Source organism: Triticum urartu, chromosome 6, assembly GCF_003073215.2.
Source record: "Triticum urartu cultivar G1812 chromosome 6, Tu2.1, whole genome shotgun sequence".
Classification (NCBI taxonomy): Eukaryota; Viridiplantae; Streptophyta; class Magnoliopsida; order Poales; family Poaceae; genus Triticum; species Triticum urartu.
In genome coordinates this window covers 427,076,934-427,149,022 of record NC_053027.1, presented here as the reverse complement: position 1 = coordinate 427,149,022, position 72,089 = coordinate 427,076,934, and the positions used below count along the sequence as shown (strand labels likewise).

The following is a 72,089-nucleotide window of genomic DNA, read 5'->3' as shown; positions in this document are numbered from 1 at the left end:
CCCATTGCACACCTGCACGTTGCGTACGCGGCCGGTGAGCAGACCTAGCAACCTCCATTACAAAGAAAGTTGCGTTACGCGGTCCAACCCGGCGCGCGCCGCTCAGTCGCTGACGTCACGAAGGCTTCGACTGATACCACGACGTCGAGTGCCCATAACTGTCCCCGCGTAGATGGTTAGTGCGTATAGGCCAGTAGCCAGACTCGGATCAAATACCAAGATCTCGTTAAGCGTGTTATTCTGAAATAACCACGGACACCGACCAGGGCCAGGCCCACCTCTCTCCTAGGTGGTCTCAATCTGCCCTATCGCTCCGCCACAAAGTAATAGTCGGGGGCCTTCGGGAACTCAGGCCCACCTCTACCGGGATGGAGCCACCTGCCCCTTCAGCCCCCAACATCGGAATCACTCGCGGGTACTCCTACAAGCTGACCCGACTTTAATCACCACAAGTATCATTTATTATGCATAAGTATATACCCGTGGCCACCTCCCAAGTGATCACGGCCCGATGGTATAGCATGGCAGACAGACAAGAATGTAGGGCCACTGATGGTAAACTAGCATCCTATACTAAGCATTTAGGATTGCAGGTAAGGTATCAACAGATGGAGCAACAATGACAGGCTATGCATCGGAATAGGATTAAGGGAAAGCAGTAACATGCTACACTACTCTAATGCAAGCAGTAGAGAGAAGAGTAGGCGATATCTGGTGATCAAAGGGGGGGCTTGCCTGGTTGCTCTGGCAAGAGAGAGGGGTCGTCAACTCCGTAGTCGTACTGGGTAGCAGCGGCATCGGTCTCGGTGTCTAGCGAGAGAAGTGGGGGAAGAAACAATAAATATAATGCAAACAAATGCATGGCGATGCATGACATGGCAAGTAGCGGTGCTAGGGGTGCCCTAACGCGGTATGAGGTGATACCGGTGAAGGGGGAAACATACGGGAAAATATCCCCGGTGTTTCGCGTTTTCGGACAGAGGAGCCGGAGGGGGAAAGTTGCGTGTTCGCTATGTTAGGGATGCGTGGCGGACGAACGGGCTGTGTATCCGGATTCGTCTCGTCGTTCTGAGCAACTTTCATGTACGAAGTTTTCCCATCCGAGTTACAGATTATTTTCTATGATTTTAAAAAATTGAAATCGTTTTTAGGATTTTATTTAATTATTTAAATCAACATTATCCAGAATAGTAAATGATGACATCAGCATGACATCATGCTGACGTCAGCAGTCAATTGTGTAGTTGACTGGGTCAACTGCGGGTGGGGGCCCACATGTCATTGGTAGTTTAATTAATGGTTAGGTTAATCTAATCAGGTTTAATTAGTTTAATTAAGTAGGATTAATTAACTTAATTAATTCATTAATTAATTAATTAATTAATTAATTAATTATTAATTATTATTATTTTACATTCATTTTTTCTTTCTTCTTTTTTTAATTCGTTCTGGGGTGGGGCCCCCTGTCATAGGCCCTGGGATCCATACAGGCACGGGCGTCGGCCACAGGCGCTGGGCGCACGCCCAGGTTACCAGGGGGCGCCGGCCACGGCGGGGTGCCGGAGCAGCACAGCGAGAGGGTGGGCACGCGCGGCGCAAGGCGCGCGCGGCCAAGGACGCAGGCGCGAGCGGGAGGGGCCGCAGTGGTGCGTGGCGCGGCGACTGGAGCAGGCGACTGAAGGCGGGCGTCGGGCAGGGGCCGACCGGCGCGTGTGGGACAACATCGGCGGCCTCCGGCAGTAGCAGAGGCTGCAGCGCAGTGCAGGGCGGCTGCGGGAGGTAGGGACGAGGTGGGGCGCGGGCGTCGGCGCGCGGCGCGCGCGGCCTCGAAGCCAACAGGGGAAGGGCGCACGGCGAGGACGACCACGGCGAGGCGCGGGGTGAGCGCCGACGTGAGGGCACGGGAGGAGGACCGGGGTCCTCACCGGAGTTGTAGGGAAAATGGCAGCGGTTGTCGTGGCGGAGAACGGGGACGACTTCCCGGCGATGAGAGGGTTGAGGAAGCGAGGAGGCAGGCCGGCGTGGTGGCCGGCGACGACGGCGTTGTGGTGGTGGCGACGGGCGTCGAGGTCGAGCGGCGGGCGTCGGCGGGTCGTTCTCTCGATCCAGATGGGTGATGGAGGAGGCGAACGTGTCGGGGAGGAAGCGGGGCGACGGGGGGCATGCGTCGGGGGCGATGGGCGATGGGGACGAGGCGAGGTCGCCTCAATCCCGATCCAGACGGGTGAGAGAAGGGGGTCGTGGGGGGAAGTGGGGAGTGGGACCGGGCTAGGGTTTCGGTGAGGGGGATAAAGGGAGTGGGGTGGGCCGGCGTCGGTGGGCCGGTCGACTGGGCTAAAGCCCAGTTGGACCAGGGGGCTTTTCTTTGTTTTTCTTTTGCTTTCTGTTTTTATATTTCTTTTCCTGTTTTATTTCATTCTTCAATCTATTTTAGTTTTGTAAAATATTTTAGTAGTACCTAATTTAGTTTTACTAATTATACCACTGACACAAAAAGTTTAACCTCAAATAAAATGGTTTAATATTTTATAATTAATAAAAGGCATTTATCTAATTGTTTTTGCTACTGTTTTATTTAGTTTAGTTCATTTAAATTTTTTATAAAGACTTGGTTTACCCACCAATAGTACTTATGAATTATTTGGCACTTCGCGAACATTTTAGTTTTAATATTTGAAAACCTTTATTGTTTGACTTGATTTTAAATTCGAATTTGAATCGGTTTCAAACCAACGTGAGTTTAGCAATAGTAATCGTGGTGACGTGGCATCATTAACAGAGGTTTACTGTAGCTTGATTACCCGGGCGTCACACGATGTTGGACTTGCAAGTGGGACAACTATGAAACTATGAGCCCTGTTGCGAGTGATGGGTCGATTTACAACCGGGATGAAAAAAATTACATGCCCGGTTGCAGTTAATAACGGACCTACAGGTGGGTTAAAAAACAAAACAACCAAAGTTGCGAGTCAAGGGGTGGGCTTGCAATTGGAATAGATCAAACTATGAACCTAGTTGCGAGTCAAGGATGTACTTGCAAATGGGACAACTACACAAAACTATGATATGAGTTGTGAGTCAAGGGTGGACCTGCAACTGGGACAACTACAGGAAACTACGATACAAGTTGTGAGTCAAGTGTGGACTTGCAATTGGGATAACTACAAACTACGAGCCCAGATGCAAGTTAAGGGTGAACTTGCAACTAAGTAAAAAGGGTCAGACCCCAGTTGAGTGCCGATGGTGGACTTGCAACTAGGACAAAAGAAAGGTCGAGGCTAGTCACGAGTCAAGGGCGGACTTACAACTAAGACAAAGGGCAGGGACTGGTTTGCGTTTGAGAGTGGACTCGCAGCTAGGCTAAAAAAGGTTCTGGACCAGTTGTGCGTCGACGGTGGACTTGAAACTGGGACAAAAGGTCCTGGCTAGTTGCATGTCTAGGGGAGGCTTGCAACTGGGACACAAAAAGGGCCAAGGACGAGTTGTATGTCGAGGGTGAACTTGCAACTGGCACAAAAAAGAGCCCGTGGCAGTTGTATGTTGGGGGTGAACTTGTGACTATGACAGAAAGGCATGCAAAATACAATCGAGGGAGAAACACTTGTAGTTACTTCTCTACTAGCGGACATGCAGGACATGCAACTAGCTGACAAGCCTACGGACCCCATTGTAGTCGCATTGGGAGTCATTTGCAGTCAGGTTACAACATTTATAGTTGCAAGTCTAGTGGTGCACATGCAACTAGAAAACGAACCCTCGTACCAGCCAAGTTCACGTTGGGACAATGCAGTTGAAGTCGAGTTGCAACCCTTGCAGTTACATGTCTATTGGTGAACATGAACTGGCCGACAACCCCCTACGTAATCGGCCCAGTTACAGTCACATAAAAGCCCATGTTGTTGCAGTTGAGTTGCAATCCTTGCAGTTGCATATTTAGTGGTGAGTGTTTAAATTGGCCGACACCCCTCTATCGACCCAGTTACAATCATATTGAAAATAATGAAGTTACAAATCAAATTGCAACACTTGTGATTGTAAGCCAACATGCAACTGCAATCCAGAGTGAATTTACTTCTGCAGAAAACATTTGCTCTAGTGCGTGTACCTCATCAATAAAAAAGGAAAAGGCTCTGTTTCAACCGGCTGATACCACGTGACGCGTAAGCCGGCTGGAGCGATCGACACGCATTCCATGGGCTGGGCCCCACGCACCGCTAGCTCTCTCCGTTATCCCCACGCAGCGAAACACAGAGCCACTCATTTCCTCTTCTCCCCTATCCTTCGTCTTCCTCCATGATTTTCCCTCTCTCCTTTGCCCTCCCCTTCCCCAAGTCCGGGCTTCGGGGCAAACGCCGGCAAGTCGAGGGCCGCCACTGTTTGCAAGCTTCTACTTCCCCATCCGTGTGCATCGCTAGGAGGAACACCACTTTTCTGCAGCTGCTGCTCCTACCCGCTGTTGCAAACCAAAAGGATGGCCACTGCCCATCGCTCACCCGCGGTTGCTTCATGGGGCAACGATGGTCGGTGGAGGTGCCGCAACTGGGTGTCGCTGTTACGCCGCGCGACGACGCAAATGCTGCAAGGGGCAACCAGAGATGCAGCCACAAAGCTCGCCGGCGGCTCGCGGAGCTTTGATGCTGCTCTGGGCGCTACAATGGAGCAAGGGGCAACCATCATGGCAGCTCTCGCCGGCGGCTCGCGGAGCTGTGATGCGGCACCAGCGCTGCAATGGAGCGCTTTTCGAAGACTCCCGGCGCTGCAATGGCGCTCGACAGCGGCTCCCGGCGCTGCGCGCGGAGCTTCTAGCGCTGCAATGGCGCTCGACAGTGGCTCCCGGCGCTGCGACGGAACTTCTGACGCTGCAACGGAGTGCTCAGCCAAAGCTTGCCGGCGGCTCGTGGAGCTTTGATGTAGCTCTGAACGCTGCAATGGAGCAACGGGCAACCACTGAAGCAGCACTCGCCGGTGTCTTGCAGAGCTGCGATGCGGCACCGGGTGCTGCAATGGAGCACTCGACAGCGGCTCTCAGCGCTGCAACGGAGCTTCCGACGTTGCAATGGAGCACTCGCCGAGGCTCTGAAAGCTACGATGCAACACTTGCTGCTGCAATGGAGCAGTCGCGCAACGGCGTCCAATGCTGCGATGAAGTGCTAGGCAGTGGTTTCCTGGTGTTCCGATGAAGCACTTTGCCGGCGGCGGCCACGAGCGACGGCGGCCCGTTACAGCACACATGAGATGCGATGAGTGTTTCTTTGCAGCACCACCGGAGAGTGATGGCTAATGGCGTCGGGGGCAAGCTGGGGCCGATTGCCGATGTGAGGGGTGCGATGCCTGAGATGGTGATGCGTGTGTTGCTCAGTGCAGCAAGCGATGTGGGATCTGGAAGGACCAAGCGACGGCTGTGATAGGCGCACCTAACGGCCGTGGAGGCGGCTTAAGTTCCCCTCTAATCAACCGGATGACGCCTAGCAGCGCCCATTAAAAAAATGAATACCACGCTGAGGGAGGCCTCTTCCTCGCTCGATCCCGACCGATCCCCGCGCAGTGGGGGCCACGCCTCTCCATGACGCAAGGGCCGACGTCACTCCTCCCGGTCTGGGCGCGGACGACTGCGCGAAGGCCCAGTAGTCGACGCCAGTCGCTCCACGCCACCACCGCAGAGGCCATGGATGGAGAAGACGCGCACCACAGGCCCTCTTCCTCCTCCTCGTCCGGCGGCCCCTTCCTCTCCGGCCTCTGCGCCGCCGCGCTCCGCCGCAAGCCCATCTCCGCGCGCGCCTCTGCCGCCGCCTCCGGCGAGGGCCTCGTGCGGCAGCTCGGCGTCCTCGAGCTCGTGCTCCTTGGGATCGGCGCGTCCATCGGTGCCGGCATCTTCGTCATCACCGGAACCGTCGCCCGCGACGCCGGCCCAGGTTATTAAGCCCCTTACGCCTCTGTTCCTCATTCCAATCAATAGTAGGCACTGCACACTACTACTCGGTCAACAGACTGCAGTTTGCAATTGTGGCAGCAGCTTGTTGGTTTGGCCCAAATGTTGCCAAAATTGGCAAGAGCCAATTGGTAGCCTTTTATTTTATACTTGACAACCATTGGCATCAGATTAATTAGCCTCATAATTCATAACAATAGCGAGCTCAAATATTCTGATCCATATTGTCCAATAATGAATCTGAATACCTAGTTTTTCTACCATCGAATAGGTTGATTTCCTCAGTAGCGTTTGGTTGTTATCATCACTTTGATATTATCAGCTGCTACTCTAAAGTTTGTTTCCTTGTTTATTTCTGCTCAAATAACATGTTTGCTTCTAACAGGTGTTACAATCAGTTTTGCTCTCGCTGGAGCTGCGTGTGTGCTCAATGCATTGTGCTATGCTGAACTGGCATCTCGTTTTCCTGCCGTGGTCGGGGGAGCATACTTGTACACATATGCAGCGTTTAATGAACTCACGGCCTTCTTGGTTTTCACCCAGTTGATGCTTGATTACCATATTGGGGCTGCAAGCATTGCTCGTAGCCTAGCAAGCTATTTTATCCAATTCTTGGAGCTGATTCCTTCTGTGAAAGGCAATGTTCCGAGTTGGATTGGGCATGGAGAAGAGTTTTTTGGTGGTGTCGTTTCAGTTAACATATTGGCTCCAATCCTTCTTGTCATCCTGACTGTGATCCTATGCCGCGGTGTCAAAGAATCATCTGCAGTGAATACCTTTATGACTACATTGAAGGTAAGACTGCTTCTAAACTAAGATATGTTTGTTTCATCAATCACAAGTAACATTTGAAAGTTAAATTGGCTAGGTCAAATATCGTTGTAGAACAATTTTGTGATGTTCTGTGATATTGCGATTTGTGCTTGCACAAAGCGATATTTTCCATGATTTATAACTTGCAACACAGTACGAGTTTCGTGAGCAACTTTTCATGATTTGCTCAAATGATTATTAACTATGTCTGTGGTTTCGTCTGCCGTGTTGGATTTGATGTGGGGATGCAGATAATCATCGTCATAGTCGTTGTATTTGCTGGTGTGTTTGAGGTGGATGTATCAAACTGGTCACCATTTATGCCGAATGGTTTCAAAGCTGTTGTAACCGGATCTACAGTAGTCTTCTTTGCATATGTTGGATTCGATGCAGTTGCTAATTCTGCCGAGGAAGCTAAAAACCCACAGGTAATTTTACTCTTATTTCCGTACTATCACCTTAAGTATTTTTTTCTGTCATCATAATTCATTTGCCTTTTAGAACCTGGAAATGTTCTCCCATTTTCATTAAATGTTCTCCCTTTGTCATCCTAGTTCATTGGCTTCTTAGAATTTAGAAACGTTCTCCAATTTTCAATTAATATCTTCCCTTTTGTCATCATAATATGTTCTAACTTTTCTTTTCACTATCATGCAAACCAATATGTCCAGCGGGACTTGCCTATTGGCATCCTAGGAAGCCTTCTGGCATGTGTCATCCTATATGTTGCTGTATGCTTGGTGATTACTGGAATGTTGCCATATACATTACTGGGTGAAGATGCTCCCTTGGCTGAGGCTTTTTCTGCAAAGGGGCTGAAATTTGTAACTGTTTTGATCAGCATTGGAGCTGTTGCTGGTCTTACTACAACACTTCTTGTTGGTCTGTATGTTCAGGTAACCTGACGACATTATTATCTATCACTGACGGACTAATAATTTCTTCTGAATCATATTATTCCACTTTACCAACATCACCTCCTTTTGATCCATAACAGTCACGTTTGTATCTTGGACTTGGAAGGGATGGCCTACTACCTTCAATATTTTCTAAAGTTCATCCAACACTGCATACTCCTCTGCACTCTCAGATCTGGGTTGGTTGTGTTGCAGCAGTCTTAGCTGGCCTCTTTAATGTGCATGCACTCTCTCATATTCTCTCAGTTGGCACACTGGTATTGAAGCTTCAGAATACTATTTGCAATTGTAACACAAGATTTGGCTGTTCATAAGTGACATTTAACTGCTTTTTTTTGGAACCAGACAGGCTACTCGGTTGTATCAGCTTGTGTGATCACACTTCGATGGAGCGACAAAGCAACTAATTCTCGCTCCCTTGGAAAATTTTCAATCTGGCAGGAGGGTGTTTTTTGTCTTGTCATAGTGGCTCTCTGTGGTTTCATAGCAGGAATATCCTACCGGTTTAGCTATTCTATTGCCTTCATCATCATAGCTTTTCTGATAGCTACAGTCGGCAGTTTTTCTCTGCTGTTTCGACAGGTAAGTGCATTTTCTTTCAATTTGTAGTACGTACCAAATAAGAGATCATTATATCATCCCTAAAAATCTCAGATGTACCAAATTGTCCATGGTTTCACAATCATTTGCATCTTCGTTAGCTATTACATGAATCAGAGTCTGACGCGTCATGCACTCCATCCGAATTCCATATTAATATGGATCGGAGGGAGTAGCAAAATTTGGCATGCATGGATGTCAGATCCCGCTATTAATCGGGTGGTTCTTCTAACATTGTATGACATCCATTTCCAGGTGTATGTTCCTGTGGACCCACCTCGCTTTTCTTGTCCTGGAGTTCCTATGGTTCCGATTGTCTCTGTTTTCTTCAATATGTTTTTGTTTGCTCAGGTAAGCAGGATTTTACTTGTAGCTGTATTTACCAGAATTTATAGTTGATGATTTCATTACAAAAATGTGCTGTAGTAGTTCGCCCTGTTTACTGACTGCCATCATAGGACTAATGGTTTGGTAATGGCACTTTGTTTGCAGCTACATGAAGAAGCTTGGTACAGATTTGTCATCCTTAGTCTCATCGCGGTGGGGGTATATGCTGGATATGGTCAGTACAACGCTGTTCCGTCTACTTCGGACCACTCGTCTGTTGCGTATCATGGAGTGCCTTCGGAAGCCCCATGATCTATTGCAAGCCTCCAAGTTTATCTGAAAATCCATGTACCATTGGATCGTCAGGGGAGGCCATGGCCGTAAGCCTACCTGTATTGCTCGAAGCCGTATGTGTAGTATGTTCTCCATAGTTCCATATGTACATCTGTATGATATTTTGGAGGTCAGCCACCATATCATTTACCAATGAAATGACAGCGAAAGTTTTGTTGAGCAGGATACACACACAGACACACCAAAGATTCACTTGGAAAGGCTTTGAAAGTCACGATTGAAAGCTTTATGTACTTGTAGTATTACAGTTCATAACTTCATACATGTACTTAATTCATCTGAAAAAAAACTTAGTTCGTAAGTGTTGTTACTTAATTTTTTGTTGCAATGATTTTGGAGCCGTTTCATGACGTCTCTTTGACAGGAACATGATTTTGAGTTTCTTACATCTGATGTTGGGCTGGGCTCTGCTCGCTGTAAAAGAACAGAGAGGGCGACTCAATGCCTGCCACGGCTCAGCCTCCACGTATATTTATCAACAAAAGAGACTGTTTATACAAATACAATGAGACAAATAATATGGAACTGTCGATCGGTAGCCGAAGGACGGTAGGACTCTTAACACGCGCCGGCAATCTGAATCGGGAATAGAATGGACCTGAAGACGAGCGAAATTCTTGAAAAAGAGCTGTGGGTAAGCCCTTCGTAAAATATATCTGCAAGCTGTGAAGATGGTGGGACGTGTAATACTGGAACATAAAGTGTCACCTTCTCTCGAACAAAGTGAATATGAAGCTCGATATGCTTAGTCCGGCGATGCTGAACTGGATTGGCTGATAAGTAGGCGGCACGGACATTGTCCCGGCAGACAATAGTAACACTCGAAATCGGTTGTCAAAGATCCTGTAACAGTTGACGAACCCAACATGATTCTGGAACAACCGCACCAATCGCCATATACTCTGCCTCCGCACTAGAGTGGGAACCGTTTTCTGTAGGCGGGAGGATCAGGAGACCATGTTATCAACGAGATACATGCAAAACCCTGAGCTGGAGTGTATGGTGTTTGGGCACCCAGCCCAATCGGCATCCCAACAGGTAGTGAGAGAATAAGAAGTGCAGTGTAATGATAGACCATGATGGAGAGTTCCATTTAGATAAAGGAAGGATGTGTTTGATGATGAGAGAAAATTGGGATTCATGAGGATCATGCATGTGAAGACAGACTTGTGCGACAAAGCAATGTCATCGCGAGTGAGAGTAGCATATTCAAGAGCACCCGCTATGCTACGATAAAATGAAGGATCACCGATCGAAGAAGATAATTTACCTTTGGTGTCAATGAGTGTAGAAACAAGATGCCAGCCACACATGCCAGAAGATGTCATGAATACATTGGCGTTGCGAAAGATGGAGGCCACTAGTTGTACAAGTGACTAAAATGCCAAGAAAGTGATGTAGAGGGCTAAGGACCTAAGGTCCTTCATGGAAAATTCAGTGGCCATGGCGCGAGTGATGGTAGCAACGGTGGACGAAGAGGAAGCACTGAGAATGATGCCATCGACATAAAGTAGAAGATAAGCCATGGAGGCACCTTGTTGAAAAATGGATAGAGAGGCATCATATTTTGATTCAAGAAACCCGATGGAGCGAGCAAAGCTGGCAAAGCACTGAAACAAAGTGGTGTGGCGATGTTCTTGGCGGTTGTGTTTGAAGAGATAGGCAAGGCTCAAAGGAGAAAGCACCCCAATTGATGGGAGAAGGCAACATTTTAGTTCTCATTCCGCGAGTGTGGTTCCGTTTGGGTGTGTCTACATCAAAACCATGTGTGTGACGACTATGAGCCGGACGATTAGTGTATTGCAGAAACGTTCTCGGCAAATGGGGGAATTGACATAGGGTTCGTTTTTGGTGGTGTTTTTTTGGGCATCGAGTCTTGATTCCGGGGTGAAACCCCAGACATGGCCTTATTCGTTGTACCAAGCAATGGTGGATCTCTATATGTTTCCTCGTTGAAGGCATTGTCTGGAGATTAATCAGACTTTCTCCAAGGTGAAACCCCCTAACTTGACTTTGATGGTTGATCAGGCAATGACGACGCTTGTGCACTATTCCCTTTTTGGATGCCTCACTCTTTTTTTAGAGCAAAAGAGGGTTTCCCCTCCGATTTCCATTAGAGAAACCAGGCCGAAGCCAACGAGTAGTCAAGTTGTCTGATACAAATTCTAACACAATAAAAGACGCAAATCAGGAGAGAGCCTAGCCAGATGGGCAAACTCACTCTGTGAGACCCTACAGACCAGAACCACTACGGCAACATCACAAGAGTTTATTACACTCCATCCAAAAGGAAGAAGGCTAAGAAACACATAGAAACAGGAGACAAGCTTTGAAGTTCTGCTCCCCGAAGCTTCACATTTGCAACCTTGGAACTCCGAAGCGCCATCCTTGTGAAGCTTTGTAGATTTCACTTGCCACATGTTCGATGAGCCTTGCCCCCAACATCAGCGATCTTTCCCCTGGGTCCTTTTTCCGCAAAATAGCCCAGTCAGTAATCCAGCTGCACATTCTTTTAACGATCCCAATCGGGTCATTTATATATTTTCTGCCAAACACAATATCATTTCTACTATTCCAGATCACCCAAAGAAGAGCAGAGGTACCAGTCAAGACCATTTTCTTGTCATTTTTGTTGAATTTCTTCAACCAGTTTTCCAAATAGTCATCCATATCTTTTGGAATGTTTCTAAAATCAAAAGTACACCCTACCAGACTCCAAACAAGTCTAGCAACAAAGTAAGAAAAGAACAGGTGATCAATATTTTCTTCTTTCCCACAGAACACACAGTGTTTGTCTCCTTTCCATCCCCTTTTCAGCAGGTTATCTCTGGTTAGAATACTTTTTTTATTCAAGATCCAAAGGAAAATTTTAATTTTTGCAGGCACCCTAACTTTCCACAGAAATTTATGTGGAAAGCCAACATCAGATTTAACAAGATGTAGATATAGGGATTTCACAGAGAATATTCTGTTAGCAGTCAACATCCACATGGGTTTGTCCCTCCCTCCATGCATTGTAATTTCCTCACATCTCCTCTTTAAGCTATCCCAGAGATTTCCATATCCCCCACAAATTGTTCTTCTGAAAGACATAGCCCCCAACCTCTATCTATCACCCCTCTGACAGTAATTTCTCTATCATTACTAATGGAATATAATGAGGGGTAAGCCTCCTTTAGGGGTTTATCATCCACCCACCAGTCTTCCCAGAATCTTGTATTTCTCCCATCACCCAGCATTTTCTTGATGTGAGGGAAAACCACACCCCTAATTTTTAGCAGGCTAGCCCAGAATTGAGAGTCTCCTATTCTATTTTTGGCTCTAGAAAGGCATTTGTCTTGGAGATATTTGGATTTAATAATATCTTGCCAGAGCCCTTCCTCAGCCTCCAGTTTCCAAATCCATTTAGCAAGCAGAGCAATATTAAAATTCTCAAGATTTATTATCCCCAACCCACCTTGTTGTTTTGGCAGGTAGCAAGTTTTCCAATTAACTAGGTGATATTTCTTTTTTATCTTCTTCAGCTTGCCACACTAATCTAGCTCTATAGAAGTCATTTTTTTCCTAACTCCAGCAGGGAGCAGGTAAAAAGACATCATATAAATGGGAATATTTGTTAGATATGATTGCACCAGTGTGACTCTACCAGCAATATTGAGCAATCTGCCCTGCCAGCAAGCACATCTCTTTTCATTTTTTTCATTCACATTTCCCCACATTTTATTACTGATCCTTTTGTTGTGGACTGGTAAACCAAAATATTTCAAAGGCATTTCCCCAAGGGCACATGTGAAGATCTCTTGATATAAATTTCTCTTGCTCTTAGCTTCCCCAAAAAGGTAAATGTCACTTTTATGGAAGTTAATTGTCAATCCTGACATTTGTTCAAAGGCAGTCAAAATGAATTTCAAGTTTCTTGCTAATTCCTCATCATCCTGTATCAGAAATATAGTGTCATCAGCATATTGCAGCATATTAACTCCATTTTCATGAATGTCAGTAAGTGCCCCTTTAATATAATCTTCAGTTCTAGCTTTATCCATTATTATGGCCAGGGCATCTACAACTAGATCAAATAGCAAAGCGGATAAAGAATCCCCCTACCTAAGCCCTTTGAAGGTTTTGAAAAAATTTCACACATTATCATTGAATTTCACCCCCACTTGTCCCCCCCTCATGGTGTGCATCACCCAGTCACATCACTTATCAGGGAAGTTCTTCAATTTAAGCATCTTGTGGACAAAAGGCCACTTAATTTTGTCATATGTTTTTTCAAAATCAACTTTAAACAGCATAGCATTCTACTTTTTTTGCATGGATTTGAATTCAGAGCTTCATGTAAAATGACCACTCCCTCCATAATATATCTATCCTTAACAAAGGCAGTTTGGATGGGTGAAATTATTGGGTTGACTACCTTGCTTTGTTCATTAAGACTTTAGTAATGATTTTGAAACTGATATTTAGGAGACAGATAGGTCAGAATTTTTGAGTCTGTTTAGCATCCATAACTTTAGGAACCAAAGTAATAATTCCATAGTTAAGTCTCGCTAAATCAACCACACTTCTGTGAAAATCATCGAGTATATTTTCTAAGTCATTTTTAACCACTTCCCAGAAGTTCTGATAGAATTCAATAGCAAACCCATCAGGGCCTGGACTTTTTTTTACCATAGAGAAAACAACCTCTTTAATCTCCTCCATAGAGAAGTTTTTGATCAGCTCTTCTTGTGTTTGAGGGGAAATTTCTGCAGCCCCTTGTATGTTAAGATTAATACTGGAAGTTTCAGCTTGTCCAAACATATTTTTGTAGAATGCAGTGATGTATTTCATAAGTTCTTTCCCCCCTTCAATCACTTCCCCATCTTGCTCCAATTTAATAATTCTAATTTTCTCCTTCTCCCATTTACCTTGGCATGATAATATCTAGTATTAGAGTCTCCCTCTTTAATTTCTTTGTCCTCATATCTTTGTAGCCACTTAATTTCTTCCAGTTTGAGTATTTCTTTTAATTCTCTCCTTAGTTCTTTTTGAATGTCTCTTTCCTGAGCATTGATACCTCTAGATTCAACATTTTTGTCCATCACATCCAACATACTTAACAATTCCTTTTTTTCTTTTTCCTATACATTGCATTTGCATTTAGAATCCAACCTTTTATTTTCTGTCTAATATTTCTAAGTATCTTTTCCGCGGCACTAGTGTTGCTAATGATGGTGGTTGATAGGGCATGACCCCGAACGCGCCGCCGATTTGGCCCGATCTTTCACGATGCAACAACCTCGAGAAAATTCCACCGACAAAAACTCCCAATTACGCGAGCGATACATGCAACCTGAAGCTATGGTAACAACAACTGACCAGCAATACCTCGGTTGACAAGGCACCTCCCTTCAGAGTAAAGTAACCGGCACGTAATTCGTCGTCGCCTACGGACCTCAAGCCAATAGCTAGCAAATCCTCGATCACGAGAATCCTCTCACCAAAGTGTAACCTTCTTAATAACAGAAAATTTCACAAAGATAAACAAGACGAACATCCAGAGGGCCGCTTCATAGTCGATACACGACGTTGTCTAAACTCTAAAAATAGTCTAATCCCTAAAAATCTCAATAGTAAATAATATATATAACCTAGGATACAAACCGACTCATACTTGGTCGGCCAAAAAAAACAAAAGGCACGCAGGCCATCTTATGTAATTGAATTAACATCCTTCGCGTGATTTGTTGCACCGCGGCCGATCTCCTTGGCGCAGCAATGCTAGACCTACATACTGATTCATACGTAACTAATGTAATGGCTTCGTTAGCTTTTTTTGGTTGGAGGAAATAAGGAGGAGGGGGCCCACCCAGTTGAAATCAGGGGGCGGAGAGGTTATAGATAGGAAATTTATGTAAGAGTTTGTAGGTTTTCTTTGTAGGTGTAGCATTTTTGCTCCTTGGCGTGTACGTTCTGATCTTCTATTTTTCTTTTTCTTTTCCAAACATACACAGTTGGTTGTGCTGGAATTTAGTCTATTTTGGGCAGCCCAATAACTATTTCAGAAATTCCTAATAAATCCTAGAGGCCCACTTAGCCCATTTGTGCAAGGCAAGGAATACTACTAAAGTTTAGTCCCACATTGCTAGTTTAGTGGGAGTTGGACCTCCTTATAAGGGAGGTTCTTTCCTCACTTGTACGAGCATGAGAACAAGAGGGATATCCACGCGCGCTCCTCCTCCGCCGCCCGCCACGCCTTGCCTCGCCTCGCCTCGCCATCGGTTCTATCTCTGAGCTGCTGCTGTCTTCCTCATCCCGGCTTGCGGCGTGCACCGCATGTCGGGACAGTAGGCCTCCGAGACCGCACCTTTTGAGTCCTGTACGGGAGAAGGATGATAAGGTTTTTGGGGAGCGCTCTGCGCAACTACTGGCTTCTTCATCACGGACTCCGAAGACTACTTCCCCGACGTCGACTACCTCAACAACGACATGGCTGGAGAGGATGTCGACCCCAAGTCCAGTGCTTCTGCTGCTGCTGTCCCGTAGGTGTTCTTCTTCTTTCTGTCAGATGTCCTGCCATAGTTTCTCGTACTAGTACTTGCCCTACATGTGTTAGGTTCTACTCCATATATGCAACATGATCTAGTGTCTGTCCTAGATGTGTTCAGTTCAAGTTCATATATGCAAATGCTATTTACTTTTTCTCCGTCAGGTTGCATGACTTGCTTTATCGCGGCTATATTAGTCATGCTTTATCTAATATTTCTGTTAATAAAATCATTTGGTAAATTGCTCATATTTCCAACAATCCAAAAACCTTATAATAGGCAATTTACCCCAAGTGGTTTTGCTGCTTCCATGAGACCTCCTATGTTTGAGGGTATCCACTATAAGAGGTGGCGCGTGAGAGCAGTCTTATGGTTTCAAACCATGAGTTGCTACGACGCCACTCTTGGCAAACCTGAAGGAGAGCTTGATGCTCAACAGGCACAAGCTTTTCAGAAAATGGATACTCTGTTTAAGGCTGCTCTCTTGAGTGTTCTTGGTGAGAATATAGTTGATGCTTATGCGTCAATTGATAATGGAAAAAATGTGTGGGATGCACTCGAGGCCAAGTTTGGGGTCTCGGATGCTGGCACTGAGCTGTACATCATGGAGCAATTCTATGATTACAGGATGACTGAAGAGCGCTCCGTGGTTGAGCAAGCTCATGAGATACAGTCATTTGCTAGAGAACTTGAGCACTTCAGTTGTATGCTACCGGACAAGTTTGTTGCTGGAGGTATCATCACTAAGCTTCCTCCTTCGTGGAGGAACTTTGCTACCTTGCTGAAGCATAAGAGGCAGGAGTTTTCCGTCCCGGATCTCATTGGTACTCTTGATGTGGAAGAAAAGGCGAGAGCAAAGGACACACGTGCCCGAGGTATTGAGGGAGGATCTAGTGCCAATCTGGTATAGAAGAAGAACTTTCAGTCCCACAAGTTCAAGAACAAGGGCAAGTTTGATGGTAAAGCAAAGTTTGATGGGAAGAAAAAGGCTGTGCAACACACGAACTTCAAGAAGAAGAATGACAAGAAGAAAGGTGCTTGTCATGTGTGTGGGGATCCTGATCATTGGGCTCCTAGTTGCCCTAATCGCCATGACAAGCGTCATCCTGGGAAAGGCGGCAAGACCGCTAATGTTGTCATTGGAGACACTGACATGAAGGATGCTGGGTATGGTATATTTCTCACTATTCTTTCAGTATGTCATTCTCCTGATTGGTTGATTGACACGGGTGCTAATGTGCATGTATGCGGTGATATTTCCATGTTTCGTCTTATCAGACCGCAGGGACTTCAACCGTGCTGATGGGCAACGGTTCAAGTGCTTCTGTTCGTGGTGTTGGCATGGTCGATCTAAAGTTTACTTCGGGGAAGATCGTGCGGCTAAAGAACGTGCATTATGTCCCCTCCGTCAATAAAAATCTTGTTAGCGGATCTCTTCTGTGTAGAGATGGCTACAAGCTTGTCTTTGAGTCGAATAAATTTGTAATATACAAGTATGGAACCTTTTGGTAAAGGCTATGAGTCAGGAGGTCTGTTTCATTTATCCTTATTAGATGTTTGTAATAAAATTGTTAATCATATTTGCAACAATAGTGAATCCAATGTGTGGCATTCACGTCTTTGTCATGTTAACTTTGGTTGCATGTCGCGACTAGCGAAGTTGAACTTAATCCCTAGTTTCACCACTGTCAAGGGATCTAAGTTTCAAGTGTGTGTGCAAGCTAAGCAACCTCGTAAGTCTCACACGACTGCAGAAACGAGAAATCTTGCACCACTAGAGCTCATACATTCAGATCTATGTGAAATGAATGGTGTTTTGACAAAAGGTGGAAAAAAATATTTCATGACGTTAATTGACGACTCCACTAGATACTGCCATGTGTATCTTCTGAAATCTAAGGATGAGGCTTTGAACTTTTTCAAGATCTATAAAGCTGAAGTGGAAAACCAACTTGATTGAAAAATCAAGAGGCTTAGGTCCGACCGTGGTGGAGAGTATTTTTTCTAATGAATTTGATGCTTTTTGTGCGGAACATGGTATAATCCATGAGAGGACGCCTCCCTATTCACCTCAGTCAAATGGGGCAGCCGAAAGAAAAAACCATACTCTAACTGGTTTGGTTAACGCCATGTTAGACACATCGGGTCTCTCCAAGGCATGGTGGGGGGAGGCGATATTGACGACATGTCATGTCCTAAACCGAGTTCCCACAAAGAACAAAGAGATAACTCCATTCGAGGAATGGGAGAAGAAAAGGTTAAAACTCTCTTATCTACGAACATGGGGTTGTTTGGCGAAAGTAATGTTCCAATTCCAAAGAAGTGGAAGCTTGGACCAAAGACTGTGGATTGTGTTTTCCTGGGATATGCTTTTCATAGCATTGGCTATAGATTCTTGGTTGTAAAATCTGAGGTACCTGACATGCATGTCGGTACGATCATGGAGTCGAATGATGCGACTTTCTTTGAAGATATCTTTCCCATGTAGGATATGGCTACCTCATCTAATCAGGAGATGCCTAGTTCATCGAATCAGGAACCAGTTACAATTACTGTCATGGTTCTAAGTCTGACAGTAATGTAGGGGGGTAGGTATGGAGAGGCGAGATCTTAGCTATGGAGTAGTTGTAAGCACACGAGGTTTACGAGTTCAGGCCCTTCTCGGAGGAAGTAATAGCCCTACGTCTCGGAGCCCGGAGGCGGTCGACTGGATTATATGTGTATGAATTACAGGGGTGCACACCCTCTACACTGAGGAGGGGGTGGCTTATATAGAGTTTGCCAGACCCCTCCGGCCCTCAGTTATGCAGGGTTTTAAGTACATAAAGTGCTATGATGACCATAAAAGCTACTTAATGACCGACCGTTAGCGTGCGGAGTGACTTTAGGTCTCCTGGCCGTTTAGTGGTTCGATCTTGGTCGAGTGATTGCTTCTTGGTCGAGTGTCTTCGAGTCTGTCGAGTGGAACACCTCCAAGTCGATTGAAAGGTGATTTCTTCTAGAGATGTCCTTGGGTAGGGCAGTTAGGACAGGTCCATGACCCTACCCTAGGTACATAGCTTCATCATTAGCCCCTGAATGGATCGAGGTTTGAGTGGGGAAGGAGTTGAGAACTTCTCCGACTCATTTTTCATGCCATGAGCATATCTTGTTTCGGATCAATGAACCAGAGTGACGACAGCAACTTCCTTTTCAGTCGCCTTGATCCATTCTTGGTTTTTTGTCGAGTGAGTTTCTTTACTTGAAAAGCTCCGAGTGACAGTGTGGAGGAGATCTTCCGTCTGACAAGTTGTTCTGCTACCCGCGGATTTCGTGGGATTTGAATTTTGGGAAGCGCGCAGGACGGGGGAGGCCGCAGTAATCAGATGGGATAGGGCGGAGCCGCCTCGATCTCCGCGCCACCTTTTTCGCCATGTATCGCATGCGCGACTGTTGCGTGATTTGACAAGATCGTCCGGGCCTACCAGTCAGCCACTCGGAAGTAACCTCATATAAGGCGTCGGACCGGGGTTTCTTGAACAGTGTGTTCTCATTTCCTCTCCTCCTCTTCAAGCTTCTTCGTCGCGCTCGTTCTTGCCCCAGCGCCGCTGCTCCATACGTGTCCCACGGCGACGATGGGGAAGGAGAAGACGGTGGCTCTGGAGCGGGCGAAGAAGGCGACAACAAAGGCGAAGGGGAAGGCGATCAGTCGGGGTGGATCTTCCTCACGAGCCGGCCTGCCGAAGGGCTGGATCCAGGGTGACTGGATCCGCTCGACAATCCGCCAAGAAGACCTCGACGACGTAGCCGACGGAGGACTGATCCCCCATGGATCGGCGCGGCTTCCGGGGAAGGAATCCGAGCCGCAACCTCGGGAGGGTGAGCGCGTTCTCCTTGCCACCCACCTCGACCGTGGGTTTTCCTTGCCTCCTCACCCCTTCTTTCGGGGATTTCTGAATTTCTTTGGGGCACAACTCCACCACTTCACTCCCAACACAATCGTGTATCTCGCTGCTTTCGTGTCTTTGTGCGAGAATTTCTTGGGTTGTCGGCCTCACTGGGGTCTTTTCAAGCACATTTTCACCTGTCGTTCTCAGACGGTGAAAAAGGCCAATCCGAGTGATGAGAGAACACAAGTGATTCAGATGTGCGGGGGTCTTGGTGTTCAGATGAGAGGGAAAAGTTCCTTTCCGGCCATGATTCTTCCCGACTTGATCCGCGGATAGCAGTCGACCTGGTTTTACTGCAAAGACCAGCCGACGCCAGGGCAGTCGACTGGCCTCCCTCCTTTTACCATGGACCGAGTGAGGAAACCCTCCTCTTTGAAGGTGATCCCGGAGGAGAAGGTGCAAGTTAGGGTGCTGGTCGAACGAGTGGTCCAGCTTATCTGTGACGGGGTCACTGGTATGGATCTCTTGGAGGTTTTCCTTCGGCGGCGCATCCAGCCTCTTCAAGCTCGAGACCAGCCGATGTGGATGTATTCGGGTCTTGACGACACCACTCAGATTCACCCGGAGGAGGTCGATGACGACACACTGGAGGGGTGGCTGTCGGGCATCACCGGAAACAAGGACAACCCCAGGGGAGCCAGGAGAGTTCCTCCATTCGACCAGTCCCATGAACCAGAAAAGGTCAGATTCTGAGCTTTTGATTATAATCTGAATTCACTCGCGCAGCTGTCTATACTGCGTCGACTGACTTTATTCTTCCTGCTTTCTTTGAGGCCCTTATCGAAATGTACTCAGTGCCCAACGGAGAGAAAGAGCAAGATCCAGAAGGAGAGGCGAGCGGCGGCGACAGTGGCGAATGGCATTCCGACGGAGAAGAGGACGAAGAAAGCGACGACTCAAGTGACGAAGAAGAAGTCGAGTCGCCTCCTCGCAGGGAGAGGCGATCCAAGCTTGACCAACGACCGAGCGCCCGTGAAAAGGCGATTGCTCAGACTGGTCAGTCTTCAAAGCGTCCTCGGACATCTTCACCGACCCCAACTGAAAAAGTGTCAAAGCATCTCAAAGTTGTAGAGCAGAAGCCTCGGAAGGCGTTGCCGAAGATTAAGATTGACATCCCCGTCGCTTCTGCGTGAGTGTCTCCCTTTGTATTCACTCGATGCTCCGTGCTGTTTATTTTTTCTTGATTTAACCAGACGAACTTTGGAACTGGCAGCGCTGCTACTTCCGGGACCTCAGCTTACAGAGATGAGGATGAGGTAATGGAGGATGCAGTCACTTCCAATGTAACGCCCCAAGACCGATGTGCCAGGTGTCGTCCAGTTATTCGCCGTTGTTGCCTTGTCATTGCTTACATGTCATGCATTGCATATCATGTCATCATGTGCATTTCATTTGCATACGTGTTATTCTCTTGCATCCAAGCATTTTCCCCGTTGTCCGTTTTGCATTCCGGCGCTCCGTTCTCCTCCGGTGGTCATTTCTACCTTTCTTTCATGTGTGGGGATTAAACATTTCCGGATTGGACCGAGACTTGCCAAGCGGCCTTGGTTTACTACCGTAGACCGCCTGTCAAGTTTCGTACCATTTGGACTTCGTTTGATACTCCAACGGTTAACCGAGGGACCGAGAAGACCTCGTGTGTGTTGCAGCCCAACACCCTTCCAAAGTGGCCCAAAACCCACCTAAACCTCCTCCATCATCTCGGTCGTTCGATCACGATCGCGTGGCCGAAAACCGCACCTCATTTGGACTCTCCTAGCTCTCTCTACCTATAAATATGTGGCTCTCCCCGATTTTTCGCGCAGTCCAAACCCTAGATCCAACTCCCTCATCGCCGCCGGACACTTCTCCACCGCGCCAGACAATGTCCGCCGCCGCCACCTCACCCGGACCAATCCGGAGCTGCCACGTCGTCACAGCCGCCTCCCTCCTCCAATCCCGCTGCGCCACGTCAGCCTCGCCCGCGCCCACTTCGCCGCGGCCCGCGGAGCCCATCGCGGGCCCGCGCGGGCCCATTGTGTCCACTGCAAGGAGGTGCGACAAGATAAGCTGGCAGCAATCAAGGTCGCCAACACCCAGAGGCATGACTTCCGATCTTTTATGGAGACTTTTATTGCTGCAGCCACTCGGATCGCCAACGACGTCGACCTGGACGAGTTCGTCGAGCCTGCCAGTCCTCCTCCTGCGGAGTGAACAAACTTTTATGCCCCACCTTAAATTTGCCTCGGAATGCCGAGTGGTTTTTGTAACCGTTAAACTCTTTCGGGCTGAATGCCCGAGCACTTCGATCTGCGGTCTGGAACCTTTAGGATTTATCTGAACTTGGTTTATCGTTGAATATCTTCATGAATTCTCCGTCGAGTGGAACTCGTTCTTCACTCGAGACAACTTTTGTATTTGTGGCGCAGCTCCGAAGGAGAAGGTAGCAGTCGACCTGCACCTCGTCGTCCTTGCGGGTCGGGATGAAGCGCACGTTGTATTTGTGGCGAAGCTCCGAAGGAGAAGGTGGCAGTCGACCTGCACCTCGTCGTCCTTGCGGATTGGGATGGAGCGCACGTTGTATTTGTGGCGAAGCTCCGAAGGAGAAGGTGCCAGTCGACCTGCACCTCGTCGTCCTTGCGGAGTGGGATGGAGCGCACGTTGTATTTGTGGCGAAGCTCCCAAGGAGAAGGTGGCAGTCGACCTGCACCTCGTCGTCCTTGCGGATTGGGATGGAGCGCATGTTGTATTTGTGGCGAAGCTCCGAAGGAGAAGGTGGCAGTCGACCTGCACCTCGTCGTCCCTGCGGATTGGGATGTGTTTTGTACTTAGGCGAGTACTGGACTGCAGCTAAGCCTCCGAGTGGGAGGGTCGCTCTCCACTCGGTAGGATTTTTCAAACTTAGGCGAGTACTGGACTGCAGCTAAGCCCCCGAGTGGGAGGGTCGCTCTCCACTCGGTAGGATTTTTCAAACTTAGGCGAGTACTGGACTGCAGCTAAGCCCCCGAGTGGGAGGGTCGCTCTCCACTCGGTAGGATTTTTCAAACTTAGGCGAGTACTGGACTGCAGCTAAGCCCCCGAGTGGGAGGGTCGCTCTTCACTCGGTAGGATTTTTCAAACTTAGGCAAGTACTGGACTGCAGCTAAGCCCCCGAGTGGGAGGGTCGCTCACCACTCGGTAGGATTTTCAAACTTAGGCGAGTACTGGACTGCAGCTAAGCCCCCGAGTGGGAGGGTCGCTCACCACTCGGTAGGATTTTCAAACTTAGGCGAGTACTAGACTGCAGTTAAGCCCCCGAGTGGGAGGCTGGCTCACCACTCGGTAGGATTTTCAAACTTAGGCGAGTACTGGACTGCAGCTAAGCCCCGAGTGGGAGGCTGGCTCACCACTCGGTAGGATTTTCAAACACTTAGGCGAGTACTGGACTGCAGCTAAGCCCCCGAGTGGGAGGCTGGCTCACCACTGGGTAGGATTTTCAAATACTTAAGCGAGTACTGGACTGCAGCTAAGCCCCCGAGTGGGAGGCTGGCTCACCACTCGGTAGGATTTTCAAATACTTAGGCGAGTACTGGACTGCAGCTAAGCCCCCGAGTGGGAGGCTGGCTCACCACTCGGTAGGATTTTCAAATACTTAGGCGAGTACTGGACTGCAGCTAAGCCCCCGAGTGGGAGGCTGGCTCACCACTCGGTAGGATTTTCAAACACTTAGGCGAAACGGGTTCGCAGCTAAGCCTCCGAGTGGGAGGCTGGCCCACCACTCGGTAGGATTTTCAAACACTTAGGCGAAACGGGTTCGCAGCTAAGCCACCCACTGGGGGATTTCTCACGCAAACAAAAACAATAACAATCACTGGGAAAATTATAACGCTCTTGTCTTTGATAAATAAACTACAGAAGTTTTTCTTATTATATCTCATCCGAGTGAGAATTCAAGTATAAAAGGGGCGGAGCAGCTCCTCATTCCAGGCTCGTGGCTCATCAATCTGGCGATCGACATTATAAAGGTGGTACGCTCCATTGTGGAGGACTCTGGTGACTATGAAGGGACCTTCCCAAGTAGGAGCGAGTTTGTGTGGTTTCTGTTGATCCACTCGGAGGACCAAGTCTCCTTCTTGGAAGGCTCGACTCTTCACATTTCTGGCATGGAATCGACGCAAGTCCTGCTGATAGACGGTCGATCGGATCATGGCCATTTCTCTTTCTTCTTCCAGGAGGTCAACTGCGTCCTGCCGGGCTTGTTCTGCTTCATCTTCAGAGTAGAGCTCGACTCGGGGTGCGTTGTGAAGCAGGTCACTCGGCAAAACTGCTTCGGCTCCGTAGACCAGAAAGAATGGGGTTCTTCCTGTCGATCGGTTCGGGGTTGTTCTCAATCTCCAAAGAACTGATGGAAGCTCGTCTACCCAAGCACCTGGTGCGTGCTTGAGATCGCACATCAGTCGGGGTTTCAGTCCTTTGAGAATTAAGCCGTTTTCTCTTTCCGCTTGTCCACTCGACTGGGGGTGAGCGACTGAAGCGTAGTCGAGTAGTGTGCCTTGAGAGGCACAAAAGGCTCTGAATTTGTCAGAATCAAAGTTTGACCCATTGTCAGTAATGATGCTGTGCGGAACTCCATATCTGAATATCAACTCTCTGATGAAACTGATAGCTGTGCAAGCATCAAGATTCTTGATAGGCTTAGCTTCAATCCATTTGGTGAACTTGTCGACTGCTACTAGCACATGAGTGAAGCCGCTCCTGCCCGTTCTCTGTGGTCCAACCATGTCCAGTCCCCAAACAGCAAAGAGCCAGACGAGTGGAATGGTTTTCAGGGCTGACGCGGGTTTGTGTGACATATTGGAGTAAAACTGACATCCTTCACATTTGTCGACTATCTCTTTCGCCATTTCATTCGCCCTTGGCCAGTAGAATCCCGCTCGGTATGCTTTAGCGACAATGGTCCGAGAGGACGCATGATGACCACAGGTCCCCAAGTGGATATCATCAAGGATTATCTGACCTTCTTCTGGTGTTATACACTTCTGACTGACTCCAGTCGCGCTTTCTCTATACAACTGTCCCTTTATGACTGTAAAGGCCTTGGATCGACGGACGATCTGTCGAGCCTCTTCTTCGTCCTCTGGGAGTTCTTCCCTTAGGATGTACGCGATGTACGGTACCGTCCAGTCGGGAGTGATTACCAAAACTTCCATGATCAGATCGACAACAGCTGGAACTTCAACTTCAATCGGATTTGTGGCACTTTTTGGCTGCGGGGCTTCTTCAGTGAAGGGATCCTCTTGAACTGATGGTGTGTGGATGTGTTCCAAAAACACATTGCTGGGAATGGCTTCTCTTTTGGAACCTATTTTCGCCAAATCATCAGCTGCTTGATTTTTCAGTCGGGGTATGTGATGAAGTTCTAACCCCTCAAATTTCTTCTCCAGCTTTCTCACTGCATTGCAATAACCAGTCATGGCCGGACTTCTGACATCCCACTCCTTCATCACTTGATTAACCACCAAATCTGAGTCGCCATAGACCATGAGGCGACGGACGCCGAGTGAAATGGCCATGCGCAACCCATATAAAAGTGCTTCATATTCTGCTTCGTTATTGGAGGAATCAAAGTGGATTTGAAGAACATATCTGAGCTTATCTCCTCGGGGGGAGACCAATACTACCCCGGCACCGGAACCATTCAGCATTTTGAAACCGTCGAAGAACATGGTCCAATGCTCAGAGTGAACCTGAGTCGGCAGTTGTTGTTCAATCCACTCGGCGACGAAATCTGCTATTGCTTGGGACTTGATAGCTTTCTTTGCCTCAAACTTGATATCTAGAGGAAGGAGTTCAATCGCCCATTTTGCCACTCGACCAGTTGCATCTCTGTTGTGTAGGATCTCTGACAATGGAGCGTCGCTGACGACTGTAATGGAATGATCAGAGAAGTAGTGAGCAACCTTCTTTGTGGTCATATAAATCCCATATACAAGCTTCTGATAATGAGGATATCTTTGCTTCGACGGGGTCAAAACTTCAGAAACATAATATACTGGGCGCTGAACTTTGAAGGCTTTTCCTTCTTCTTCCCGCTCGACCGTAAGTACCGTACTGACGACTTGTCCCGTGGCTGCAATGTAAATCAGCAAAGGTTCTTTGCTGATTGGGGCAGCAAGCACCGGCTGGGTGGAGAGAGAGCTTTGAGCTCTGCAAACGCTGCATCAGCTTCAGGAGTCCACTCGAACTTGTCTGACTTCTTCATCAATCGGTAAAGAGGCAATGCCTTTTCACCGAGACGAGAGATGAATCGACTTAAAGCGGCCAAGCAAACAGTAAGCTTTTGGACATCGTGCACTCGCACATCACGTTTCATCCGGAGTATAGTACCGACTTTTTCTAGATTGGCGTCGATTCCCCGTTCGGAAACGAGAAAACCGAGTAAATTTCCGCCAGGAACTCCGAATGTGCACTTTGATGGATTAAGCTTGATATCATACCTCCTGAGGTTGGCAAAGGTTTCAGCAAGGTCAGTCAGCAGGTCGGAACCCTTCCATGACTTGACCACAATATCATCCATGTATGCTTCCACATTCTGACTGATTTGAGTAAGCAAACACTTCTGAATCATCCTCATGAATGTGGCCCCGGCATTCTTGAGGCCGAATGGCATGGTAACATAACAGAAGCACCTGAATGGAGTGATGAAAGCTGTTTTGATCTCGTCAGGTCCATACAGACGGATCTGATGGTACCCAGAATAGGCGTCTAAAAAAGACAGTCGCTCACATCCCGCAGTCGATTCGACTATCTGGTCGATGCGGGGGGGGGGGAGGAAAATGATCTTTCAGGCAGGCCCGATTGATATGTTTAAAGTCAATGCACATGCGAAGTGACTTGTCCTTCTTGGGGACCATGACAACGTTGGCGAGCCACTCGGAGTGGTAAATCTCTCGGATGAACTCCGCTGCTAAGAGCCGAGCCACCTCCTCACCAATAGCCTTTCTCTTCTGGATGGCGGACTGTCGGAGATGTTCTTTGACAGGTTTCACTTTTGAGTTGACTCGTAGGCGATGCTCAGCCAGCCCCCTGGAAACACCCGGCATGTCAGAAGGCTTCCATGCGAAGATGTCCCACTTCTCACGGAGGAACTGGATGAGCGCTTCTTCCTATTTGGAGTCGAGTGTTGTTGAGATATGAGTTGGAGCAACGCTGGGATCGGTCGGGTGAATGTGAACCGGCTTCGTTTCACCAGACGACTGAAAAGCTGATTCTGTAGCGGGCTTCTTGGCTCGCAACAAATCACTCGGGTTTGCAGTCTTCTGGTACTCCTGCAGCTCCACCACTGCCATCTGAGCATCAGCGATCTTTGAGCCTTTCTAAAAACACTCTTCTGCTTTCTTCCGATTGCCCGTAACAGTGATCACACCTTTGGGACCAGGCATCTTCAATTTGAGATACACATAACATGGTCGAGCCATGAAACGTGCATAAGCTGGCCTGGCAAAAATAGCGTGATAAACACTCTGGAAATCCACAACTTCGAACGTCAACTTTTCTTTGCGGTAATTCTTGGAATCACCGAAAACCACATCAAGAGCAATTTGGCCGAGTGACTCAGCCTTCTTCCCAGGAATGACTCCATGGAAACTCATGTTGCTGGTACTGAGTCTGGACATCGGAATGCCCATCCCTTTCAACGTCTCAGCATACAGTATGTTCAAACCACTGCCACCATCCATCAAGACTTTGGTCAGTCGAGTGCCTTCAACAACTGGGTCGACCACCAAAGCTTGCCTCCCAGGGGTGGCAATGTGCGTTGGGTGATCGGACTGGTCGAATGTGATGGCAGTCTGAGACCACTTCAGATAACTGGGTGTCGCCGGAGCAACCATATTCACCTCACGGTTGATAACTTTCAGTCGACTTTTTCTTTCAACATCAGCAAAAATCATCAAGGTGGAATTGACCTGGGGGTATCCATCATCACTGTCTTCCTTGTCCTCAACTTTGTCCGACTCCTTTTCCTTATCTTTGGGTTGTTTGCCCTGGAACTGCTGGATCAAGAGCCGACACTGTCGAGTGGTATGTTTCGGGTAAATGAGCTTACCCTCTTCATCTTTCTTGGTGTGGATGTGACATGGCAAATCCAACACATCATTTCCGTCTTGGTCTTTAACTTTCTTGGGGTTCCAAGGCCCTTTGGGTTTCCCCTTAAACTTTCCTTGAGTTACAGCCAAGGCTTCCCGAGGAGCAGCTGGCTTGGCTTTCCGCTTCTGTTTCCGATTGAAATTTCCTCCTCCGGTTTCCTGGGCGACTGACTTGTGCTTGCCACTCTGGAGTCGATCCTCATCTTCACCATTAGCGTACTTGGTGGCAATCTCCATCATCCGATTCAGAGACATGTCTCTGGTTCAACCGAATTTCAGATTCAGTTCTATGTACTTGACGCCTTCTTTGAAGGCGCAGACTGCTTGGTGATCAGGCACATTCTCTACCGTGTGATGTAACGTGATCCACCTCTGGATGTAATCCCTCAAAGTTTCATTCGGCTTCTGCACGCAAGACCGCAGTTCCGTCAGCCCTGCCGGTCGCTTGCATGTTCCTTCAATGTGGTGACAAACACTCGGGCGAGATCTTCCCAAGTGTAAATGCTGCTGGGTGCTAACTGATTCAGCCACGCTCTGGCCGAGCCCTCCAACATGAGAGGCAGGTGCTTCATGGCCACTTCATCATTGCCACCGCCGATCTAGACAGCCACTCGGTAGTCTTCAAGCCAAGTCGGGCTTGGACTCACCAGTGAACTTACTGACTCCAGTCGCGAACCTGAAGTTGGGAGGAATCACAGCAGCCCTGATGGCTCTACTAAAGCACTCAGGCCCCGAAACATGTACTCTGCTGCTGGTAGGTGCATCTCTGTCGTGACCTTCTCGATGAGCTCTGTTCCTGTCGACCAAACCTTGAACGAGAATTGAACTCGCATCAAAGCCTGGTTCCCTGGGGTTGACTGGAATGCTTCGCCCAACACTATGAGGGCGCCTGTCATCCTGCTGTCGAGGCACATACGATCCACTCCTCAGGGGAGGGGTGGGCACTTGACGTCGATCGTCACGATCGAATCGGTGATCATACTGCTCACGGTTTCTGTACTGATCACGCCGGTCCCCACGTCCCTCACGCCTCGGGGGCGATCTTGGGCTATGAGCCGACTGGACTGTGTCTGCAGCAATGGATCTGCTATGAATCCTGTTCCGCGACTGAGAAACAGCGGAATTCTGGTCTCCTGCTGCCCGGAGTAACGCTCTGATCTGCAGCAAGCCTCTGCCAGCGTCTGACTCGGAAGGATGAATCGACTCTGCTATACGGGCTGCAGCTGCTAAATTCTGAATCGGAGTTCGATATACCTGCAGGGGCGGAAAGAGATGACGTTGACTGGATTATGGAACCCGTTGTCGCGCACGCTCGTCGAGTGCTCGCTGGAGGTTCTCCAGTCGAGTGCGCTCAGCCAAGTTTGCCAGGCACGCGTCCTCCAAGGCACGAGCCTTGGGGGTTTGTCCAACGATAGGAGTGTGCAGTGCATCCATGTTCCGGCGATGAAGTTCTTCTCTCTGCAGTGACGTGAGAGGCTCGGAGAGATATTCCTCATGGGGATGCGACGGGTCGCCTCCACCTGCGCCTCTGTCGGTGCGGGGAAAACCGGGAGGACTGCGCGGTCCATCGACCATCAGAACCTCCGCCGCCGGATCACTGTTGTCGCACTCGGATGCGGTCTCTGTGGAGCCAGTCGACAGGTCGAACAGGCCGTAGAGGGATTCGTCGAGCTCGATCGCCGCGACTTTAGGGGTGGCCGACTGGCATGCCACCGCGTGTCTCACCCACCGCTGCAGTCTCGACCAACCGGAGCGCTTGCGCCGGCGGGAAACAGGGAGGGAGGACAACACAGGGGCCGACCGATAATGGGTCGACGGTTGCCGCAAGAGGACGCCACGAACGCATGTGCGAAAGTGCGTTGCCCCGCGGACAGGGAGTGCGTCGACGTCGAGCGGAGCCTCCTGAAGCCAAGCGGACTCGTCGGCGATGAACATGAGCGCGCCGAGACGGATCTCGCGGCCCTCCACCAAAACTCCACCAGAAACCATGATGATTTGGATCGGAAAAGATCGCAACTCCTCCAACAAATCGCTAAGACATCGCCCCACGGTGGGCGCCAACTGTCGTGGTTCTAAGTCTGACAGTAATGTAGGGGGGTAGGTATGGAGAGGTGAGATCTTAGCTATGGAGTAGTTGTAAGCACACGAGGTTTACGAGTTCAGGCCCTTCTCGGAGGAAGTAATATCCCTACGTCTCGGAGCCCGGAGGCGGTCGACTGGATTATGTGTGTATGAATTACAGGGGTGCGCACCCTCTACACTGAGGAGGGGGTGGCTTATATAGAGTTATGCAGGGTTTTAAGTACATTAAGGTCGGGCGTTACTGGTAACGCCCCTAATAAAGTGCTATGATGACCATAAAAGCTACTTAATGACCGACCGTTAGCGTGCGGAGTGACTTTAGGTCTCCTGACCGTCGAGTGGTTGGATCTTGGTCGAGTGATTGCTTCTTGGTCGAGTGTCTTCGAGTCTGTCGAGTGGAACACCTCCAAGTCGATTGAAAGGTGATTTCTTCTAGAGATGTCCTTGGGTAGGGCAGTTAGGACAGGTCCATGACCCTACCCTAGGTACATAGCTTCATCAATTACCGAACCTACAATTTCGATGGAATACTTTGAAAGTTTTGGGGAGGAGAACAATGAAGTTCCTATTAGGAGCAAGAGACAGAGGACTGCAAAGTCCTTTGGTGATGATTTTCTTGTGTACCTCATAGATGACACTCCCAGTTCTATTTCAGAGGCCTATGCATCTGAAGATGCTGACTACTGGAAGGAAGCAGTTCGTAGCGAGATGGATTCCATCTTGGTGAATGAAACTTGGGAGATAACTGATCGTTCTTATGGGTGCAAACCTATAGGATGCAAATGGGTATTCAAGAAGAAACTTAGGCCTGATGGTACTATTGAAAAGTATAAGGCTCGGCTCGTGGCTAAGGGATATACCCAAAAGGAAGGTGAAGACTTCTTTGATACTTACTCACCTGTGGCTCGACTGACCACTATTCGAGTTCTACTTTCACTAGCTGCCTCACATGGTCTTCTCGTTCATCAAATGGATGTTAAGACTGCTTTCCTAAATGGAGAGTTGGACGAGGAAATCTATATGGAACAACCAGATGGGTTTGTAGTAGATGGTCAGAAATGAAAAGTGTGCAAGTTGTTGAAGTCTTTATATGGACTCAAGCAAGCACCTAAACAGTGGCATGAGAAGTTTGAAAGAACTTTAACAGCCACAGGCTCTGTTGTAAATGAAGCTGACAAATGTGTGTACTATCGCCATGGTGGGGGCGAGGGAGTTATCCTTTGCTTGTATGTTGACGACATACTGATTTTTGGAACAAATCTGAATGTTATTAAGGAGGTCAAGAATTTTCTATCTCGCAGTTTTGAGATGAAGGATTTAGGAGTGGCTGATGTCATTCTGAACATTAAGTTGTTGGGAGACGATGATGGTGGGATTACATTGCTTCAATCTCACTATGTGGAAAAGATCTTGAGTCGCTTTGGCTATAGTGACTGCAAGCCCTCTCCAACACCTTATGATGCAAGTGTGTTACTTCGGAAGAATCGAAAAATTGCTAGAGACGAATTGAAGTATTCTCAGATTATTGGCTCGCTTATGTACTTAGCCAGTGCTACAAGACCTGACATCTTTTTCGCTGTTAACAAACTGAGTCGGTTTGTCTCAAAACCAGGAGATGTGCATTGAAAAGCTCTAGAAAGAGTTTTGCATTATTTGAAAGGCACTGCGAATTATGGAATTCACTACACCGGGCACCCAAAGGTGCTTGAAGGATATAGTGACTCAAACTGGATCTCAGATGCTGATGAGATAAAGGCCACAAGCGGTTATGTATTCACTCATGGAGGTGGCGCTGTTTCTTGGAAGTCTTGCAAGCAAACCATCTTAACGAGGTCAACAATGGAAGCAGAACTCACAACACTAGATACAGCTACGGTCGAAGCAGATTGGCTTCGCCGGCTCTTGAATGACTTCCCGGTTGTTGAGAAACCTGTACCGGGTATCCTTATGAACTGCGACAATCAAACTGTGATCACGAAAGTGAGCAGCTCAAAGGATAATATGAAGTCATCAAGACATGTTCAGAGAAGATTAAAGTCTGTCAGGAAAATGAAAAACTCCGGAGTTATTGCATTGGATTATATCCAAACGTCTAAAAATATGGCAGATCCTTTTACTAAGGGTCTATCACGTAATGTGATAGATAATGCATCGAGAGAGATGGGTATGAGACCCACAATATGAGTTGTTCACAGTGGTAACCTATTCTTTGTGATCGGAGATCCCGTGAATTAGATGTGGAAGACAAGTTGTTGGTCAACTGAGAGGAGAGTATCCTTACTATTCACAATACCACTCCATGAAGATGCAATACTCTCCTAATCTGCATGGCAAGTTGATGTATATCTTAATGTGTTCTAAGTGGCTTATTTAAGCAGAGATGTTATCCTGCAGAACATCTTTCGAAGAACACATCTATATGAGTCTGATTGTCAAACATCGCAATCTATGAGAGTAGGGTTCTCTCTAGTAAACTCATGAAAGGTCACGGAGTATGACGCATAAGCTCCACCCGCGGGGAAGACCCATAGTAGCCACGTATCGGTCAAGGCTTTATGTGAAGCTAGATTCGCAAAAAACTTGCAGTTCAAAGCCCAGTCCACTGTTCAAGTTGCTTACTAGTGTAGCATAGAGTTCTAGGTGGAAGTTCAACTTAACAGTCTCCACTGCAGTACCGGTATATAAAACAATGTTTTGGAACCAAAGGCAAATTTCTGTGTGCCTCTGGGATCTGGTGGGGGATTGCTGGAATTTAGTCTATTTTGGGCAGCCCAATAACTATTTCAGAAATTCCTAATAAATCCTAGAGGCCCACTTAGCCAATTTGTGCAAGGCAAGGGATACTACTAAAGTTTAGTCCCACATTGCTAGTTTAGTGGGAGTTGGACCTCCTTATAAGGGAGGTTCTTTCCCCACTTGTACGAGCATGAGAACAAGAGAGATATCCACGCGCGCTCCTCCTCCATCGCCCGCCTCGCCACGCCACGCCACGCCTCGTCACGACGCGACGCGGGGAGGGAATGAGCCGAGCCGATATCTAAATTTTTGCCACACACTACGGGTATACGAAAGGTCACACGGAAGCTGAAAAGATTTTTGCGAAAGTGGAGTTCGAATGCGAACGGTGCAGCCCTTCGGCTGCTGGCTGTTCGTTTCGCCTCCCGTCGCTGCCCTCTCGCCTCCTTCTCTTGCGCCTATAAAAGGGATGTCTCTCCTCCCAGAGAGACGCACCAGAACTACTCCTTTCCTCGCCATCGGTTCCATCTCTGAGCTGCTGCTGTCTTCCTCATCCCGGCTTGCGGCGTGCACCGCATGTCGGGACAGTAGGCCTCCGAGACCGCACCTTTTGAGTCCTGTACGGGAGAAGGGTGATAAGGTTTTTGGGGAGCGCTCTACGCGACTACTGGCCTCCCGTAGCTACCCTCTCGCCTTCTTCTCTTGCGCCTATAAAAGGGAGGTCGCTCCTCCCAGAGAGACGCACCAGAACTACTCCTTTCCTCGCCATCGGTTCCATTTCTGAGCTGCTGCTGTCTTCCTCATCCCGGCTTGCGGCGTGCACCGCATGTCGGGACAGTAGGCCTCCGAGACCGCACCTTTTGAGTCCTGTACGGGAGAAGGGTGATAAGGTTTTTGGGGAGCGCTCTACGCGACTACTGGCCTCCCGTAGCTACCCTCTCGCCTTCTTCTCTTGCGCCTATAAAAGGGAGGTCGCTCCTCCCAGAGAGACGCACCAGAACTACTCCTTTCCTCGCCATCGGTTCCATTTCTGAGCTGCTGCTGTCTTCCTCATCCCGGCTTGCGGCGTGCACCGCATGTCGGGACAGTAGGCCTCCGAGACCGCACCTTTTGAGTCCTGTACGGGAAAAGGGTGATAAGGTTTTTGGGGAACGCTCTGCGCGACTACTGGCTTCTTCATCACAGACTCCGACGACTACTTCCCCGACGACGACTTCTTTCCCGACGTCGACTACCTCAGCAACAACATGGCTGGAGAGGATGTCGACCCCAAGTCCAGTGCTTCTGCTGCTGCTATCCCGTATGTGTTTTTCTTCTTTCTGTCAGATGTCCTGCCACAGTTTCTCGTACTAGTACTTGCCCTACATGTGTTAGGTTCTACTTCATATATGCAACATGATCTAGTGACTGTCCTAGATGTGTTCAGTTCAAGTTCATATATGCAAATGCTATTTACTTGTTCTCCGTCAGGTTGCATGACTTGCTTTATCGCGGCTATATTAGTCATGCTTTATCTAATATTTCTGTTAATAAAATCATTTGGTAAATTGCTCATATTTCCAACAGGTTGACTTGGAAATGTATCTGTAGTATTTCCAACAGGTTGACTTGGAAATGTATCTGTAGCATGTACGTGGATACTGCTCCTCTTCCTATTTTCCTCCATGGTTTCCACGTCCCATTATTTCTCCAAAGGCATCCATGATATTCTTTTGCACGTTGGTTAGAAAACAAACAAATCTTTTCTAGTTTTGTGCGTGCATGCACTTGCATGGTCTCCTTTAAACCAGCAACACTCTCACATTTAACATGCACTCTTTCTTTATGTATAACTGGCATAAATCCTGGACCACATAGAATACGCAAGGTTCCATCTTTTCCTTTGCTAAGATGTGTCATCACCTTCATAATTTGTTCATCCTTGTCTCGGTTAACTTTTCTTGTCACTCATGGATTTGTGAACTAGGGTTCATGAAGGAGAGGAGACACTGGGGAAAAATCTGGGGTCTTCTACCGATCCCCTTCTCACCTCCCTTCATTTATATTTTTGTTCTTTTAGAATGTAGTCCTCATGTCCTTACATAATTACAACTCACATCAACACTCCCCCTCAAGATGGGGTGAATATATCATACAGACCCATCTTGCTACAGAAAATAGAGAATGATTTCTCATGTAGACCTTTTGTAGGTATATCCGCTACTTGACTAGATGAACTTACATAAGGCATACATATTATCCCTCTATCCATTTTCTCTTTGATAAAGTGACGATCAATTTCCACATGTTTGGTTCTATCATGTTGCATTGGGTTATTTGCAATATCAATGGCGGCCTTGTTATCACAGTATAGCATCAGTGGTGATTCCTTGAACAACCCTAGTTCTGTCAGTAATATCTTTAACCATAATACCTCACATACACCATGTGCCATAGATCGAAACTCAGCCTCTGCTGTGGATCTAGCCACAACAGTTTGCTTCTTGCTGTGCCATGAAACTAAATTCCCACCAACGAAGGTACAGTACCCAGATGTTGATCGTCGATCATCCAGTGAGCCTGCCCAATCTGCATCAGTATAACACTCAACCTGGAGGTTTCCCTGATGACTGTACAGTAAACCCTTTCCAGGACACCCCTTCAAATAGCGTAGGATTCGAGTCACGGCATCCATATGATATGATCTTGGGTCATGCATGAATTGGCTCACTACACTAACAGCAAACGCAATATCTGGTCGAGTATGAGACAGGTAAATGAGCTTACCGACTAATCTTTGATAGCATTCACGGTCCACGGGTTTTCCTGAATCACTCATCAGGCAATGGTTTTGCTCGATTGGGGTTGCAGCTGGACGACACCCAAGCATACCTGCCTCTTGTAGTAGGTCTAGGACATATTTTCTTTGGGAAAGGAAAATACCTTTTGTTCCTCTAGATACTTCTATCCCAAGAAAATATCTCAAGTGTCCCAAATCCTTGACTTCAAATTCTCGCGCAAGATGATGTTTTAAGTGAACAATTTCCTCTTGGTCATCACCTGTGATAACAATGTCATCCACATATACAATGAGGACGACAACCTTGCTCATTCTGCGTTTGTAAAACATGGTGTGATCTGCATTGCTCTGAGTGTACCCAATTCTCAACATAACACGCCGAAACCTATCAAACCAGGCCCTCGGCGATTGTTTGAGCCCGTACAAGGAGCGACGTAAGCGAAGTACCTTTCTAGTAACATAGCCGGACTCGAACCCTGGTGGCATCTCCATATACACTTCTTCTTGAAGGTCACCATGAAGAAAGGCATTTTTTACATCCATCTGGTGAATGTTCCAGTTCAAGTTTGTTGCACATGATATGAGTGTTCTAACAGAATTCATTTTTGCTACAGGTGCAAATGTTTCCTCATGATCAATTCCATATGTTTGGGTATATCCCTTTGCCACAAGGCGAGCTTTATATTTATCCACTTTACCCTCCGGGGTATGCTTAATGTTGAAAACCCACTTGCAACCTACAGGTTGTTTACCTGGTGGTAGATCCACAAGCTCCCAGGTTTTGTTCTTTTCCAAAGCTCGCATCTCTTCAAGCATTGCTTCCCTCCACTTTGGATCCTCCTTGGCTATGTCGAAGTTAGTAGGTATGGATGTGGAATATAGAGATGTAATGAAGCTCTGAAAGGATGGGCTACAATGTTTGTAGGAGATGAAATTGGCTATGTTGTGTTTATAACCAACATCGTAGTCTTTTAGGTGTGGAGGAAGATTTGAGGTTCTAGTTGGTTTTCTCAAGGCAATGGGTAAATTACCTCGCGGAACAGATGTCGACAATTGGTTATCACTCTCACCCATGGTGCTAGTAGGAGCAATAGGACTAGGAGAGTGATCATCGGTGCCTGGGTCATCATGTGCTGAGTGATCAACATTCTATGAAGGTGATAATGAATCTCCTGTTGCATCTTGCATGTCTCCATGACCAGAATTGTTACTCTCCTCATGATTTATCTCATCCCCATGTCCAGGAATATTATTATCAAGAGCAGAAGCATCTGGAGTAGGGACAAGTATTGATCCAATAAGGGTGCCTCCACCACTGCTCTCCCCCTCTTGTCCTACTTCAGGTGGGGATAGAGCAATGCCAGTGTCATTGGCTGATCCAAGATAATAAGGTTCATGTTCACGAAAGGTCACATCCATACTCACAAAGAATCGACGTTCAGAGGGACACCAACACCTATAGCCCTTTTGAGAAGGAGAATAGCCCACAAAGACACATTTGATGCCACGAGGATCTAATTTCCCAACAGAATTTCGATAATCATGCACAAAAGAAACACAACCAAATACCTTTGGAGGTACCACAAAATCATTTGTGTTCAAAAGACACGCAGCTGGAGTCTTAAACTCAAGAGTGCGTAGAGGCATACGATTTATTAAATATGTTGCTGTTTTTATTGCCTCCCCCAAAGAAACTTAGGGACATTCATGGTGAACATGAGTGAACGAGCAACTTCAAGTAAATGCCTATTCTTATGTTCTGCAACACCATTCTGTTCTGGTGTATTGACGCATGTAGTTTGATGTTCAATGCCATGTGATGCAAGGAACTGTCCAAACTCCATGTTAACATATTCAGTACCGTTGTCAGAACGTAAGGTTTTTATAGTTGTTCCAAACTGGTTTTGAATGAGAGCACACAAATCTTTGAAAACAGGGAACACATCACTTTTATGCTTCAAAAGGTAAAGCCAAGTGTAACGACTAAATCCATCAATGAAAGTCACAAACCACCGATGTCCAGAAACAGAATAAACCTCACAGGGCCCCCAAACATCAGAATGTATTACTTCAAATGATTTATGACTTCGCAAACCCCTGCTAGGATAGGTACCCCTTGTATATTTTGCTAATTCACATGCGTCGCATACAAGGGATTCTCTAGAACACAAGTTAAAGAGAGAGGGATAAATACGTGACATGGCAGCAAAAGAGAGGTGTCCCAATCTTCGGTGATGAAGTAACAATTCTTGAGTAGGAGACATGCAGGTTGCAAGAGCAATTTCATCTCCCCCTTCATCAAGATAGTAGAGTCCCTCATGCATGGTCCCAGTCCCGAGAACTCTCCCTGTCCCAAGCTTCTGAAAAGCACAACAGGTAGGATCAAACCAACATCTACACTTGAGAGCACTAGTGATGGAGCTAACTGATAATAGGCTGATAGGAAATTTAGGAACATGCAGAACTGGGGATAAGGACAATGTCTTGGTACACTGGACAGTTCCACGTCCTGTAATAGGTGCCATGGAACCATCAGCAACACGAACTTTGTCCTTACCAGAGGTAGGTGTGTAGGAAGTAAACAAGTTTGAGGCACCTGTCATGTGGTTAGTAGCTCCAGTATCAATTATCCATGATTTTGACTGGGCTTGGTGGGATTCCATACCTTGGGTGATGGCATTAAAGCTAGAATCAACTTTGGAGGAACCTTGGGACGAAGATGAGCCTTCAGAGAATTTGAGCTTGGATTTGAAATCCTCAAGAGCTTGCATATCTACCACAGGTAGTTCCCTTGCAGATGCATTGTAATTAGCTTGTCTTTTGTTTGAACCCCGAGCTCCCCCTAGCTGAGATCTCCCTTTATCCCACCAAGGTGGATAACCATGCAACTCAAAACACTCATCCTTGGTGTGTCCTTTTCTCTTGCAATGGTCATAAAGCAATTTGCTTTTATCCACCTTACCAAAGGAATTTGTAGCACGGCGAGGTTGTATGGATAATGCAGCACGAGCATCTGCACGCTCCTGACCATCCTCCTTCGGTTGTGCCAAACGAGTCTCCTCCTCAATCATGCTAGAAATAATATCATCAAGACTAGGCCACTCAGGCATTGCAAATATCAATTGACGACGGAGGTTTAGTTCCTGGTCTAGGCCATCAAGAAAGAGCTTGCTCACAAACGACTCAAACCACACATGATGAATTACCAAGTCATCCTTGTCAACAGGTTCAAAAGGGTGATGATAATGTAAGTTTCTATATAATTTTTTTACTTCACCTGGATACTCTGTTACAGATCTTGAGCGCTGCTTCAAATTAGTTAACTCATGCATGATATGGGTGGCTTGCATTTTATTTGTTTTCCCTGCAAATTGTTTCTTCAAAGATGACCAGACCTCACAAACAGTGTCCATGCCTTCCACTTGTTCTCTTATTTTTGGTTCCATACTTCCCAACAGGCATACTAGTACTTTATCATTGATTTGTTTCCTGCCCGCACCGCCTTTCTCCAAACTTTCTTCACTCCCAACAAGTAAATAATCATACTCATTGGCGCTCAAAATCAATTTGGCATGGCGTGCCCAACTGATGTAGTCACCAGGTCCTGATAGTCTGACTGGATTTGGCTCAAGTGTCTGCTTAACTGGCTCAGCAGCCTGCTGGTGCTTAAGCACTTTGCTAAATATTTCATACATCTTATCAACACTAGAATCCCCTGTCTTTTCTGTACTTGGATCTCCCATGGTTCAGTGAGCAAGAATATATTCCAACACTAGTACTTGGTTCTTCTTATCAAATACGTGCAGCACAAAGAGGAACCAACTAGTACAGCTCAACAATGTGCCAAAGAGTACGGCAATTACTTCAGATTGCAACACTAGCAAATAGTATTATTTAATCCGGCCAGCTGACCACCAAAGCAGCTCCAGGCAACACTGATTCTTCTTCTAAAGCAATAAAAAACACAGAAGCTCAAGGAGTCCGAGAGTCAAGTTGGGGACGAACTAGACCTGCTCACGGCGCCGGATGGCAGGAGAGAAAAAATTAGCTTGTAGCGCGGGAGGGAGTCTAGACGCCCAGGCTCTATTCAATTCAACTGGTAGCTGCAGGAGCCTCCCCGATTGTACTTGATTCAGGCAGAATCGAGGTCGCTTCCCGACACCTACAACAAAGCCAGCAGCAGAAGCACCTCCAACAATAGGAGCGACACAGCACCGCACCGCACCGACGACCAAAATCAATCGAAATCACAGGAGAACCACACAGGATTCGTCCCGCCCTGATACCATCTTGTCACTCATGGATTTGTGAACTAGGGTTCATGAAGGAGAGGAGACATTGGGGAAAAATCTGGGGTCTTCTACCGATCCCCTTCTCACCTCCCTTCATTTAGATTTTTGTTCTTTTACAATGTAGTCCTCATGTCCTTACATAATTACAACTCGCATCAACAGCTTTCTTTCCGACATCCGCCTCATCCACATGCATTGTCGCTGCCTCATTCGTAATATCCTCCGTTCGCACCCCTTTGTCGACGACTGCCGAAGTTGCCTGCAACCGCTTGTCATCATTGACCGACGTACTCACCATGACTTGTATACTAGTCATGTTTGCAGTAGGGCATGCCACATCAACGGTTGTTTCTACTGCTTCGGCGAAGTCCTTTCTCCTTTTCTTCTCTTTCTTTTTCATTTGACCTAGGCATAGTTTTGATTTTGTGATGAATATCTTTGTGTGTGTGTATTGGTTGTGTGCATCCTAGTCGTGTAGTGGCTGGCTGTGTGCTCGTTGTATTTTGTACATCTGCTTGTGTTTCAATATGAATTAATGAAAAATACTCTATCAAAACAAATACCGCTGTTCAAGGTTGAAAAAGCAAGGATCTCAGCCGAGCTTGCTCGTTCATTAAAAAAAACTTAACTTGCAAGTCGGCAATACCGCAGCAAAAGCTTTGGGTCGCGATGCCATATTGCATTCGGCCGGCGACGGCCAAGGCCAACCCGTTTCCCCCGGCCCCAGCAAAGGAACGAATGAAGCCGCACGGAAGAGCGATGATTGCAGCGCCGCAGTGCAACCCAACATAAATAAACCCCGGCACCGGCAGTGGTACCTGCTGCTTTCACTTGATTTAACTCCGGTACGGTACCATTCACATTCAGTGACAAGCATCAACTCTCGCAATGAGTAGACAGCGCAGCAGCGAATCGCGAGCGGCAGTAGCCAAATCACATCTTATCAGAGCCTTATCTCACCCAGTAGTAGCACCCACAGGCACAGCCAACTCCCTACCACATGACGCCCACATGCCTGCGCCTGCGTGCGACGCATCTATCATCCGGCCACGCAGCCCCCTGCGCTCGGCGCCGTGCACGCGCACCCAATCCGCGTGGTACCGCCCCGACGCCCTACCACTCCTACTCCGCCGCGCCAGCCACGCGCAACCACCGCCACCACCAATCCACCATCATCTCCTCTCCCCAGCCATCGCCGTCGCGGCCCGGCACGTACGTACACCGGGTACATGTCGACGCATAGGTAGGTACGGTGACCCGCCTCCCACCGACCCGAACACTTCGCCGCGTGCGGCTTAGCTTACCAAGTTAAACACGGTGCACGCCGCATGCCCACAAGACGCTACACGACGGACGGCGCGCACAACTGTAGTAGCCGCGAATGGACGGGCGAGGACCACGGCGCACGGCCATGGCATCGGCGTCGGCGTCGGCAACGGGCCAGAGGCAGTAAAAACGCGTCGACAGTACACATCGTAAGATTTGTGACCAAGGGACATGTGCATTAGCAAATTGATGATACGGCACGGCGAGCGCAGGCGTCCGTGCACCGGACCGGACCGGCCGGCCGGCCTGAGCGCGCGCAGGGGCATTTGATCTACGCCACGGCCTACGGACGTATGTACGTGCCGACAAGATCTACCATTAGGGGGCCGCGGAGTTGGAGGACGACGAGAGGCGGTCCCGGCTTGGAGGCTTGGAGGCTTGCTCCAAGTTTTCTCGGTGGGTTCGTTGGCGCTTCACGTGCTGCCGCTTTCCCTGCGCTGCGAGAGAGACGCCGCGGCTAACCGGTGGCACAAATCAAGGCCTCACCCACCTGATAATCACTCGGCCAGCGGAGGCCATGACACACGCCTTTCATGTTTCGTCTCATTACGATAATTCAGGGACAAGGAGACTCGAGATGATCACTAAGTTTTTCCGGCGTCAAGCCGAAGATTTTTTTGGTAAGCTTATAAGCTAGCACAGCATGATCATTTGTTGACGTGGGATAGTGAATAGGCGATTCATTTGGAGGTTACGAAATAAATCAGCAGACTGTAGGCCCGTGTGTTACGGACGCTACGCTTTTGGTGTCGGCGAAAGAGAAGGTGGTGGATGGTGACCTGTTTTTGAGGCCATGCCGCTGAGCAATATAGCTACAACCAAAAGTTCCGAATCTTAATTTCTTACTATTTCGGAATCTAGCCACTGTCAAGGACAGCATGACTGTGCAGAGACCGAAATCAGGCAACCGCTGGGCATAATTCCCTTGGAGAGAATCACTCCCTGCCGGCCCTTGTCAGTGCGTACAAGTAGAACAACCGCACATGCACCGGGAACATCACAAGCTGCACAGCAAATGCTCCTATATACCAATCATATCTGATATAACACTCAGATCAGACCAAGGTTACATCGACATGGCGATTTTGATGCATGAACATGCAGCATACGCCTTCCCCACTCTTTCAACACTTTGTACATGGTCGGTTTCAAGCAAAGCACAAGAAAATAAATCACGTACAATGAGTATATTCTTGAGACGATGGCCTCCACTGCGCTTACACTCTGACTATACACATTCCATGATATCTGAACCGTGTGCCTCCATTCTCCAATTTTCCGTCCAGCAGAGGTTCAGTCGTTCCTTGAGCCTTGCCTCGTGCTACGTCTGAATGGTGAACCTACCCACATTTAGTTAATTATTTTGCTATCTCCTCAAGCCTTCTGAGTATCTCCTTGGTGTTGGGCCGGAGCGACGGCGAAGGGCTGCAGCACGCCGTGGCCAGCTCGAAGAACGCGTTCAGCTTCTTCTCGTTCCCCGACTTCCTGCTCTGCCTGACGAGGTCGGAGCTGAAGGCGTCGGAGATCTTCCTCTCGAGCACCAGGTTCTTGAACGACGCCGGCAGGAAGATGTCGCGGGAGCTGGGCGCGCGGTCGTCGTCGCCGGCGGGCTCCTTCTGCGCGAGCATCTCCAGCAGCACCACGCCCAGGCTGTACACGTCGCTCTCCCTGGTGGCGTCCCTCATCTTGACCAGCTCCGGCGCCTTGTACCCCTGCGCCGCCGACGCCTCCAGCATCTCGTGGGCGCCGCCGGTGTTGAGCAGGAGGTAGAGGCCGTAGTCCGAGATCCTGCACTCGTAGCTGGCGTCGAGGAGGATGTTGCTCGTCTTGAGGTTGCCGTGGATGATCGGCTTCTCCATCCCCGTGTGCAGGTGGTCGAGCCCCTTGGCGATGCACACGGAGAGCTTGCAGATCAGGCTCCATCTCTGCGAGTCGGCGATCCCCTCTGTGAAAATGGCAGCACACAGGCAGACTATCATCAGCTACCATCACAACAAATGCCAATATTATGAATGCATGGTTTTGGCTTGAAAAGACTGCACATGTGTGCATGTGCCTTCAATTAAGGCACAACAATGACTATGTTCACTACTGTTTGACAGACGTCTATACAGCACTAACCACTGTTTTAACTGAGCAACACACTGGAATGATTGTATGCCCCAACGATCACGATTGTGAAGGGTGATCTAATGACCTTATGTAACATTAATGGCCAGGACCATTGCTTCAGGACAGTGTCATGTGAGGTCTCAGGCTAACAACCAAAGCAGAGAAATGTTTCCTGCCTGGCCGCAGTAGGCAATAATAATAAGAACCAGCGAACATGAACTGGAAATAAGAAATGGACTCTGTACCATAACCAAACTGTGTAACACATTCCACATTGCCTCAAAAGTTGATACTGATTATCGAAAAAGAAAGTTGAAACTGATGGCCCAAATGATTTTTGTTTAGTGAAAGCTGCTGATCTGCCTTTTTGGAGTCTTCGAACTCGCTTCGCAACCACGCCATGCTTTTCCCTTTGTGACGAAATGTAATTGTATAATGTTTCATGTGTGATCTCGTCGCAACAAATAGAATAAGAAAAAGTTTCATTTGCGGTGTGGGCTCATGTGCACTTTTGACGTAGCAAAATTGTGCATTTGTACGAATCAGGATGAACATGTCGACCAAAGCAAGAGTGAGTGATGCGCATGCACTGACCTTGCAAGAATCGGTGGAGCGAGCCGGCGGCGTAGAAGGGGTGCACGAGCAGCTTCTCGCCCCTGGGCCCGACGTACACGGCGCGGAGCGGCACGAGGTTCGGGTGGCTGACGGCGCCGATCCGGCGCGCGGCGGCGGCGGCCTCGTCGGCGCCCACGGCGCACGCGGGGCGCACGAACCGGAGCAGCACGGCCGTCTCCCCGGAGCGCATGGCGGCGCGGTAGAGCGTGCTGTGCGACGACTTGGCCACCACCTCCCCGGGCGCCTCGAGGATGGCGGCCACCGACAGGCCCTCGCCGCCGGGGAACCTGACGAGCGCGTCGGCGCCGCCGTACCCGCCGCCGTGGCCGTGCGGGCCGCCGACCCCGAGGCGGTCGGCGATGGGGCCGAGGTAGGGCTGCAGCGCGCCGAGGCGGTCGGCGATGGGCGCGAAGTATGGCAGCAGGGTGGTCCGGGTGGCATTGCCGCGGCGGCGGAGGCAGTCCGGGACGCGGAAGGGCAGGCGGTCGAGGCGCAGGCCGCGGAGGCGCGGGCGGAGGTAGCGGTAGAGCAGGTAGGCGAGGAGCACGGCGAGGATGGGGAGCAGGATGGAGTTGGTCCGCCCCTTGTGCACCGGCTCGTCCGAGGCCCCGTCCGCCGCCGCCGGCTCCATGTACGTACGCCGGTTCTTGAAATGAACGGAAAGGCGAAAGCAGTGGTGGTGGGGCTCGTGGGTCGGCTCGCCCAGGATTCGAGGCAAAGCCCCTCGCTTTGGCGTGCGCCTCGGTTGGCTTGGGCTCGGGGTGGTGGAGCCGTGGAGGAAACTGCCGGGAGGAGGAGGAGGAGGATGGCTTGAGATTCCTATCGTGTGGAGGTTTTTATCATCGTCGACCAACCAGTGAGCAGTGTGGGAGAGTGAGGGCTACTGAGGAGGAGGAGGAGGAGGCCGGCCGGGTGGCTTCCAGTCCAGTGAGTCCAGCCTCCGTCGCCTTTGGCCTTTTTTCTGTTGGAGATTAGCGTTAAAGTGGGGGAGTTGGTAGGTAGAGGACCGACCCTAGCGGTGTGGTGTGCTGTGCATGGCCATTTCCTCCGTTGAGAATCGGTGAGCACAGTGGCAGCGGCAGTTGGGAGGGGTAGGAGTAGGAGGGTCGCCGGGACCCTGGCTGGCCTGGACTGGAAGGTGCCCTATTACTATCGCGGCAGGGTTGGCCTGGAACAGTGGAGCTGTGGTGCAAACGGGACATACAGATGGACGGCGGGCGGCGAGGGACCGGCCCCGACGCTCGTTTGTTGGCTGCTCTCTGGCCGGCTTGCGCCGGATGAAAGTGCTGCTGTCTGTGCTTGGCACAGTTGTATTCGGTGGCGGGTAATTTTCACTTCTGCCTTTTGAGCTTTGGTGTTGGCAGTTTTGTGCTGTATATATGGCTGCTTTGGATTCGGGGCTGAGCCCGAGCTCATCTGCTACAGCGTGAACAGTAAATTGAAAAAAAAACATATGATTTTGTTTGCGGTAGATATGATGTAATTTTCTGGGAGCTTGCAAAAAAATGGTGCCAAGGTGACTTCAGGGGAGCTCCGTAAAGACAAAACACAAAATCGGAGCTCCAAAATGGCCGAAGCTGCTCGAGTTTTTCTAGCTCCGTTTTTGCCTCTCTTTTTTTATGGAGTTCCTCCCCAAGTCATCTTGGCATGAAAATTTGCAAGCTCATAGGAAAGAGCAGTTTTAGCATGCTCCCTCTTACCTTCTCTTTTTACATGAGAGGTAAGAGTATGTAATAGATCTAAGCCGTTGATTTCATCAATTAGTGGTCTGATTAAGTTTTACTTTCTTACCTCTCATGTAAAAAGAAGGGGTAAGAGGGAGCATGTTAAAATTTGCCCATAGAAAATTTCATCATCTTTAGTGTAAAAATAGCAAAAAAGTTCAAAATTTTACTTTTTGTTTCGAATTCACTGTTCTTAGGTGAGCTCGGGCGTAGAAACCCACTCTCCTTTGGAGTCTACCTACTGCTGCTTGAACGATGCTATATGGAGCATCAATTTTCCTTTTCTCCCGCATGTCGACCATCCGAATAAATATATCCGGACCGCGCTTTGTTATTTAACGTGATCCTGCATCGAGTGTCATTCTATAAATTACTACATTGACCATTAGTATAGCCGACAATATGCCGACTCGGCTAGAGTTGCTCTCAAACTTGGCGAGGCCACCAAAAATTCTCGTCGAGCGAGGACAAGCGGCGTCCAATTCAGAAACCTCCTGTCATCATATACAGATCTTAGCAAGAACCATGATTCGTACGTCTACCAGCAAGAGATGGTCCAGAATTCCAGATAAATCTCCATCACGATTAATTTGGTTGTATGCGGGATGCGTCCCACAAATTTGGTGCTATGCGCATGCAAATTTGCTGGAAATGATTTACTCTGTTCATGTTCTCTACTATACTAGTACCAAGATGTTAAAGCATCTGCAATAGGACATGACAAATCCGGCCTTCTGTATGTCTGCGGACATGTTCAGACAGACCCACAGACAGTATCGAACAACCTCTCAAATGTCGTGCCTGTCAATGACAATCATGCATGACTCTTAAATTAATGCAAATTCATGGACATCTATCTCACACGTAAATATTAAATGTTCATATCGAAAATACATAGTTTGAACATATAATTTATTTGAAGTGCACAATTCAAACATTAGCACTTTGTTTCCATTGTAGGTCCATGTATACTTCACAAGATCACTGAGTAGATGCGTGTGCACCTGTTGATCGCAAAGATTCTCATAAGATGATATGCATCTTGTTGTTTTGGAATGTGAAATTGTTCTCCAGGCATCGCAAAATCATTGGTTTGGGCTACCCCACCATCCTCGTACTCGACAATCATATTGTGCAAAATAATACAACATGTCATTACTTGCCATAAAGTCTTCGATTCACACATCATTGCAGCTCCACAAACAATTCTCCAACCAGCTTGGGGCACTCTGAATTTCCTCTCCACATCCTTCCCAACTGCATCTTGCATTGTTGCAAAGTGGCTTTGTTTTTTACCTCGGGGTTTGGATATGGTCTTCACAAACGCCGCTCACCGAGAATAGATATCATCAGCAAGATATGACCCCATGTTATAGTTGCGACTATTGATAGTAGAGTTACCGGATGTAGCGTGGTGGCGGCCGGGCCGGCAACAACGTCTGCGGAGGTGAGAACGGATGGGCGAGCCGTTGAGCGGTGTTGGCGGCGTGACGACTCAGTATGGCGGCAGAGCTAGGGGAGGGATGACGCGGAGAATAGAGGAGAGAGAGGAGAGGAATAAAACGAATCGGCTAGGACAGGGGGTGATTTGGTGCGATTTGGGGCAGGGTCCGCCTGTCTGGTCCAATGTGGCAGGCGCGCTCGGGCCTCCCCATATCCGCCTGAGATTTGGGTTGAATATGAGGGGTATCGGTCTGGCCGGGCTTTTAGGGTCGGTATGAGGAGCTTGTTTGAGTTTTTTCTTGACTGGTCAGTGACTGGGCCGTCCGCGACATAAAAGGAAGGTTTCAGGCACCCGCTGTAGATGCTTTTAGGGGAGGATTATTTGTTAGTTCATAATGTTGCGATCCTTTGATTCTCCCGCCGCCTTCCTCCTCTCCACAGCATCGTTGCACGCTGGCCCCATTGCAGCCGGCCGCCACCGGTTGAAGCGCTGTCTCCAACCACCATACCGGCAGTTGGCATTGCGACCGTGCCACCCTGCCGGAGTCGCCGACGCACCAGGTATCCCTCTAACATATGGTTCTTCTTTGGCACCGGTGACCCATCATCACCACACATGCACCGGTCAACTCTCGAACTCCTTTTTTTGAAAGATCTAGCAAATTGCTGGCATTCATATATTCAGCAGGAACTAGCGGGAAAATGCTTAACATGGAGGATGTGATCTAGAGATCAAAGGGAAAAGCAAAAAGAAAGAAAAGGCACAGAGGCACTACAGTTATATTACACGACTTAGCCAATCCCTGCTGGCGGCTCTGCAAACGGCTGCTCCATGCATTTGGCTCCTGCTTGGCTCCATATATAGTTCAATGCTTCGTCTTGCAGCCGTCAGAACATCTATCCCTTGTGCAATTTTGTCTCTGAAGGTGCACTGGTGTCGCTCCAACCAGATTTCCCATAGCACCAGGGTGACGATCGTTGTGATCCCCTTTCGGTTCAATGTCGTTGTGCTACTGATGATCCTCTCAACAATGTCTGTTGAGTGGTTGAGGGAGGACCAGATGGATGGGCTCATGGCCTGGCAGCCGTTCCATGTAGCCACCTTCTCCCAAACATCCCTAGACAGTTCACATTGCCAGAACAGGTGGATCGAGCTTTCTAGGTGTCTGAAGCATAGTTGACAGAAGTATTGGTTCTCCCATCTTTGTCTTTGCAGCCTGTCGTTGCACCATAGTCATTTTAGATGCATCAACCATGAGAAGATCTTGAGACGTCCAGGAGCCCAGAGACTCCAGAAAATCACCTTGAAAGGGGTCTTCGGGGATCCTTGGAACTAGGCTTGATACGCCGATGATGCGCTGTAGTGCTCATTTGCCGTGAGCTCCCATTTAATCTCATCCCGTTGGCCCAGTCTGATTCTCGCTCTGGCGATTCTGATCAACCTCTCCATGTTCAAGAACTCATGGAGTAGGGGGTTTGTATCTCCATGTGCCAGGTCCTTGATCCAAGTGTTGGCATGGACTGCCGCCTGTATAGTTCTATTTTTCCTTTTAGAGTGTTTGAACAGGCGTAGGAAGGAGAGCTTCAAGGGTTCAGCGTCCGCCCAGCCACATCCCAGAAGGTGGCCCTGCTTCTGTCCCCTATGGTGATCGTCGTCATTGCGTTGTATGTGGCCTTGTCTCTGTCATCACATGGCACCTCCATCCCCACCCATGGTCGATCGGGATTCTTCCAAGAGTGCCACAACCATCGCAACCTAAGTGCCCTACTGAATTTCTCGAGGTTGAGGATGACAAGCCCACCGTATTCTATCGGCGAGCAAACTTTGGACCAATTAACCTTGCACTCCCTCCTGACAGTTCCTCGTCTTGTGCCCATAGGAATCTTCGACGGGATTTATCCACTTCCTTGAGAAATATTTTTGTCACCTGATGTGCCGTAACTGCAAATGTTGGCAATGAGCTAAGGAAAACTCTGACTAGGACCCTCCGGGCCGCGATGGACATTAGTTTTCCTTTCCACCTAGCAAGTTGAGCCCGAATCCTGTCAAGGATAAACTGTAGGTGGACTAATCTGATTCCTTGATGGTGACCGGCAGTCCCAAGTATGTGAGGGGGAAGCTTGTTTGTTGCCCGTCGAAGCTCTGTAGGACCTACTCCATATTAATTTCAAAGCACCGGATTGGCGTGGCCATTGACTTCTAGAGGTTTATTTTCAGTCTTGTGGCTTCCCCGAAATAGTGTACAATTTGCATCAGTGTTTCAATCTCTTCTTTGATCGGGTTTGCAAAGATGACCGCATCGTCCGCATATAGGCTCACCATGAAGGAAATATGCCCTAGAGGCAATAATAAAGTTGTTATTGATATTTCCTTATATCATGATAAATGTTTATTATTCATGCTAGAATTGCATTAACCGGAAACTTGATACATGTGTGGATACATACACAAAACACAGTGTCCCTAGTACGCCTCTACTAGACTAGCTCGTTAATCAAAGATGGTTAAGTTTCCTAACCATAGACATGTGTTGTCATTTGATGAATGAGATCACATCATTAGGAGAATGATGTGATGGACAAGACCCATCCGTTAGCTTAGCATAATGATCGTTAAAGTTTCATTGCTATTGCTTTCTTCATGTCTTATACATATTCCTTTGACTATGAGATTATGCAACTTCCGTATACCCGAGGAATAACTTGTGTGCTATCAAACGTCACAATGTAACTGGGTGATTATAAAGATGCTCTACAAGTATCTCCGAAGGTGTCTATTGGGTTGGCATAGATTGATATTAGGATTTGTCACTCCGAGTGTCGGAGAGGTATCTCTGGGCCCTCTCGGTAATGCACATCATGATAAGCCTTGCAAGCAATGTGACTAATGAGTTAGTTGTGGGATGATGCATTATGGAACAAGTAAAGAGATTTTCCGGTAACGAGATTAACCTAGGTATGAAGATACCGACGATCGAATCTCGGGCAAGTAACATACCGATGACAAAGGGAATGACGTATGTTGTCATTACAGTTTGACCGATAAAGATCTTCGTATAATATGTAGGAACCGATATGAGCATCCAGGTTCCGTTGTTGGTTATTGACCGGAGAGGTGTCTCGGTCATGTCTAGATAGTTCTCGAACCCATAGGGTCCGCACGCTTAACGTTCGATGACGATTTGTATTATGAGTTATGTGATTTGGTGACCGAATGTTGTTTGGAGTCCCGGATGGTATCACGGACATGATGAGGAGTCTCAAAATAGTCTAGAGGTAAAGATTGATATATTGGACGATAGTATTCAAACACCGGAAGTGTTTCAGAATGTATCGGGTACGTATCGGAGTACCAGGGGGTTACCGGAACCCCCTGCGGGAAGATATGGGCCATATGGGACATAGGAGGGAGGCAGGCCAGCCCACAAGGGGTGCCCCCCCTCAAGGGAGGAGTCCGAATTGGACTAGGGGAGGGGGCGGCGCCCCCCTTTCCTTCTCCTTCCCCCTTTCTCCCTCTGATAAAAGGAAGGGGGGACGAATCCTACTAGGAGCCCAAGTGGGTCTCCTCCCACTTGGGGTGCACCTAGGGCCGGCCTCCTCGCCTCTCCCTCCTTTATATACGGGGGTGGGGGCACCTCTAACACACATCAATTCTTCCAAGCCGTGTGCGGCGCCCCCTCCACCGTTTACTCCTCCGGTCATATTGTCGTAGTTCTTAGGCAAAGCCCTGCACGGATCACTTCACCATCACCGTCACCACGCCGTCGTGCTGACGAAACTCTCCCTCGACACTTTGCTGGATCAATAGTTCGAGGGACGTCATCAAGCTGAACATGTGCAGAACTCGGAGGTGTCGTACGTTTGGTGCTTGATCGGTTGAATCGAGAAGACGTTCGACTACATCAACCGCGTTAAACTAACACTCCCACTTTCGGTCTACAAGGGTACGTGGACACACTCTCCCCCTCTCGTTGCTATGCATCTCCTAGATATATCCCGTGTGATCGTAGGAATTTTTTAAATTGCATGCTACGTTCCCGAACAGTGGCATCCGGGCCAGGTCTATGCGTAGATGATATGCACGAGTAGAACACAAATAGTTGTAGGCAATGATAGTCATACTGCTTACCACCAACGTCTTATTTTGATTCGGCGGTATTGTTGGATGAAGCGGCCCAGACCAACCTTACATGACCACATTCATGAGACCGGTTCCACCGATAGACATGCAACTTTTTTTGCATAAAGGTGGCTGGCGGGTGTCTATTTCTCCAACTTTAGTTGAATCGAATTTGACTACGACCGGTCCTTGTTGAAGGTTAAAACAACATACTTGACGAAACATCGTTGTGGTTTTGATGCGTAGGTAAGAACGGTTCTTACTAGAAGCCCGTAGCAGCCACATAAAACTTGCAACAACAAAGTAGAGGACGTCTAACTTGTTTTTGTAGGGCATGTTGTGATGTGATATGGTCAAGACATGATGTGATATACGTTATTGTATGAGATGATCATGTCTTGTAAAAGTTATCGGCAACTGGCAGGAGCCTTATGGTTGTCTCTTTATTGTATGAAATGCAATGGCCATGTAATTGCTTTACTTTATCACTATGCGTTAGCGATAGTTGTAGAAGCAATAGTTGGCGAGACGACAACGACGCTACGATGGAGATCAAGGTGTCAAGCCAGTGACGATGGAGATCATGACGGTGCTTTGGAGATGGAGATCAAAGGCACAAGATGATGATGGCCATATCATGTCACATATTTTGATTGCATGTGATGTTTATCTTTCATGCATCTTATTTTGCTTAGTACGGCAGTAGCATTATAAGATGATCTCTCACTAAATTTCAAGGTATAAGTGTTCTCCCTGAGTATGCACTGTTGCGACAGTTCGTCGTGCCGAGACACCACGTGATGGTCGGGTGTGATAAGCTCTATGTTCACATACAACGGGTGCAAGACAGTTTTGCACGTGCAGAATACTCAGGTTAAACTTGGCGAGCCTAGCATGTACAGACATGGCCTCGGAACACTAGAGACCGAAAGGTCGAATGTGAATCATATAGTAGATATGACCAACATAGAGATGTTCACCATTGAAAACTACTCAATCTCACGTGATGATCGGACATGGTTTAGTTGATATGGATCATGTAATCATTTAGATGACTCGAGGGATGTCTATCTAAGTGAGAGTTCTTAAGTAATATGATTAATTGAACTTAATTTATCATGAACTTAGTCGTGATAGTTTTTGCATATCTATGTTGTAGATCAATGGCCCGTGCTACCGTTCCCTTGAATTTTAATGCGTTCCTAGAGAAAGCTAAGTTGAAAGATGATGGTAGCAACTACACGGACTGGGTACGTAACTTGAGGATTATCCTCATTGCTACACAGAAGAACTATGTCCTTGATGCACCGCTAGGTGATAAGTCCCCTACCGCTAATGTAGACGCTTTGAACGTTTGGCAGAGGCAGTTTGATGACTACTCTATAGTTCGGTGTTCCATGCTTTAGGGCTTAGAATCGAGACTTCAAAGATGTTTTGAACGTCATGGACCATATGAGATGTTCCAGGAGTTGAAGTTAATATTTCAAGAAAATGCCCGAGTTGAGAGATATGAAGTCTCCAACAAGTTTTATAGCTGCAAGATGGAGGAGAACAATTCTGTCAGTGAACACATACTCGGAATGTCTGGGTACCATAACCACTTGACTCAGCTAGGAGTTAATCTTCCAGATGATAGTGTTATTGACAAAGTTCTTCAATCACTGCCACCAAGCTACAAAGGCTTCGTGATGAACTATAATATCCAAGGGATGAATAAGACAATTCCCGAGCTCTTCGCTATGCTCAAAGCTGCGGAGGTAGAAATCAAGAAAGAGCATCAATTGTTGATGGCTAACAAGACCACTAGTTTCAAGAAAAAGGGCAAGGGAAAGAAGGGGAACTTCATGAATAATGGCAAGCAAGTTGTCACTCCCGGGAATAAGCCCAAGTTTGGACCCAAGCCTGAAACTGAGTGCTTCTACTATAAAGGGACTGGTCATTGGAAGCAGAACTGCCCCAAGTATTTAGCGGATAAGAAGGATGGCAAAGTGAACAAAGGTATATTTGATATACATGTTATTGATGTGTACCTTACTAATGCTCGTAGTAGCGCCTGGGTATTTGATATGGGTTCGGTTGCTCATATTTGCAACTCGAAACAGGGGCTACATATTAAATGAAGATCGGCTAAGGACGAGGTGACGATGCGCGCCGGGAATGGTTCCAAGGTCGATGTGATCGCCGTCGGCACGCTACCTCTACATCTACCTTCGGGATTAATTTTAGACCTGAATAATTGTTATTTGGTGCAGCATTAAGCATGAACATTATATCTGGATCTTGTTTGGTGCGAGACGATTATTCATTTAAATCAAAGAATAATGGTTGTTCTATTTATATGAGTAATATCTTTTATGGTCATGCACCCTTGAAGAGTGGTCTATTTTTGTTGAATATCGATTGTGGTGATACACATATTCATAATATTGATGCCAAAAGATGCAAAGTTGATAATGATAGTGCAACATATTTGTGGCACTGCTGTTTAGGTCATATTGGTGTAAAGTGCATGAAGAAACTCCATGCAGATGGACTTTTGGAATCACTTGATTATGAATCATTTGATGCTTGCGAACCATGCCTCATGGGCAAGATGACTAAGACTCCGTTCTCCGGAACAATGGAGCGAGCCACTGACTTGTTGGAAATAATACACACCGACGTATGTGGTCCAAGGAGTGTTGAGGCTCGCGGCGGGTATCGTTATTTTCTGACCTTGACAGATGATTTGAGCAGATATGGGTATATCTACTTAATGAAACACAAGCATGAAACATTTGAAAAGTTCAAAGAATTTCAGAGTGAAGTGGAAAATCATCGAAACAAGAAAATAAAGTTTCTATGATCTGATCGCGGAGGCGAATATTTGAGTTACGAGTTTGGCCCTCATTTAAAACAATGTGGAATAATTTCACAACTCACGCCACCTGGATCACCACAACGTAATGGTGTGTCCGAACGTTGTAACTATACTTTATTAGATATGGTGTGATCTATGATGTCTCTTACTGATTTACCACTATCATTTTGGGGTTATGCATTAGAGACAGCTGCATTCACAGTAAATAGGGCACCATCTAAATCCGTTGAGACGACACCGTATGAACTGTGGTTTGGCAAGAAACCTAAGTTGTCGTTTCTTAAATTTTGGGGTTGCGATGCTTATGTGAGAAAGCTTCAGCCTGATAAGCTTGAACCCAAATCGGAGAAGTGCGTCTTCATAGGATATCCAAAAGAAACTGTTGGGTACACCTTCTATCACAGACCCGAAGGCAAGATCTTTGTTGATAAGAATGGATCCTTTCTAGAGAAGGAGTTTCTCTCAAAAGAAGTGAGTGGGAGGAAAGTAGAACTTGATGAGGTAATTGTACCTTCTCTCGAATTGGAAAGTAGCTCATCCCAGAAAACTGTTCCCGTGATGCCTACACCAACTGGTGAGGAAGTTAATGATGATGATCATGAAACTTCAAATTAAGTTACTAACGAACCTTGTAGGTCAACCAGAGTACGTTCCGCACCAGAGTGGTAGGGTAATACTGTTCTGGAAGTCATGTTACTAGACCATGAGGAACCTACGAACTATGAGGGAGGGATGATGAGCCCAGATTCCACGAAATGGCTTGAGGCCATGAAATCTGAGATGGCACCCATGTATGAGAACAAAGTGTGGACTTTGGTTGACTTGCCCGATGATCGGCATGACATAGAGAATAAATGTGTCTTCAATAAGAAGACTGACGCTGATGGTAATGTTACTGTCTACAAAGCTCGACTTGTTGCGAAAGGTTTTCGACAAGTTCAAGGAGTTGACTAGATGAGACTTTCTCACCCGTAACAATGCTTAAGTCTGTCGGAATCATGTTAGCAACTGCCGCATTTTTTGATTATGAAATCTAGCAAATGGACGTCAAAACTGCATTCCTTAATGGATTTCTCAAAGAAGAGTTGTATATGATACGACCAGAAGGTTTTGTCGATCCTAATGGTGCTAACAAAGTGTGCAAGCTCCAGCGATCCATTTATGGACTGGTGCAAGCATCTCAGAGTTGGAATATACGCTTTGATAGTGTGATCAAAGCATATGGTTTTATACAGACTTTTGGAGAAGCCTATATTTACAAGAAAGTGAATGGGAGCTCTGTAGCATTTCTAATATATATGTGGATGACATATTGTTGATTGGAAATGATATAGAATTTTTGGATAGCATAAAAGGATACTTGAATAAGAGTTTTTCAATGAAAGGCCTCGGTGAAGCTTCTTATATATTGGGCATCAAGATCTAGAGAGATAGATCAAGATGCTTAATTGGACTTTCACAAAGCACATACCTTGATAAAGTTTTGAAGAAGTTCAAAATGGATCTGTCAAAGAAAGGATTCTTGCCTGTGTTACAAGGTGTGAAGTTGAGTCAGACTCAATGCCCGACCACTGCAGAAGATAGAGAGAAAATGAAAGTCATTCCCTATGCCTCAGCCATAGGTTCTATCATGTATGCAATGATGTGTACCAGACCTGATGTGTGCCTTGCTATAAGTCTACCAGGGAGGTACCAAAGAAATCCATGAGTGGATCATTGGACAACGGTCAAGAACATCCTAAAATACCTGAAAAGTACTAAGGATATGTTTCTTGTTTATGGAGGTGACAAAGAGCTTGTCGTAAATGGTTACATCAGTGCTAGCTTTGACACTGATCCGGATGATTCTAAGTGATACGTCTCCAACGTATCTATAATATTTGATTGTTCCATGCTATTATATTATCTATTTTGGATGTTTAATGGGCTTTATTATGCACTTTTATATTATTTTTGGGACTAACCTATTAACCGAAGGCCCAATGTAAATTGTTGTTTTTTGCCTATTTCAGTGTTCCGCAGAAAAGGAATATCAAACGGAACGAAACCTTCGCGATGATCGTTTTTGGAACAAGCGCAATCCAGGAGACTTGGAGTGGAGGTCAAGGAAGCAACGAGGCGGCCACGAGGTAGGGTGGCGCGCCCAGGGGGGCAGGTGCGCCCCCCACCCTCGTGGGCCCCTCGTAGCTCCACCGACCTATTTCTTTTGCCTATATATGCTCTTATACCCTAAAAACATCCAGGGGAGCCACGAAACCACTTTTCCACCACCGCAAACTTCTGTACCCGTGAGATCCCATCTGGGGACCTTTTCCGGTGATCTGCCGGAGGGGGATTCGATCACGCAGGGCTTCTACATCAACACCATATCCTCTTCGATGATGTGTGAGTAGTTTACCACAGACCTTCGGGTCCATAGTTATTAGCTAGATGGCTTATTCTCTCTCTTTGGATCTCAATGCAAAGTTCTCCTCGATGTTCTTGGAGATCTATTCGATGTAATAATACTTTTTGCGGTGTGTTTGTCGAGATCTGATGAATTGTGGGTTTATGATCAAGATTATCTATGAACAATATTTGATTCTTCTCTGAATTCTTATATGCATGATTTGATATCTTTGCAAGTCTCTACGAATTATCAGTTTGGTTTGGCCTACTAGATTGATCTTTCTTGCAACGGGAGAAGTGCTTAGCTTTGGGTTCAATCTTGCGGTGCTCGATCCCATTGACAGAAAGGGAACCAACACGTATTGTATTGTTGCCATCGAGGATAAAAAGATGGGGTTTATATCTTGCTTGAGTTTATCCCTCTACATCATGTCATCTTGCCTAATGCGTTACTCTATTCTTATGAACTTAATACTCTAGATGCATGCTGGATAGCGGTCGATGTGTGGAGTAATAATAGTAGATGCAGAATCATTTCGGTGTACTTGACACGGACGTGATGCCTATGTTCATGATCATTCCTAGATATTCTCATAACTATGCACTTTTCTATCAATTGCTCGACAGTAATTTGTTCACCCACCGTAATATATGCTATCTTGAGAGAAGCCACTAGTGAAACCTATGGCCCCCGGGTCTACTTTACATCATATAAGTTTCCGATCTGCAATTCTGGTTTACTATTTATTTTATTTTGCAATCTTTACTTTTAAATCTATACAACAAAAATACCAAAAATATTTATCTTATTATCTTTATCAGATCTCACTTTCGTAAGTGAGCGTGAAGGGATTGACAACCCTTTTATCGCGTTGCTGGCGAGGTTCTTATTTGTTTGTGCAGGTACTAGGCGACTTGTGTGTAGTCTCCTAATGGATTTATACCTTGGTTCTCAAAAACTGAGGGAAATACTTATGCCACTTTGCCGCATCACCCTTTCCTCTTCAAGGGAAAACCAACGCATGCTCAAGAGGTAGCACTAAGTCACAAACCGGATACGTATTTATATTGAATGGTGGAGATGTTAGTGTTGGGGAACGTAGTAATTTCAAAATTTTCCTACGCACATGCAAGATCATGGTGATGCATAGCAACGAGGGGAGAGTGAGATCTACGTACCCTTGTAGACCGACAGCGGAAGCGTTATGACAACGCGGTTGATGTAGTCATACGTCTTCACGGCCCGACCGATCAAGCACCGAAACTACGGCACCTCTGAGTTCTAGCACACGTTCAGCTCGATGACGATCCCCGGACTCCGATCCAGCAAAGCGTCGGAGAAGAGTTCCGTCAGCACGACGGCGTGGTGACGATCTTGATGTTCAATTGTCGCAGGGCTTCGCCTAAGCACCACTACAATATTATCGAGGATTATGGTGGAAGGGGGCACCGCACACGGCTAAGAAAACGATCACGTGGATAAACTTGTGTGTCTAGGGGTGCCCCTGCCTCCGTATATAAAGGATCCAAGGGGGGGTGCGGCCGGCCCTAGTAGGAGGCGCGCAGGAGGAGTCCTACTCCTACCGGGAGTAGGACTCCCCTCCCTTTCCTTGTCCAAGTAGGAGAGGGGGAAGGAAGGGAGAGAGGAGAGGAAGGAAAGGGGGGGCGCCGCCCCTCCCTCCTTGTCCAATTCGGACTAGGGGGAGAGGGGCCGCGCGGCCTGCCCTGGTAGCCCCTCCTCTTTTCCACTTTAGGCCCATGAGGCCCATTAACCCCCCGGGGGGTTCCGGTAACCCCCCGATACTCCGGTTTTATCCGAAACTTCCCCAGAACACTTCCGGTGTCCGAATATAGCCGTCCAATATATCAATCTTTATGGCTCGACCATTTCGAGACTCCTCGTCATGTCTGTGATCACATCCGGGACTCCGAACTAACTTCGATACATCAAAACTCATAAAATCATAATATAACTGTCATCGAAACCTTAAGCGTGCGGACCCTACGGGTTCGAGAACAATGTAGACATGACCGAGACACGTCTCCGGTCAATAACCAATAGCGGAACCTGGATACTCATATTGGCTCCCACATATTCTACGAAGATCTTTATCGGTCAGACCGCATAACAACATACGTTGTTCCCTTTGTCATCGGTATGTTACTTGCCTGAGATTCGATCGTCGGTATCTCAATACCTAGTTCAATCTCATTACCGGCAAGTCTCTTTACTCGTTCTGTAATACATCATCTCACAACTAACTCATTTAGTTGTATTGCTTGCAAGGCTTAGGTGATGTGCATTACCGAGAGGGCCCAGAGATACCTCTCCGACAATCGGAGTGACAAATCCTAATCTCGAAATACGCCAACCCAACATGTACCTTTGGAGACACCTGTAGAGCACCTTTATAATCACACAGTTACGTTGTGACGTTTGGTAGCACACAAAGTGTTCCTCCGGCAAACGGGAGTTGCATAATATCATAGTCATAGGAACATGTATAAGTCATGAAGAAAGCAATAGCAACATACTAAACGATCGGGTGCTAAGCTAATGGAATGGGTCATGTCAATCATATCATTCTCCTAATGATATGATCCCGTTAATCAAATAACAACACATGTCTATGGTTAGGAAACATAACCATCTTTGATTAACGAGCTAGTCTAGTAGAGGCATACTAGTGACTTTTAGTTTGTCTATGTATTCACACAAGTATTATGTTTCTGGATAATACAATTCTAGCATGAATAATAAACATTTATCATGATATAAGGAAATATAATAATAACACTATTATTGCCTCTAGGGCATATTTCCTTCAGTCTCCCACTTGCACTAGAATCAATAATCTAGATTACACAGTAATGATTCTAACACCCATGGAGCTTTGGTGCTGATCATGTTTTGCTCGTGGAAGAGGCTTAGTCAATGGGTCTGCAACATTCAGATCCGTATGTATCTTGCAAATCTCTATGTCTCCCACCTGGACTAGATCCCAGATGGAATTGAAGCGTCTCTTGATGTGCTTGGTTCTCTTGTGAAATCTGGATTCCTTTGCCAAGGCAATTGCACCAGTATTGTCACAAAAGATTTTCATTAGACCCGATGCACTAGGTATGACACCTAGATCGGATATGAACTCCTTCATCCAGACTCCTTCGTTTGCTGCTTCCGAAGCAGCTATGTACTCCGCTTCACATGTAGATCCTGCTACAACGCTTTGTTTAGAACTGCACCAACTGACAGCTCCACCGTTTAACATAAACACGTATCCGGTTTGCGATTTAGAATCGTCCGGATCAGTGTCAAAGCTTGCATCAACGTAACCTTTTACGATGAGCTCTTTGTCACCTCCATATATGAGAAACATATCCTTACTCCTTTTCAGGTATTTCAGGATGTTCTTGACCGCTGTCCAGTGATCCACTCCTGGATCACTTTGGTACCTCCCCGCTAGACTTATAGCAAGGCACACATCAGGTCTGGTACACAGCATTGCGTACATGATAGAGCCTATGGCTGAAGCATAGGGAACATCTTTCATTTTCTCTCTATCTTCTGCATTGGTCGGGCATTGAGTCTTACTCAATTTCACACCTTCTAACACAGGCAAGAATCCTTTCTTTGCTTGATCCATTTTGAAATTTTTCAAAACTTTGTCAAGGTATGTGCTTTGTGAAAGTCCAATTAAGCGTCTTGATCTATATCTATAGATCTTAATGCCTAATATGTAAGCAGCTTCACCGAGGTCTTTCATTGAAAAACTCTTATTCAAGTATCCCTTTATGCTATCCAGAAATTCTATATCATTTCCGATTAGTAATATGTCATCTACATATAATATCAGAAATGCTACAGAGCTCCCACTCACTTTCTGGTAAATACAGGCTTCTCCAAAAGTCTGTACAAAACCAAATGGTTTGATCACACTATCAAAGCGTTTATTCCAAGTTCGAGATGCTTGCACTAGTCCATAAATGGATCGCTGGAGCTTGCACACTTTGTTAGCTCCCTTTGGATCGACAAAACCTTCCGGCTGCATCATATACAACTCTTCTTCCAGAAATCCATTCCGGAATGCAGTTTTGACATCCATCTGCCAAATTTCATAATCATAAAATGCGGCAATTGCTAACATGATTCGGACAGACTTAAGCATCGCTACGGGTGTGAAGGTCTCATCGTAGTCAATCCCTTGAACTTGTCGAAAACCTTTTGCAACAAGTCGAGCTTTGTAGACAGTAACATTACCATCAGCGTCAGTCTTCTTCTTGAAGATCCATTTATTCTCAATTGCTTGCCGATCATTGGGCAAGTTAACCAAAGTCCATACTTTGTTCTCATACATGGATCTTATCTCAGATTTCATGGCTTCGAGCCATTTTGCGGAATCTGGGCTCACCATCGCTTCTTCATAGTTCGCAGGTTCATCATGATCTAGTAGCATGACTTCCAGAACAGGATTACCGACCACTCTGGTGCCGATCTTACTCTGGTTGATCCATGAGGTTCAGTAGTAACTTGTTCTAAAGTTTCATGATCATTATCATTAGCTTCCTCACTAATTGGTGTAGGTGTTACAGAAACCTGTTTCTGCGATGTACTACTTTCCAATAAGGGAGCAGGTACAGTTACCTTATCAAGTTCTACTTTCCTCCCACTCACTTCTTTCGAGAGAAACTCCTTCTCTAGAAAGGATCCATTCTTAGCGACAAATGTCTTGCCTTCGGATCTGTGATAGAAGGTGTACCCAACAGTTTCTTTTGGGTATCCTATGAAGACACATTTCTCTGATTTGGGTTCGAGCTTATCAGGTTGAAGTTTCTTCACATAAGCATCGCAGCCCCAAACTTTTAGAAACGACAACTTTGGTTTCTTGCCAAACCACGGTTCTTAAGGCGTCATCTCAACGGATTTTGATGGTGCCCTATTTAACGTGAATGCGGCTGTCTCTAGAGCATAACCCCAAAACGATAGCGGTAAATCTGTAAGAGACATCATAGATCGTACCATATCAAGTAAAGTACGATTACAACGTTCGGACACACCATTACGTTGTGGTGTTCCGGGTGCCGTGAGTTGCGAAACTATTCCGCATTGTTTCAAATGTAGACCAAACTCATAACTCAAATATTCTCCTCCATGATCAGATCGTAGAAACTTTATTTTCTTGTTACGATGATTTTCAACTTCACTCTAAAATTCTTTAAACTTTTCAAATGTTTCAGACATATGTTTCATTAAGTAGATATACCCATATCTGCTTAAATCATCTGTGAAGGTGAGAAAATAACGATATCCGCCACGAGCTTCAACATTCATTGGACCACATACATCTGTATGTATGATTTCCAACAAATTTGTTGCTCTCTCCATAGTACCGGAGAACGGTGTTTTAGTCATCTTGCCCATGAGGCACGGTTCGCAAGTACCAAGTGATTCATAACCAAGTGGTTCCAAAAGTCCATCAGTATGGAGTTTCTTCATGCGTTTTACACCAATATGACCTAAACGGCAGTGCCACAAATAAGTTGCACTATCATTATCAACTCTGCATCTTTTGGCTTCAACATTATGAATATGTGTATCACTATTATCGAGATTCATCAAAAATAGACCACTCTTCAAGGGTGCATGACCATAAAAGATATTACTCATATAAATAGAACAACCATTATTCTCTGATTTAAATGAATAACCATCTCCCATCAAACAAGATCCAGATATAATGTTCATGCTCAACGCTGGCACCAAATAACAATTATTTAGGTCTAATACTAATCCCGATGGTAGATGTAGAGGTAGCGTGCCGAACGCGATCACATCGACTTTGGAACCATTTCCCACGCGCATCGTCACCTCGTCCTTTGCCAGTGTTCGCTTAATCCGTAGTCCCTATTTCGAGTTGCAAATATTAGCAACAGAACCAGTATCAAATACCCAGGTGCTACTGCGAGCTCTAGTAAGGTACACATCAACAACATGTATATCACATATACCTTTGTTCACCTTGCCATCCTTCTTATCCGCCAAATACTTCGGGCAGTTCCGCTTCCAGTGACCAGTCTGCTTGCAGTAGAAGCACTCAGTTTCAGGCTTAGGTCCAGATTTGGGTTTCTTCTCATGAGCAGTAACTTGCTTGCTGTTCTTTTTGAAGTTCCCCTTCTTCTTCCCTTTGCCCTTTTTCTTGAAACTAGTGGTCTTATTGACCATCAACACTTGATGCTCCTTCTTGATTTCTACCTCCGCTGCCTTTAGCATTGCGAAGAGCTCAGGAATTGTCTTATCCATCCCTTGCATATTATAGTTCATCACGAAGCTCTTGTAGCTAGGTGGCAGTGATTGGAGAATTCTGTCAATGACGCAATCATCTGGAAGATTAACTCCCAATTGAATCAAGTGATTATTATACCCAGACATTTTGAGTATATGCTCACTGACAGAACTGTTCTCCTCCATCTTGCAGCTATAGAACTTATTGGATACTTCATATCTCTCAATCCGGGCATTTGCTTGAAATATTAACTTCAACTCCTGGAACATCTCATATGCTCCATGACGTTCAAAACGTCGTTGAAGTCCCGATTCTAAGCCGTAAAGCATGGCACACTGAACTATCGAGTAGTCATCAGCTTTGCTCTGCCAGACATTCATAACATCTGGTGTTGCTCCAGCAGCAGGCCTGGCACCCAGCGGTGATTCCAGGACGTAATTCTTCTGTGCAGCAATGAGGATAATCCTCAAGTTACGGACCCAGTCCGTGTAATTGCTACCATCATCTTTCAACTTTGCTTTCTCAAGGAACGCATTAAAATTCAACGGAACAACAGCACGGGCCATCTATCTACAATCAAACATAAATAAGCAAGATACTATCAGGTACTAAGTTCATGATAAATTTAAGTTCAATTAATCATATTACTTAAGAACTCCCACTTAGAAAGACATCCCTCTAATCTTCTAAGTGATTACGTGATCCAAATCAACTAAACCATAACCGATCATCACGTGAAATGGGGTAGTTTTCAATGGTGAACATCGCTATGTTGATCATATCTACTATATGATTCATGCTCGACCTTTCAGTCTCAGTGTTCCAAGGCCATATCTGCATATGCTAGGCTCGTCAAGTTTAACCTGAGTATTCTGCGTGTGCAAAACTGGCTTGCACCCGTTGTAGATGGACGTAGAGCTTATCACACCCGATCATCACATGGTGTCTGGGCACGACGAACTTTGGTAACGGTGCATACTCAGGGAGAACACTTTTATCTTGAAATTTAGTGAGAGATCATCTTATAATGCTACCGTCAATCAAAGCAAGATAAGATGCATAAAAGATAAACATCACATGCAATCAATATAAGTGATATGATATGGCCATCATCTTCTTGGACTTGTGATCTCCATCTCCGAAGTACCGTCATGATTACCATCATCACCGACGCGACACCTTGATCACCATCATAGCAGCGTTGTCGTCTCGCCAATCTTATGCTTCCACGACTATCGCTACCGCTTAGTGATAAAGTAAAGCATTACAGCGCAGTTGCATTGCATACAATAAAGCGACAACCATATGGCTCTTGCCAGTTGCCGATAACTCGGTTACAAAACATGATCATCTCATACAATAAAATTTAGCATCATGTCTTGATCATATCACATCACAACATGCCCTGCAAAAACAAGTTGGACGTCCTCTACTTTGTTGTTGCAAGTTTTACGTGGCTGCTACGGGCTTAAGCAAGAACCAATCTTACCTACGCATCAAAACCACAACGATAGTTTGTCAAGTTGGTGCTGTTTTAACCTTCTCAAGGACCGGGCGTAGCCACACCCGGTTCAACTAAAGTTGGAGAAACTGTCACCCGCTAGCCACCTTTGTGCAAAGCATGTCGGGAGAACCGGTCTTGCGTAAGCGTACGCGTAATGTCGGTCCGGGCCGCTTCGTCCAACAATACCGCCGAACCAAAGTATGACATGCTGGTAAGCAGTATGACTTATATCGCCCACAACTCACTTGTGTTCTACTCGTGCATATAACATCAACACATAAAACCTAGGCTCGGATGCCACTGTTGGGGAACGTAGTAATTTCAAAATTTTCCTACGCACACGCAAGATCATGGTGATGCATAGCAGCGAGGGGAGAGTGCGATCTACGTACCCTTGTAGACTGACAGCGGAAGCGTTATGACAACGCAGTTGATGTAGTCGTACGTCTTCACGGCCCGACCGATCAAGCACCGAAACTACGGCACCTCCGAGTTCTAGCACACGTTCAGCTCGATGACGATCCCCGGACTCCGATCCAGCAAAGCGTCGGGGAAGAGTTCCGTCAGCACGACGGCGTGGTGATGAACTTGATGTTCAACTGTCGCAGGGCTTCGCCTAAGCACCACTACAATATTATCGAGGATTATGGTGGAAGGGGGCACCGCACACGGCTAAGAAAATGATCACGTGGATCAACTTGTGTGTCTAGGGGTGCCCCCTATCTCCGTATATAAAGGATCCAAGGGGGGTGCGGCCGGCCCTAGTAGGAGGCGCGCAGGAGGAGTCCTACCGGGAGTAGGACTCCTCTCCCTTTCCTTGTCCAAGTAGGAGAGGGGGAAGGAAGGGAGAGAGGAGAGGAAGGAAAGGGGGGGGCGCCGCCCCTTCCTCCTTGTCCAATTCAGACTAGGGGGAGAGGGGGCACGCGGCCTGCCCGGGCAGCCCCTCCTCTTCTCCACTTTAGGCCCATGAGGCCCATTAACCCCCCGGGGGGTTCCGGTAACCCCCCGGTACTCCGGTTTTATCCGAAACTTCCCCAGAACACTTCCGGTGTCCGAATATAGCCATCCAATATATCAATCTTTATGTCTCGACCATTTCGAGACTCCTCGTCATGTACGTGATCACATCCGGGACTCTGAACTAACTTCGGTACATCAAAACTCATAAACTCATAATATAACTGTCATCGAAACCTTAAGCGTGCGGACCCTACGGGTTCGAGAACAATGTAGACATGACCGAGACACGTCTCCGGTCAATAACCAATAGCGGAACCTGGATGCTCATATTGGCTCCCACATATTCTACGAAGATCTTTATCGGTCAGACCGCATAACAACATACGTTGTTCCCTTTGTCATCGGTATGTTACTTGCCCGAGATTCGATTGTCGGTATCTCAATACCTAGTTCAATCTCGTTACCGGCAAGTACCTTTACTCGTTCCGTAATACATCATCTCGCAACTAAATCATTTAGTTGTATTGCTTGCAAGGCTTAGGTGATGTGCATTACCGAGAGGGCCCAGAGATACCTCTCCGACAATCGGAGTGACAAATCCTAATCTCGAAATACGCCAACCCAACATGTACCTTTGGAGACACCTGTAGAGCACCTTTATAATCACCCATTTATGTTGTGATGTTTGGTAGCACACAAAGTGTTCCTCCGGCAAATGGGAGTTGCATAATCTCATAGTCATAGGAACATGTATAAGTCATGAAGAAAGCAATAGCAACATACTAAACGATCGGGTGCTAAGCTAATGGAATTGGTCATGTCAATCATATCATTCTCCTAATGATATGATCCCGTTAATCAAATAAAAACACATGTCTATGGTTAGGAAACATAACCATCTTTGATTAACGAGCTAGTCTAGTAGAGGCATACTAGTGACTTTTAGTTTGTCTATGTATTCACACAAGTGTTATGTTTCCGGATAATACAATTCTAACATGAATAATAAACATTTATCATGATATAAGGAAATATAATAATAACACTATTATTGCCTCTAGGGCATATTTCCTTTAGTTAGTTGGTGCAGTTCGAAGCAAAGCGTCATGGCGGGATTTACGTGTGAAGCGGAGTACATAGCTGCTTCAGAAGTAGCGAATGAATGAGTCTGGATGAAGGAGCTCATATCCGATCTTCGTGTAATACCTAGTGCATCGGGTCCAATGAAAATCTTTTGTGACAATACTGGAGCAATTGCCTTGGTTAAGGAACCCATATTTCACAAGAGAACCAAACACATCAAGAGACGCTTCAACTCCATTCGTGATCAAGTCAAGGATGGAGACATAGAGACATGCAAAATACATACGGATCTGAATGTGGCAGACACGTTGACTAAGCCTCTTCCATGAGAAAAACATGATCAGCACCAAGACTCCATGGGTGTTAGAATCATTACAATGTAATCTAGATTATTAACTCTAGTGCAAGTGGGAGACTGAAGGAAATATACCCTAGAGGCAATAATAAAGTTGTTATTTGTATTTCCTTATATCATGATAAATGTTTATTATTCATGCTAGAGTTGTATTAACCGGAAACTTGATCCATGTGTGGATACATAGACAAAACACAGTGTCCCTAGTATGCCTCTACTAGATTAGCTCGTTAATCAAAGATAGTTAAGTTTCCTAACCATAGACATGTGTTGTCATATGATGAACGGGATCACATCATTAGGAGAATGATGTGATGGACAAGACCCATCCGTTAGCTTAGCATAATGATCGTTGAAGTTTTATTTCTTTTCCTTTCTTCATGACTTATACATATTCCTTTGACTATGAGATTATGCAACTCCCGGATACCGGAGGAATACCTTGTGCACTATCAAAGTAACAATGTAACTGGGTGATTATAAAGATGCTCTATAGGTATCTCTGAAGGTGTCTGTTGCGTTGGCATAGATCGAGATTAGGATTTGTCACTCTGAGTGTCGGAGAGGTATCTCTGGGCCCTCTCGGTAATGCACATCATGATAAGCCTTGCAAGCAATGTGACTAATGAGTTAGTTGTGGGATGATGCATTACAGAACGAGTAAAGAGACTTGCTAGTAACGAGATTGAACTAGGGATGAAGATACCAACGGTCGAATCTCGGGCAAGTAACATACCGATGACAAAGGGAATGACGTATGTTGTCATTATAGTTTGACCGATAAAGATCTGCGTATAATATGTAGGAACCGATATGAGCATCCAGGTTCCGTTGTTGGTTATTGACCGGAGAGGTGTCTCGGTCATGTCTAGATAGTTCTTGAACCCATAGGGTCCGCACGCTTAACGTTCGATGATGATTTGTATTATGAGTTATGTGATTTGGTGACCGAATGTTTTTTGGAGTCCCGGATGAGATCACGGACATGACGAGGAGTCTCGAAATAGTCGAGAGGTAAAGGTTGATATATTGGACGATAGTATTCGGACATCGGAAGTGTTCGGAATGTGTCGGGTACGTATCGGAGTACCGGGGGGTTATCGGACCCCCCCCGGGGGAAGATATGGGCCATATGGGCCATAGGAGGGAGGCAGGCCATCCCACAAGGGGTGCCCCCCCACGGGAGGATTCCGAATTGGACTAGGGGAGGGGGTGGCGCCCCCCTTTCCTTCTCCTTCCCCCTTTCTCCCTCCGATAAAAGGAAGGGGGGGGGGCGAATCCTACTAGGAGCCCAAGTGGGACTCCTCCCACTTGGGGCGCGCCTAGGGCTGGCCTCCTTCCCTCTCCCTCCTTTATATACAAGGGTGGGGGTGGCTCTAAGACACATCAATTGTTCCAAGCCGTGTGCGGTGCCCCCTCCACCGTTTACTCCTCCGGTCATATTGTCGTAGTGCTTAGGCAAAGCCCTACACGGATCACTTCACCATCACCGTCACCACGCCTTCGTGCTGACGAAACTCTCCCTCGACACTTTGCTGGATCAAGAGTTCGAGGGAGGTCATCGAGCTGAACATGTGCAGAACTCGGAGGTGCCGTACGTTCGGTGCTTGATCGGTTGAATCGAGAAGACGTTCGACTACATCAACCGCGTTAAGCTAACGCTCCCGCTTTCGGTCTACGAGGGTACGTGGACACACTCTACCCCTCTCGTTGCTATGAATCTCCTAGATAGATCTTGCGTGATCATAAGAATTGTTTTGAAATTGCATTCTACGTTCTCCAACACACCCTCAACTTAATTTCTCTGCCCGGCAGTGGCTGGAGCAGGCCTTGATCGCCTATAGCTTGCAGCAACCGGTGTAGAGGGTCTATGGCAATGATGAACAACAGCGGGGATAGAGGGTCACCCTGCCTCATTCCTTTGTGGTGCAAGACCGGCATTCCTGGGACACCATTAAGTATGAAAGAGGAGCGTGATGTGGACAGTAGCAGCGTCACCCAGTCCCGCCAGCTCACACTGAATCCCAAATGTTGCATGAGCTCAAGCAGATAGGTCCAGGAGATACTGTTAAAAGTGTCGTTGGAGCAAGTCTAACAGTAAGAATAGGGGGTATGTAGGAGGAGGCAAGGCGCTAGCTACGGCAAGGTTGTGCACGCAAGATTTACGAGTTCAAGCCCTTCTCAGAAGAAGTAATTGCCCTACGTCTCGGTGCCCGGAGGCTTGGTCGACTGGATTATGCGTGAAAGTTACAGGGGGTGCGAACCCTTCTGCCAGAGGAGGAGGGTGGCTTATATAGAGTGCTATAGGCCCCTCCAGCCCTCAGTTACACGGGGTTCAATGTATGTTAAGACAGGGCGTTACTAGTAACGCCAGCTATAAAGGACTATAAATGACCTTTAAAACTACGGAGTGAATGCCTGACTGTTGCCATCTTGAGTGACTTTAGATGTTTTGTACTCTGAGTGATTCTTCGTATGGTCGAATGACTCTATCTTGGTCGAGTAGAATTGTGATATCCGAGTGGTTCATCTGGTCGAGTGGACTACAGTCCAAGGTGATTTTAGTCGGTATCTTGAGTTGTACTTTGAATGTCTTTGACTCTAGGCCAGTGTCCTTGGGTAGGGCGTCTAGGTCAGGCCTATGACCCTACCCTAGGTACATGTCATCGTCATTAGCCCCCGAACGGATTGAGGTCTGAACTAAAAGGGATGAAGTTGGTTCTGACTTGATTCCACACTTTGGCGGTATTTCGTTGGAGTCTGAAAATCATGCTGAAGCTTCAACCTTGTTTCAGCCGCCTTGATCAATTCAGAGGTCGTCGAGTGAATTATGCTGATAATCTTTGAGCATTGTCATGGTGCAAAATCTTCGGCGCGATTGGTTGCTTTGCGGTTCCCGGATCTCATGGGATTCGAAATTTTGGAGAAGCACGCCGGACGGAGCATGCTGCGGTAATCGCAGCGGGTAGACAGAGGCGCCTCTATCTCTGTGCCGCCTTTTCACCACGTATCGGGTGAGCGACTGTTGCGGGATATGACAGGATTGCTCAGGCCCACAGGTCAGCCACTCGGCAGCAGACCCTTGAGGTTCGAACACTGGGGTGCGCGCGGAGATTTCGCCTTGTACCTACCTGCACCCCTCCGCCTCGCTAAGATCTAAGCTATGGAAAGAACAACACAAGAGACACAGGGTTTATACTGGTTCGGGCCACCATTGTGGTGTAATACCCTACTCCAGTGTGTGGTGTGGTGGATTGCCTCTTGGGCTGATGATGATGAGCAATACAAGGAAGAACAGCCTCGCGAGGGTCTGTTCTTGGCTGGGGGGATGAACTGCTAGGAGGAGTTCAGTCACCCTTCTCTCTCTCTCTCTTCTCGATTCTCTCTCTGATTTCGATCCGATCTCCCATCTCTCCTCTACCCTGTGGGTGGCTAGTCCTATTTATAGGCAAAGGCCCTGGGCCTCTTCCCAAATATTGAGCGGGAAGGGCGCCAACAATTGGCCATTTTGAAGGGGAACATCTGGTACACTTATCCTGACTAAAGTTGGTCCTCGCCTGCCAAAGGCTCTGGTGGTGACGCTGGCTTGGGCTCCACAATGACTTCCTCCCTGCCATTGGACTGGTCTTGGTCTCGTTGCACCGAAACGGGTGCCTTTGCTTGATGCTCTTGCCTGCGCTTGCTCCCTTTGCACCAAAGAGGAAAGGAGGACACTCGCGGCTGGCGCCCGCCTGGCGCCTTTGGTCGTCATGGCTTGCGTCACGGGCACCTCGTGAGGTACCCCACCTTGATCTCTCCGCCTCCTCGCGAGCCAGCCTGATGAGGCCGTGCCTAAGGAAGCTCCGTGTCGTCCGCCCCACGAGGCTTGGCCCCTCACGAGGGTCTTGGGTCTGTGTTGATGAAGATGGGCCGTGCTGGGCCCCTCCTCAAGCCACGCCACAGGCCGCAGGCAGGCAAGTCTGGGGACCCCCGTTCCCAGAACACCGACAGTAGCCCCCGGGCCCAAGGCGCGCCCGGACTTGGCCGTGTAGGGAGGCGAAAGGGCAAGAGCAAAGCGCCGCGGGCCCTAACAGCCTGCGGCCTTGGGCGCCGCTTGGCGGTTGATTGAACGTGGGCGCCTCAGCAACCGCGCGAGTTGATAAGGGAGCGACATCTGCCTAGGCTTCGCTTTTTGCTTTCTCCGGTTGCTGCTCATATCCCCTTTCTTGCGCCTCTCCTTCCTTCCTCCAAAATTTCCAGATCTACTTCGACCGCGTGACCTAGGAAGCCATGGCGCCTCGTTAGTCCCCGGCCGAAGCTTGGTACTCGTCTGCCCTGGACTCGCCGAACGTGTCTGAGGCGAGCCTCGCCCGGTTGGCCGGATGGCGGCGACGCAGGGCATCGACGGGGCGAAGGTGTTCAAGGCCGGCTCCGCCACCCCTGAGGGCCAAGGGAGCACCTTCTATCCGTTCTTTGTAAGTGCCATTGCTGCTGGCCTGGTGCCTCCCTTCTCGGAGTTCTTCTTCTCTGTCCTCCGCCATTATAAGCTACAGGCTTTGCATCTCCACCCCAACTCCGTCCTTCTCCTGGCAATCTTCACCTATTACTGCGAGGCTCACATTGGGGTGCAGCCCTCAGTGGCCTTGCTGCGCCACTACTTCTACCTCCGGACCTCTCGCGGTCCTGCTTCCGCGTGCGCGAGCTTCATCGCGTACGGTGGCGCCATTGCCATTTCGAACCTTGGGAAAAGGATTGAGGGCTTCAGGAGCAAGTGGGTCTTGGCAGATGCTGGGCGCATCCACCCTCGGCTGATCTTGCCCACGGAGCAACCCACGAGCTCCAGCGATTGGGGTCGAGCGGAGCTCGCGGACCCCCGCGCGAAGCTGGTGTTGGAGAAGATGGACGCGGATCTGAGGCCGGCCAACATGGCGGCGGCGAAGCTGACCGGCGCGTTGCTGCTGAGGGAATTCCTGGAGCACCAGCTGGCTCCGCTTCGGCAGTACTCACTTCCGATGTGGAGGCCCCATCCGAGCCCCGCGGCCTTGGCCGACGAAGATCTGGCTGCGGTCCTCCAATCTCTGGTCGGGGGCGATGTGGCGACGTTGGAGGGCGCTCCTACGCCCTTGTTCCTCCGCGACGACTGGGAGCAGGTAGTGGAGTCCATGCCCGTCTTCAACGGGGACGGGCCTGTGCCCATGGAAACTCCCAGGGAATCGGTGGACGTGTCCTCCGACGACTCCAGCGAAGAGGAGGAAGGAGGGGAGCGGGAAAAAGGGCCTGACTCCGAGGCGACTGACGGAGAGTCGAGGGCTCCCCTCCCCCGGCGCAGGTCCCGCGCTCTCCGCCTTTCTCCGAGCGATGACGACAAGGATGATGACGAGCAGGGCGGCGGGAGCTTGCCCCCGAACCCGAAGAAGGACAGGACCGGGCTGATCTCCCACGGGTCTGCCCCGGCCCCGAGGCGGACCGCAGACACGCCTTCCGCTCCCGAGCATCCCAAGGTTGAGCCTTCCAGCCAGCTTTCAGGCTTCAAATTTGGTCGGAGGCTGCCTGAGCTCACTGGCGACGACCTGTAAGCGCTTGATTCTTGTCTTTATTTCTTCTTCTGCCGCTGAGGCTTGACATCCACATCTTTTGGACAGGCTGGTGCCCACAGCAAAGAAGCCGAAGGGGGCTCCTGAGGTTCCATCTGTGGCAGCGCCTCTGCCCGCGAAGGAAGGTGACCGCGACGCATGGGCTTCTCCTACCCGGTCGTCCTCGCGAGGCCTGGCTGAGCCGGCTGGGGTGAGCTCAGCCCCCATGGCCCAAGTGACTCCCGAGGTGCCTTTGCCTGCTGCCGCCACTACAGCCGTTGGGGCGCAGCAGGCTCCGCCTCAGGATGCTATGGTCGCGCTGCCACCTTCTCCTCTTACTCCACCGGCTGCTGTCTCTCCGACTCCTCCTGCC

The 72,089-nt window shown here is 47.6% G+C and overlaps 2 protein-coding genes across 2 annotated transcripts; one reads left to right on the top strand and one right to left on the bottom strand.

The window, feature by feature from the left end:
• The first annotated feature begins 5,513 nt into the window (after positions 1-5,513).
• LOC125513951 (cationic amino acid transporter 9, chloroplastic) lies at positions 5,514-9,255 on the top strand. Its single transcript, XM_048679186.1, has 8 exons — positions 5,514-5,912; positions 6,315-6,724; positions 6,994-7,170; positions 7,414-7,638; positions 7,740-7,916; positions 8,005-8,241; positions 8,515-8,610; positions 8,752-9,255. The coding sequence occupies exons 1-8, from the start codon at positions 5,564-5,566 to the stop codon at positions 8,896-8,898; spliced, it is 1,818 nt and encodes a 605-aa protein (XP_048535143.1). The 5' UTR covers positions 5,514-5,563; the 3' UTR covers positions 8,899-9,255.
• Positions 9,256-41,724: 32,469 nt separating this feature from the next.
• LOC125513950 (putative kinase-like protein TMKL1) lies at positions 41,725-44,635 on the bottom strand. The gene is made up of 2 exons (XM_048679185.1): positions 43,426-44,635; positions 41,725-42,664 (listed from the first exon to the last, which is right to left on the bottom strand). The coding sequence occupies exons 1-2, from the start codon at positions 44,075-44,077 to the stop codon at positions 42,078-42,080; spliced, it is 1,239 nt and encodes a 412-aa protein (XP_048535142.1). The 5' UTR covers positions 44,078-44,635; the 3' UTR covers positions 41,725-42,077.
• Positions 44,636-72,089: the final 27,454 nt, after the last annotated feature.

Bases quoted from the DNA above. Each gene is read 5' to 3' on its own strand.
- LOC125513951 (XM_048679186.1), top strand. From the start codon at position 5,564: ATGACGCAAGGGCCGACGTCACTCCTCCCGGTCTGGGCGCGGACGACT. The intron at 7,171-7,413 runs GTAATTTTACTC...CAATATGTCCAG, and splicing joins AGGAAGCTAAAAACCCACAG to CGGGACTTGCCTATTGGCAT. The intron at 7,639-7,739 runs GTAACCTGACGA...GATCCATAACAG, and splicing joins TTGTTGGTCTGTATGTTCAG to TCACGTTTGTATCTTGGACT.
- LOC125513950 (XM_048679185.1), bottom strand. From the start codon at position 44,077: ATGGAGCCGGCGGCGGCGGACGGGGCCTCGGACGAGCCGGTGCACAAG. The intron at 42,665-43,425 runs GTCAGTGCATGC...CCATTTTCACAG, and splicing joins GCTCCACCGATTCTTGCAAG to AGGGGATCGCCGACTCGCAG.